We start from the raw sequence: 57,069 nt of genomic DNA, 5'->3' as shown, positions 1-57,069 counted from the left end.
AAGACGGCAGCAGGAGACATCCCTGTGAAGACCACTGGATGCCATCTGACATTTGCCAGAGACAGGTTATCAATCTTTTTTTTTTTTTTTTAAGATTTTTTGTTAGAAAGTCAGATTTTGGGCCTGGTGCAGTAGCCTAGCAGCTAAAGTACTTGCCTTGCACAAGCCGGGATCCCAAATGGGCACCAGTTCTAATCCTGGCAGTTTCACTTACCATCCAGCTCTCTGCTAGTGGCTTTTATTTTTATTGCAAAGTCAGATATACAGAGAGGAGACACAGAAAGATCTTCCATTCACTGATTGACTGCTCAAGTAGCCGCAATGGCAATAGCTGAGCTGATCTGAAGCCAGGAGCCTCCTCCGTGTCTCCCACGTGGGTGCAGGGTCCCAAGGTTTTGGGCTGTCCTCCACTGCTTTCCCGGGCCACAAGCAGAGACTAGAACTGGTACCCATATGGAATCTTGGCATATACAACCCAAGGACTTTTAGCCACTAGGCCACCGCACCGAGCCCTTAATGAGCACTGTTTATCAGTCTATGCCAAACTGTGAGAATGATATTTACTTATACTCTGTTACTAACCAACAAATGACAGCTTCGGAGGCAACTTAGTAAGTGATAGCAAAATAGAACAGGTGTATTTTCTGTGGACATTTGATTTTGGTTATCAGAAGCAACTCAATAAACATAGCACAAGGTTTTGTAGTCTTTAATATTCTAGTCCAAGTAATTCCTTTATATAAACTGCTGAATGTAGAATGGTTAGATTAAAATCCAAGATAATATTGAAGGTTCTTTCTTTAAAAGGTTATTTATTTATTTATTAGAAAGGACAAGTTACACAAAGAGGAGGATGAGACAGATGGAGAGCTTCCAGCTGCTGGGTCACTACTCAGATGGCCACAGTGGCCGGAATGCGCCAAAGCCTGGAGCCAGGAGCCGGGAACTTCTGCGTCTCCCATGTGGAAGACCAAAACACTTGTGCCCAGGAGCCAGAAATCTCTTCCAGGGCTCCCAGGTGGGTGCAGGGTCCCAAGGCTTTGGGCCGTCCTCCACTGCTTTCCCAGGCCACAGGCAGGGAGCTGGATGGGAAGTGGGGCTGCCGGGATTAGAACTGGAGCCCATGTGGGATCCTGGCGCGTTCAAGGCGAGGACTTTAGCCACTAGGCCACGCCGCCGGGCCCTATTTATTTATTTGTTTAATTTATTTATTTATTGTCATTTGTGGTTGGCAGTACATTTTTAAAATTTTTACCTGTTTCTATTTAGTCTTTAAATGTCCCTTTCTCACTGCCCTAGAATTTGTAAAGCCTTGAATTATAGCACACATGCAGAAAAGAGCACAGATATTAAGTATACAGCTCTAATAACCAGAGTGAATAAATTTGTATTCCTCTTCTCTCCTCCAACATCACCAAAGTAACCCTTATCCTGTATTCTAACACGATAACCTTTTCTGCATTAAAATGTTACAAAATCTGAGCCGTCTTCTGAGATTTTCTTTTTACTCATTATTTTTAGAGATTTGTCCATGCTGATGTTCACTCCTTCCGCATAATGCCTATTGTGTAGGACATTTGTATTGTTTCTGGGGTTTTTCTGTTCTAAACAATGATTGCATAAGTATGTTTGCAAGTTTCTCATAATGTACATATGCAAGTTTCTCTAAGAAACACACCATGCTATAATGCCACATCCATAAAAACATGCAATAACCATGAATCTTTAAATGTTTTGTCAATGTAGTGAATAAGAAATTGTTTTTCTAATTTTTATTTTCCCAGTAATTGATGAAAGTGAATATCTTTTCATATATTGATAGATCATTTGTCTGCTATGAAATTCCTATTAATGAATTTCACCCATTTTTCTAGCTAATAATTTTGCTTATTGCTTGTTGATCAGTACAAATTGTGTACATATTCTATGTACTAAAACCTTACATGAGAAATGCCTTCCCCACAGTCCTATGTTGCTTTCCAAAACTGTATCATCTTGTGTTTCATACTGAAGTTCCTTAGCTATTTGGAATTTAATTTTTGGATGATATGAGGTAGTGTGACTTCACTTTTGTCACATTGCAAAAAAAGTATAATTTGGCATCCACAAAGTTTGAACTGAACTTACATACTTAAAGGCCATTCTAGGAATTGAGGAAGGCAGATAGATAAAATGAATTCCAAGAAGCAATAAATTCCAAAGATCAAAGCCAGAATCTGAACAATGACCACCTGTAACTGAAACTGGCCAACCATCAGGCTGGGAATGTTGAAAGAAGTTGTGTAAAGACCCATCCTCTCAGGTTATTAACTTTCCCAGTACTGTTTCAATGTCAGCTTTGTCTCAATGAAAGTTATAACAGAATTTCACTTTTTTCAGTTCTTCCAACTATAGCAGTTTAGAGAAGTGTTTGCTTTCCCCCATGATGAGTCCAAATTTCCATTCTGGTAAGATGAATGGACAGTATGCCCTTATATCACAGAGAGTCTTTGCTCCCTGATGACATGCAATGTTGTCACCTCTGTCGTCTAACCATGCACTCTTCCTAATGCTCTTTCTGTGTCCGCATTCTCTCAACCACCACTGCTTTGTCACAGGGCTTGTTATCCAGACAGCAGCCTCCCCGCCTGGCCTCACACACTCACACACACACACACACACACACACCCCAACTTTGCTTTCTAGGGTACTTTGGACATTCTTACTGTTTACAGCACCAGGCATTTTTTTTTTCTGGTGTTTTTTTTTTTTTTTTCAATTTTAGATGATGTTAACATAGTTGTCAGAGTGGGATGGATTAAGGGTTAGGGAAAAGTGGGTGTGATCATTGTTTCCAAATTTTCTGTTTCTCCATGTTCCAGGGCAGGGGAGAAGGGATAAGGGGAGAAGCCATACTCAGCCTCCCAGCTGCTCCAGAAACCAGGGATGGAGAATGCCCACTCGTTTTTAAGCCAGGGTCATAATGTGGCACATACTCAGAGGGTTCTGCCTAGGTGGATGCAATAATTCTGAAACGTTGTCAATCTTGCTGATCCAAGAATGAGGGAACCTTCTCAATGTCCATTGGCTGACATAGTTGACCTCAGAGTCTCCATTCACGCAGATATTTGCTGTCATCTTTTGGCTGCAGTAGTTGTCCGATTTGTTCTGTCCTCCTTCCTCTGGGATGGTGCAGATGTCCCCTGCAGGCCCCAATGGGCTGCCATATCCTCCATGTGGATCTGAGCCAGCTGGCCACTACTCCATCTTTTCCTCTGAGGAGGACCAGTTCTCGCAAGTGGGCCAAGGACCCTAACCAGGTGAACCTGTCCCCGCTGGACCCACCGTCCCCAAGGCTCACAGTCCTGGCACCCACGCAGGGGTGCCAAGGATCTGGGCCAGGTGACTCAGGCCCTGCCAGACTCACGAACCCTGAAGCTCACGGGCCCAGAGCCCACAGCATAGGTGGGCCAAGGACGCAGGCAAGGAAACCTGGGTCCTACTGGACCCCTCCGCCCCTGATTCTTACAGACATGGTCCCTATCATACAGGAAGGCCAAGGACCCAGGCCAGGGCACCTGGACACTGTCAGAACCCCCATCCCCGGGGACTCATGGACCCAGAACCCATTGCATAGGTGAGCCAAGGACCCAGGCCAGGTGAATCGGGTCCCACCAGATCACCTGCCAATAAGGTTCATGGGTCCGGCACCCACCACACAGGTGGGCTAAGGACCTGAGCCAGGCGATCAAGACCCTGCTGGACCCCCCGCCCCTGAGGCTCATGGACCTGGCAACCACCACACAGGTGGGCCATGGACTTGGCCAGGCGACCCTGCTGGACCCCCTGCCCCTGACACTCATGTACCCATCTCGCAGGTGGGACAAGGACTCAGGCCAAGCAACCCGGGCCCTTCTAGACCTTCCAATCCCAGGGCTCACGAACTTAGCACATACCTCCCCTGACTGTCATGGCTCCTCCCACCTTGGCATCCACCAATGAGTGCTCCAGTCTGGCTCAGTTCAGCCTGCCCCCGGTTCTAGCTCGTGCTGATGTGTTCTGCAGCCAAGCCAGGCCTAGCCAGCCCCTAGTCCTGGCCCTGAGGTGAACTGGCTAGTGTTGTGGCCTGACCTGGCCCCTCCTGCATCATGTCCTGGTTCTCAGATTTGCCAGTGGATGTTATGAATTGGCCCAATCTGGCCCTCTCCTGGACCTGACCGACATGTATACTAGTGGGTATTATAACCTGGACTGATCTGAGCTGCTCCTTACCTTGGTTCTTGCACTCATTTATAAGGACTGAATTCTGAGAAAGGAGTTTCCCAAACCCCTCTATCATGGTAGATGTTGTACACACTAGTGGGTCTTTGTCCCAGGTAGACTTTGTCCATCTCTTTTCCTGGCAGGAATAGCAGGCTTGCCCAACCAGCCCACCACTATTCCAAGTCTCACTGCTGGGTGATACAGCCCCGCCACACCTAGTTCACACCCAGACACAGCTCTCATGTGATTCAATGGGAGCCAAGACCTAGCCCAGTTAGTTCTGCACTCATACTGGCTCTTATGCATACCAGTGGGTGCTGGAGTCTAGCCCAGTCTGGTGCTCCCTAGACCCAGTCCACACCCATGCCAAGAATGACAGCAGCCATGTCCATGTCATCAGTAGGAACCCCAACCCAGCTGGGGCATCCCCTTACCTTCCCCAGCCAGGCCTGTTCATGTGCCAATGGAGATTGTTGTTCCACAGGAGTAAGTACCCATATGCCCCCACAAATTCTGCCTCCAGTCCTGATTCACTCACATGCTGCTCAGTGTCATGGCCCAGCTACACATTACCCATTCCCTGTTCCAACTCTCACTGATGGGCACCTTGATCCAACCCTACCAGGAAGGCTCTCATCCCAGACTCAGTATGTGCTTGTGTGTGGTATTTGGTGATGCTAACTACCCCTGCTCAGGCCACCCAGGTGAACTGGTCTAGCCCTTAAGGGTCCTTTTATTCCCTGCTCCAAAGAACTCAGTCTCAGCACCCTTGCTTACCTGTTAGAATAATAGCAATGTCCACGGAAGTTCTCAGTCATTCATTACCTGGACATGAACTCTCAGGTTCCTACACGCCTCTACCTGTGCCAAATACAAGGGCCCTTATAGGCTCAAACCCCCAAGGCCCCAGAGCTCATCGCCAGAAGGCCCAAGGGCTTTGTTCGCCAGCAGTGGCAGCTCCATACATTTTACAATTATGTTGTCAGGGGCCAGGCACAGTGGCCTAGTGGCTAAAGTCCTTGCCTTGAACATGCCAGGATCCCAAATGGGCGCCAGTTCTAATCCCAGCAGCCCCGCTTCCCGTCCAGCTCCATGTTGTGGCCTGGGAAAGCAGTGGAGGACGGCCCAAAGCCTTGGGATCCTGCACCCGCCTGGGAGACCTGGAAGAAGTTGCTAGCCCCTGGCTTTGGATCGGCTCAGCACCGGCCATTGCAGTCACTTGCCAGTAAATTATCAGACGGAAGATCCTCTCTGTCTCTCCTCCTCTCCATATATCTGACTTTATGATAAAAATTTTTTTAAATCTTTAAAAAAAAAAGAAAAAGAAGATGCTTCTATATGATCTATGAATCATTGAAGAATTTAATTTAAAAAAAAAGTTTTGCTGTCAGTCTTACAAAAGAATATGTTGAAATTCTTGCTGAGTTGCATTGGCTCTTACCGGGCGGATTTAGCTTCATCTCGGCTTTTTAACCAATTATATACAAGTTTATAATTCTTTCCATACAGTCCAACTGTATAGTTCTAATTATTCCTAAATATTTAGCAGTTTTAGAAGTCATAATAAAATTATACCTTCTAAAATTACAAGTCCTACATGCTGTGATATATAGAATTACAATTTATTCTGTATGACTGTAGCCAACAATGTTGCTAATATCAGTATTAACCTAAAAATTCCTGTCTAATTTAAATATTTCACACAGATAATAATGAGTCCACAGATAACCACTTTGTTTCTTCCAATTTTTTTAAACATTTACTTATTTAGTTGAAAGAGACCGTTACAAAGAAGCAGAGAGAGAGAGAGAGATTGTCCATTTGCTGGTTTACTTCGCAAATGTAGGGAAAGCTGAGCCAGGAAGAATCCTGGAACCAAGGACTTCCTACATGTCTCCCGTAGGGGTGCAGGGCCTCACACACTTGAACTATCTCTTGCTGCTTTCCCAAGTGCATAAGCAGGGAGCTGCATTAGAAGTAAAACAACTGGGATTCACTAGTGCCCATTTAGGATGCCAGCACTATGGGCTGTGGCTTAGCATACTACACCACAGTGCCAGTTGCCTTAACAAAATTTTAGATGTTTATACATTTATTTTTGCCTTACTATAATGCAATGTGCGAAAATAGCAGTTACACAGTCATCTTCAACATATTCAAAATTCTAAAAGAAATACATTCAAGTTTTTACCACTAAGTGGATTTGTTGTAGTCTTTTTTTAACAACCTTAAAAGATCAGGTTAAGGGAGGAATGGCACTGGCAGGTTAATCCTGCACCTGTGGCAGTGGCATCCCTTGTGGGTGTCACTTGAAGTCCTAGCGGTTCTACTTCTTATCCAATTCCATGCTGATACAATATTGCGAGGTGACAAAATCTATCCCCAAAATGGGTCAGAGGCAGACTCTTAGACACTCAGGAGTCTTTATTCACCAGCCTGTGCTGACTGGTGGATTGCCCCATTCCACCACATGTGGAAGAGGGGAGCAATCATGACAAGCCTGTCCAGGGGGTTTTAAGTAACAATCAGTCAATCAACTAAGAGAACATTGGTATATGGCAGGAATCATTCAGTCAACTACAGTGGGGCAGAACACAGATAGCCAATCACTTTAAACATGATGCACCATATCATTCCGGGCTAAGCTGTCACACCTGCTTGTTTGCATGAGCTAGGGATTGGAGCAGACTGAGTAGAGCCAGGTTGTAGCACCCACCAGCTACAGTTGGGACTGGGGGCTGGCTGGGTCAGGCCAAGCCATAGCATCTGAAAACAAAGGCCGAGACAGGTGGGGGTCTATGTCAAGCAGGGTCAGAGCAACCACTGGCATGCACAAGATCTGTGTCTGGGAATAGGCCTCGTTGCAGAGTTAAGGGGACACTGTGACTGGGTTGTGGTTCCCACTGGTGAGCAGGAGGGCCGGAGTAGGGACTGTGGTCTGGCCTGGACATGGCTGCAGTGTCCCTCAGCACAAGTGTGGAATGGGTCTGGAGTGTGCTGGACTGGCTAGACTACAGTACACACTGGGGCTCATGAGAACCAGGATGGGTATAGAATGGGCTGGGCTAGATCACTGTCCCTGCTGGGCCATGTGTGAGCTGTGTTGGGGTGTGGACCAGACTTAGCAATGCTGTAGCACCCAACAGTAAAACCCAGAGTGGGAGAGGGCCAGTCAGGAAAGGTCACTGTTCCTGCTAGGATAGAAGGAGAACCAAGTAGGGCTGGCCCATGGACCCAATGGTGTGCACGAGATCTGGCATTAGAAGAGGTTCTGATGGAAGAGCTTGGGAAATGCCTCTGTCAGGACACAGTCCCTGCAGGCAAGCACGAGAACAAAGACAGGGAGCAGCCCAGACCAGACCAGGGAAAGGTACCCACCAGCATACATTTGGCACAGGTCGGGAGGTGAGCCAGGCTAGGCAAGTTCATATAACCTGCTGGCAAATTTGAGAGCCAGAATGGAGTGTGGGTCATGCCAAGATGGGCTGCAATACCAGCCAGTTTACATTACGGCCAGAACTGGAGGCTGGCTGGGTTGGCTAGGCTGTAGCCACCACCAGCATGAGCTACAACTGGGGGCAGCACCAGGCTCAGCCAGGCTATAACACCCACTGGCAACCAGCACATGTGAGATCCCGGGGGTAGGAAGCAAACCCGGTAGGGGGGCGCATGGGGCTCCCCTGCTGGACCACTACTCCCATTGGTGAGTGTGAGAGCTAGGACTGGGGGCAGACCAGGCTGGCCAGGGCTACAACACCTGTTGGCCTGCATGTGAGCTGGATCAGGGGAAAGCCAGGCTGCGCTGACTGTTCCTACTGGTGCATGCATAAGCCAGAGTGGGTGTGCACTAGCTGGTTTTTGCCACAGCATCAGCTTGCAGATGCTGGCACTGAGGACTGATTCTGTTAAACTAAACTGCAGATCAACCTGGAGAATGCAGGATCCAGGAGTGGGAGTGGACCCAGTAGGGAAACAGTGGGCACCTCCCTTTCGGGTTGCCACTCACACTGGAGAGTATGAGAGCCAGGACTGGGACAGGAATGGCTAGACAGAGAGTGGCACCTGCTGGCATGTGTGTGTGGACTGGATAGTGGGGCTGGTTGGGTTGAACTAGGCTTCAATGCCCATTGACATGCACGAGATCTGAATGGGATGTGGGACAGAATGGACTAGTCTGCTGTACATATTGCAAGCCCATATGGGAACCAGGGCAGAGGTGGGCCAGATGGGGATGATTGTGGGTCACTCCAACTAGGCTGCAGCTCCCACTGATTTACGTGAGGGCTAAGTGTGTGGTGGGCAGGATTGGGATGGGCTCCAACACCCATTGGTTTGCATAAAACACGGGGTGGAGTCAGAAATGGCCCAGCAATTGCAACCACCAGCATGAGCGTAAGTTGATTGGGTTACAGACTGTGCCAGATCCTGTACTGGCAAGCACACACAAGAATCAGGTCTGGGATCACCTCAGGTGAGGTTTCTGAACTGCTGGACTCAGAACCCCCAGCCATGGAGAGAATTGCAGCTTCCATGGTCTGACTATGGAGTGCATGTGTCAGAGCTGGGCCTCCTCCGTGGCTTCAATGGAGCAATGGACGGCATATCCAGGTGCACATGGAGGACATGGCAATACACTGGAGCCTGCAGAGCACACCTGGCACTACTTCAGAGGACAGAACAAATTGTTCAACTACACCAGTCAAGCATTGACAGTGAATAGCTGGGCAAATGGAGACTCTAAGGTGGAGTATGTCAACCAGTGGATTCTAGAGAGATTTCATCATGCTTGGAGTGGCAAAATCAGCAATAATTCAGAACTGTTGAACTGTCAAAGTCACTTGAGAAAGACCCTCAGAGCATGCCCCACATTGGGGACCCTGGGATGGTTGGGAGGCTGGATGTGGCTTCTCCCTTTGTCTCCCCTCTCCCCCAGACACAGGAAAGAACAAAAGAATGTAGAAACAATGATTTCACCCACTTTCCTGAAGACCTTGACTCTTTGAGCCATAATCAACTCTGTAAAGATCACCACAAAAACCCATAAAATTTAATTTTAAAAAAAACATGATGCACCCTAAACTATTCAATTAGTAAGAACTGCATCCCACTTAGTATGATCAAGCAAACAAGTCCTTTCAATTCTGTTTTGTAGAGAACATGTTGGGTCAATTTACTTGCTGCTTACTGCCTGAGCTATAAAAGATGTCATCCTGGAATGAGATAAGCATGCTCACCTCTGTTTTGGAACTTTTCAAGAACCCAATGTTATGGCAAAGATCAGGTTATGGACATGTCCCAGAAGTATTTCAGAAGACCTAGCCTTACCGTCACCATTTTCTGTTGTCTGAGCTGTCACAGACCCGTGCGCACACATTGGAGATTCAGAAGAAGCTCCTGGTTCCCAGCTTCAGACCAACTGAACTCTGGTCACTGCAGCTATTTGGGGAGTAAACCAGTGGATGGAAGATGAAGATCTCATTCTCTCTCTGTAATTTCTCAAGTAAAAATAAATGTTTTTAAAAAATTATGTTACGAGGTCAGCATGATGGTTCAACTGGCTAATCTGCTACCTGCAAGCATTGGCATTCTATAAGAGCACCAGTTTGTGTCCTGGCTGCTCCACTTCCCTTCCAGCTCCCTTTGTGACCTGGTAAATCCACGTTTCTAATATAAATAAAGCAATATTTTGAAAAAAAAATATGATAAGGATGATTTCTTTTGCGACTGGATTGTAGAATGGCTCTTTTCAATATGGTCAATAGATATTGAATTACATTGAATATTCTCCATCCACTAAGATAATGGTGGTAAGCTACTTTTGAATTTCAATACTGAAGCTTTTGTTTGCTGATCTGGTTATCTATAGTTTCTGCTGCATCTCACTCTGAGGCCTTTTCTTTCCTGTTAAGTTTTCTAATTAATTAATTTGTGGAGTTTTATTTTTATTGTGACCTGAACATCTTCTTGTTAAATAAATGTAGAAGTTATGGCCTGGTATTAATGAAGACTCTTGTAGAAAAGATATGTGCTTTCTTCTGCTCTATCAGTCAAAACACCACTTGAATTTTTTTTAAACATCTACTTCATTTTTTATTGCAAGTCAGATATGCTAAGAGAAAGAAACAGAAAGATCTTCCCTCCGCTGGCTCACTATACCACAGCCATAGTAGCTGGAAATGGGCTGATCTGAAACCAGGAGCTTCTTTTTTTCTTTCCTTTACTATTATTATTATCATATTATTATCATTTTATGATACATTTCCATAGGCCCTATGATTTCCCCTATGCCTAACCTTAATCCCCCTTCCCCACTGAGTTCTCCCATATCATCATAGCAGCATAGTACCACATCAACGGTCATAAGTCCATCATTGCAGGCATAGACAATGGCAGAGAGTCCAGCATCCCATTGTCAAGACATATCCAAAAGTTTCAGTGGGAGTCCATCCTCGATCCAGAAGTAAAGATGCTCACTGCACCGCATCCTCACATCTGGACATGTCAGTCTCCACTGCAGAGTCTCCAGTACTATAAATCCCACCAAGTGAAAAGCCACAAAACAAAACCAACAAAACAGAAATTTACAATGCTATGAAGTTAAAAAACATTTCACTGGATATGATGATCTCCATTACACAGTTGCTCCACATCCCCTTAAATGAAAAGCCACAAAACAAAATAAACAACAGGAAGGAAAAAAAAAGAATTAACAACACCGTGAAGTTAAATACCATGCTACTGAATGACTAACACGTTGCTGAAGAAATGAAAAAGAAAATCAAGAACCTTCTTGAAGAAAATGATGTTATTGTATGATTTAGGAGTCATTGAAAATTTTAATCATAAGAAAGTGCTTTGAAAAGATGAAATTAACAAAAAAATCAAAATCCATGAGATATAGTTTCTGCTGATCTTTGTTGGTGAGATATGTCTCCTGTAGAAAACAAATAGATGGGTTTTGCTTTTTAATCCAGTCTACTAATCTATGACATTTGACTGATGTTTAAAGCCATTTACATTCAGGGTTAATATGAATGGGTGGTAATTTGGTCCTGTCATTTTAGCAATGGAATGTTTATTGGTTTAGTCTTCTGTTGTTATTTTACTGGGATGTTCTTCACATTTGCCTTTGGTTTTGGTGAATGCTATTATCTGAAATATGTCGCTCCATTCTCTTCTTGCCTGTAGAATTTCCTGTGAGAGATCTCCTGTGATTTTAGCTGGCATTCCTTTATATATCAGTTGATTGTATTCACGTGCACATTTAAGTATCTTTTCCTTCTGTTTGATTGAAAAGAGCTTGATGATCATGTGTGGTTGTGAAGGGGATTCTGTGCCACTCCTGTATGTTGTTTCCCAATTCTTTCTCTAGATTAGAGAAATTTTCCCTTATTATTTCATTAATTAAATCCGTTTTTAAACCCAGCCTCTCTTTCTGCACCTTCTGGAACTCCCATAATTCTTATATTTGGCCCTTTTCTCTTTTTTTTTTCTTTTTTTCTTTTTCTTTTTTTTTTTTTTTTTTTTTTTTTTTTTTGCATGATCCAGCTCTGCTTCCAGCTTTTTGTTTATTTCACCCTGGTGACAGAAAATATCTTCTAACTCTGAGATTCTTTCTTCTGCTTCATTGATTCTATTTTGGAAGCTCTCCACTGTACTAATAATTTGTTCCACCGTATTCATCATTTCTGATATATCAGCTTTCATTTGATTCACTTCCAGTGTGATATATTTTTTAAATTCTTGAACACCTGCTTTATGTGCTTCTCCTTGTTGATAAGAAACTTTATAACAGGTGTTTTGAATTCTGTATTCCCCATTTTCTCAATGTCTTCCTCAGTTAATTCTGAGGTTGGCAAAGAATTGCTCCTTTGCAGGGGAGTCCTCAGTAGTATTCATTGTGCCTTTGTTTGTGCGCCTCATGTGGACTAGATCGGGAAAACCAGGCTGGGCTGATTGACCCTACTGGTGAAAAATACAATTAGAGTGGGTGAGGGTTGTTTGGGCTTACCCACAACATCAGCTGGCAGAAGTTGGCATTGGGGGCTAATTCTGTCAAGTCAAACCACAGAAACACCTGGAGAGTGCATAATCTGGGAGTGGGAGTGACCTGGGAGGGAAATAGTGGGCTCCTCCCTCTTGGGTTACCACTTCCACGGGAGTGCATGAAAACTGGGACAGGGGCTGGGGTGGCTAGACAGACACCCAACAACATCCGTGAAGGCTGGATAGTGGCGCTGGTTAGATGGAACAAAGCTTTAATACCCATTGGCATGTACGAGAGCCAAATGGGATGTGGGACAGACTGTACTAGTCTGTTGCACATACTGGCAAACCAGGGCAGGGGGCAGGTCTGGTGGGGGTTATTGTGGGTCGCTCTGACTAGGCTGCAGCTCCCACTGGTTTATGTGAGGGCTGAGTGTGTGCTGGGCAGAATCAGTCTGGACTGCAACACCCATTGGTTCCAGTGGAAGACAGGGATGGAAGCAGAACCAACCCGGCAATTTCAACCACCAGCTGAATGGAGCAATGGACTGTGCCGGGCCCTGTACTTGCTAGTACATACAAGAGTCTGGTCTGGGAACACCTCAGACAAAGTTTCTCTGGGGATCCCCCAGTCAAACTGCCGGACTCACAACCCTAACCATGAAAAGACAGGACAGAACAAGTCAATCACCACCTCAGCCATATGTTGGTAGCGAAATACTGGGCAAACGGAGACTCTAAGATGGACTATGTCGATCAGTGGACTCTCCAACAAATGCATCGTGCTTGGAGTGGTGAGAGTGGCAGCAATTCAGAACTGTTGCACTATCAAAACCACTTGGGCAAGACCCTCGGAGCATGCCCCACATCAGGGACCTGGGGTGGGTGGGAGACTGGGTGGGGCTTCTCCCTCTATCTCCCCCTTTACGTCAGATATATGAAAAAAACAATATGAAAATAATAGTCTTACCCACTTTCCTATAGCCCTTGAACCTTCTTACCGAAATTAACTATGTATAGATTGTCAAAAATATAGTAAATGAAAAAAATATCTAAAAAAATTAAAAACCAGCATTAGAAAAAAAGGAGATGCCCCATAAAGTATGCTTTCCCCATGATAAAAGAGTCATGAAAAAAGGCCTTCATCAAAAACCAAATCCTCCAGTAACTTGATTTTGGACAGTCCAGGTTCAAAAACTGTAAGAAATAAGTTCTGCCTCTTATAAACTGCCCACTCTGTAGTATCTTATTACAGCAAATGAACTAAGACAAATATTGATGATTGTACAGCTCTGTGAATAGCTAACAATTTTACATTTTATTTTTTTGGATATATACATTTGAAAGGTTGGGTTAGAGATGGAGGGAGAGACAGGGAGATCTACTATTTTCTGACTCACTTCCCAGATAGTCACAACTGCCCGCGCTGAGCCAGGTCAAAACCAGGAGCCTCTTTCAGGTCTCCCATGTGGGTGCAGGTGGCCAAACATTTGGACCACATTTGCTGCTTTCCCAGGCCACAAGCACGGAGCTGGATGGGAAACAAACATGTGGGACTGAAACCAGTACCCACATGGGGATGGCGCTCTCTCAGGTAATGCCGCAATGCCAGCCCTGAATTGTTCATCTTAAATGAGTGAATTTTACAATATGTAACAATCATTTCAATTTCTCAAAAAGTACTTGTTTGATAAGACAACAGATAGCAGTAAATGAAAGCACATACAATGCATCATGCCTGTGTTCGGCAGTAATTCTCCAAGATAATTTGTGAGCTAATTCTTCACTACTGTAACAGAATTGTGAATGGATAACCTGACCACTGCCTCACAGACAGTAAAACATGCCTTGATAGTAACCTCAGTTTTGTCATTTCCTTTGTTGTGAAACTGGTTATTTCATCTGGCATTTTCACTGTTTAGTAAGTGGCAGGTGCAATTGTGTAGCAGGAAAAGCCTCCACCTACTAGTGCCAGGATCCCATATGGGTGCAGGTTCTAATCCCAGTAGAACCACTTCCCATCCAGTTCCCTGTCTGTGGCCTGGGAAAGCAGTGGAGGACGGCCCAAAGCCTTGGGACCCAGCACCCGTGTGGGAGACCCAGAAGAAACTCCTGGCTCCTGACTTCGGATCAGCTCAGATCTGGCCTTGCAGTTATTGGGGGAGTAAACTAAAGGATGGAAGAATGAAGTCTCTATCTCTCCAACTTTCTCTCTGTAATTCTAACTTCTAAATAAAATAAATAAATTTTGAGTGTCCAGTAAGAAAGTTATTCAGTATCTGGTGTGCCATGGAGGTAGATATTGACGTTTTGATATCATTCAAATTGTATTCTATGTTGCCATTGTGGTTTAATATCTTGCTATTTTATTTGTATGTCTTTCTAATCTTCATTTTTATATTTCCAGTTTACATCCTATCCCATTCTATTAAGTGTTTTTCATGTAACTATGCTAACTTTTCTACTACATTCTTCTCCTAATTCCGTCAGTTTGGCTTATGTTCTACAATTTTACTCTTGGTAAGTTCTTAAATACAAAGAGGTTGACTGCATTTTTTCTATTTTAAAATATATTTATTTATTTTCATTGGAAAGACAGATTTACAGAGAAGAGGGGAGACAGAGAAAGATCTTTCTCATCTGCTGATTCACTCCCCAAGCAGCCGCAATGGCTGGAGCTGAGCCAATCTGAAGCCAGGAGCCAGGAGCCTCTTCCAGGTCTCCCACCTGGGTACAGGGTCCCAAGGCTTTGGGCCGTCCTCCACTGCTTTCCCAGGCCACAGGCAGGGAACTGGATGGGAAGAGGAGCAGAAGGAATATGAACCAGCGCTCACATGGGATACCAGCAGTTTCAGGTGGCAGAATAGTCTGTTGCGCCAACATTCTGGTCCTAGGTTGGTTGGTATTTTCAGTGAATAAAGAACTGTGTGTGTTAATCTGAGTAATCTGTCCCAAAGCCTGAGCATGTGATTTTGTGTTGGTGTCATAGGGTTTTGGCCTGCATCCCTTTTATGTTAGTTCTATGCTAGTGTTCTCTGATAGAGTGTAATAATAAGAGCCCATATTGTGGTACAGTGGGTTAAGCCATTGCCTGTGATGTTATCATCCCATATCTCCACTTCCAAACCAGCTCCTTGTAATGTGCCTGGGACAGCAGAAGATGGTACACATACTTGGGCCCATTCAACCTCGTGGAAGACCTGGCTCAGTTCTGGCTGCATTGCCATGTGGGCAGTGCCCCAATGATGCAAGATGTCTCTTCCTTTTTCTGTGACTGTTTCGAATAAGTAAGTTTTTAAAAAATGAAAATGGCAGAAAAAGATGAAAAGCAAATGTAAGCTGGTAAACAGTTGTATAGGAAACCACTTTAGCTGTTGGATCACACAGATCGCTTCCCACAGTACAAGAAGTCCCAATCATCTGCAGGAGTTCCAAAATGCAATCATTCAAATGGTAGCAATGTCCTACAAAGACTTAGCGCTGGGAACCCTAGCTGCAGTCTCAGGTGCTGCAGCTTGTCTGAGTTCGAACTGATCAGCATCTTCTCCCACTTCTGCCACTCAAGAGAGCTAACTCTGCTCCTCAGCAGCCCAGTAGTGGTTTGCTCAATGGGCTGTGTTTCTTGGCCCTGTGCCTGCACGCATTTATGGGGCAAGACTGGAGTTCAGCAACGTCTTAAATTCTTCTATCTCAAGTCCTACAATCGGGCCGATTCTGATTTCCTGTGTTGTCCTGAGAGGACGAAGGGCTCCTGGCGTCATCAGCTAGAAGCTTCCTCTCTGCCACTCCCATGAATTGTATCAGGCCACCAGGGTGGCTGAGGCCTGTCAGGCCGTGGGGTGGGTGCTCAATCAGCCAGAAGCTGGGGACGTTCTCCAGGTTTTTCATTCTTCCGGGATTAACCGAGCAGCTGCGTGAGCTCAGAGCCGGTACCTTCCTCCGCGCCGAAAGGGCAGCTACCGCGCACAGGATGGATGCAGGAGTGGGCGGGTTTACGGGTGGGGGCAAGAGGCGGCGGTGGGCGGGGCGTGGGCGGGGCGTGGGCGGGGCGTGGGCGGGGCTCCTCCCACGGCCTCCCGCCGCGCAGCTTGCGGGGTGGTGACAGGCCCAGAAGCGCCAAGTCCCTGCCGCCTCCGCAGACTGCGCGGCGGCTCAGGCCTGGGCCCTCGCACTTGCAGCGGTGTCGCCTCCCGCAGCCCCGCGGCCAGGCCTCTGTAAGATGACGCTCAAGGCGAGCGAGGGCGAGGGAGGGGGCAGCATGCGCTCGGCGCTCTCTGACCTCTACCTGGAGCACTTGCTGCAGAAACGCAACCGGCCAGAGGTGAGCGGGCCCCGTGAGTCTTCTGGGTGCGAGGCCAGCCTGATCAGCCGCCTTTGGGACTTGCTTTGCTCGCGGCTCTGTCTCCGGGAGGGTGCGTCCCCGGGGAGCTTGTCCTTGAAGGTCTCGTTGCCGGGATGGAGGCCCGCAGTAGCTTTCAGGGTGGGGGCTCGGCGAGCGTGCACCGGGATTCGTGCGGGACTCCCGAGTGCGGTGTATGCGAGGAACGTCCGCAGCATACCAGTCTGGAGGCCGAGGCCACGGCCCGCACAGAAGGCTCTTTAAGGTCAACGAAAACTTAGCCGTGGACTCGAGTCCTACAGCAGACGTACTTAAAGAGCACATTCCTGCGCTGCTTGGTGGCTGCCGAGGCGCCTGGGTTTGAGTCAACAGCCAGGGGAGCCAACTTCTGCTTGCAAAGTGCTCACTCACTCTCCCAGTCAGGCAGGTTCCTCTGTGCTCCCCTCTGGGCAGCCCGCGTGCGCTGAAGGGTGGGAACAGGAATGCAGATTTGGGAGGTGAAACTGCAGGTAGAATTCCAGAGAGGGTCAGTAAATAGCTGTCTTCAAAGGTGTCCTCAGGGAAGATGGTTTCTATTTGTTGTGTAGCAGGTCCCTAGCACACTCAGTGCCTCACAGTGCTGTAAGCACTTTCTTGATCTCATCTACCCAGGGGTATAGATGGAAGCCAGCAAGCTGGTTGCCAGGGGAATCTCTCAGGCAGGGGCACAGCCACACGGATGGTCTCTTCCCTCCTGTACCCTTCAACCAAGCAGTGTAGCTTGGAGAGTTTATCAAGACAGATGCACACACAAAGATCATACAGACAGGCATATATGTACATTGACGAACCAACACCAGAATACCATCCAATTGCGTTTAAAACCCTACTTTCTCTGCTTCTTTCAGGTTAATGATGCTCAGACTCAGTTCTTTAGGTAGCTAATAAGTGGCTCCTCACAAACGTTGGTTGGATTAATTAATAAACTAAAAGATGGGCTTTTACAGTGACTTCCCAAATTCAAAGAAAATTACACCAAAGATCAGTAAAAGAAGTGGGTCTTTAGAAGCAACTGGATGGTATCCTGCTCTTGGTATGCATCTGTGATAATCACCTCTATATGTATCTATAATTAATAAATGAAAAGGAAGACATTAAAGTGACTTGGAAGTTTTGCTATGTAATATACACCACTAAAGTCACTTGGTTTCCCATAAACTTGGACATGTGCTGTTTTTTCTTCCACACTCAATGCTCACTTGAGTGCACTTTCTTTTTTGTTTGTTGTTGTTGTTGTTTATTTTTACGGGAAAGGCAGATTTGCAGAGAGAAGGAAAGACAGAGAAAGAGATCATGCATTCACTGGTTCACTTCCCAAATAGCTGTAATGGCTGGAGCTGAGCTAATCAGAAGCCAGGATCCAGAAGCTTCTTCTGGGTCTCCCACGCAGGTGCAGGGTCCCAAAGCTTTGGGCCGTCCTCCACTGCTTTCCCAGGCCACAGGCAGGGAGCTGGGTGGGAAGTGGAGCACGCAGGACATGAACTGGTGCCCAAATGGGATCCCAGCTCTTGCAAAGGAAGATTTAGCCTACTGGGCCATCATACCGGACTCACTTGATTTCACTTTGTGGAATTTATTTTGAACAGTTTTATTGAGATATATTTACATATAATAGAATTCACCAATTACTTCTGTGCAGTTTGATGAATATACAATCATGTAGCTACTGCTATAATCGTGAACAGATTTGCATCATTCTAGAAAGTTCCCTAGTAGCCTTTGCCATAAGTCTCCTTCTACGTGGAGCATGGCAACCACTAATCTATCACCATACGTTTGTCTTGTTTAGAATCGTGTATAAGTTGAATAATAAACATGTATAGTATTTTATGTCTGCTCCCTCATCTGTGAAACATTATGTGCTATTTTCAAAAGAGGTCCTTTGATTACTACAGCAGTTCTGTTTGCATACTCTCTGAGGAAACAGCAGTTTTCACTGGGCTGTGAGTTTATCCTACTATATCATACATAATTATATAATTTGTTTATGGTCTTACTCCAAAAATTTAAATAGGATGGACTATGGAAAATTGCTAACCCCTTGAATAAAATAACATGCTGATCTAGCAAGGTGCACATCAGCTTGGTGAGGGCAGCTCGAGGTCCCCTTTCCCTCTGGGAGTTTTACCACTCTTGACTGCAACACGAGGCTCTGACTCATTTGCTGTGTGGCTTTCGGCAAGCTGCTGAAGGGCTCTGGGCCTTAGGTTTCTCTTCTCTCTGCATTGATTCTTAGGGTATCAGCTGCAGCACTATGCCACTTTCTGATGCAATAATGATTGAAGATGTATGAAGTAAATAAGGCGAGACACACATGTACAAATTAAGGTAGCAAGGCAGGGGCTGTGATAGAGGCAGTATCACTGGACCCTACATTGTGCTGTATTCAGTATGGGTAACTAGCACTGCAGGTAGGCACTAAGGTTGTTGTTGAATGCCTGACATTGGCATACCTGTGAGCTGGGTCTGGGGGCAGGTTGGGATGAGCTAAGCTGTAGCATGGGTGTGCCCAAAGCTGATGATATGAGGAACAGACCAGGCTAGACTGCAATACATGCCAGCACACATGGAAACTGAGCTAAGGGCAGGCCTGGTGGGTTTATTGTGGGTTTGCTCCAACTAGACTACAACACCCACTGGTGTGCATAAAGACCAGGCCTATGGTGTGCTGGTCTGGGCTAGGCCACAACACCCATCACTTCACATGAGAGATGAGGTGGGATGTAGAACTGACCTGGCAGGTACAGTCATAGGTATGTGTGTTGGCTGGTGTGTGTGACAGATTGAACCTGACCCTGCACTAGCTGATGTGGACAAGAATCAAGTCTGAGGTCACCTCAGGTGAAGCTTTTTGAGAGACTCCCCAACTAGATGGTTGGACTCAAACCCAAGCCACAGGGAAAAATCACAATATATGTGGTATGACCTTAGAGTGCATGTGTCAGGCCTGGGCCTCCTCAGTTGCTGCTCCCTGTGCAGTGGACAGCACGCCCAGGTGCACACAGGAGACATGATGGCCAGCTCATCTAGGCCAGCTAGGGACACTGAGTATCTCATCAGACATTGGAAAGCAGACCAGGTAGAACCACTCTCCTGGCCAAGCTTTGCAGCAAGTATCTGGGTCTGTGGATGCACTAAGGTGGACTTGGTCAGCCAATAGACCTTGGGAAGATTCTCTCAAGCCTGGAGCAATGAAACCAACAACTTTTCAGAACTATCAAAACCACTCACATAACACCCTCAGAACATTCTTCCCCATATCAGGGTCTCTAAGGTGTCATCACATGACTGTCTCCTATTCCTAGATGCTAAGGTAGTTTGACAACAAGGAGTGGCTCCCGTCCCTCACCCTCCCACCTCCACCCCTGCCCAACAGGACACAGGAGAAAAACAATTGAAACACTTGTTCTACTCACCTGCCTGCATACGTCGACCTTCCCCGCATGGCCATGCATCCCTTGAACTATGTAAACAACATTCAAAAATTAAATAGTTAAAGAAACAAGAATGACGAATCGTGGTTCCAAAGTTGACTAGGGGTGGAGGTGGGGAGTATGTGGCGCTAGAAGTGGAAGCAAAAGAAATAAAATCCTGAATTAGGAAGCCAGAAGATAACTTTCATAATTTGAAATTTTCTTTTCTGGTTTTTCACTTTTTTCCTTTTTTTCTTCATATGAAGAAGTATATGTATGCAAAACACCTGAGTAAGTTTTTCCTCCCAAGTCATTTTCCCTGAGGATTTTCCCTGCGAAGCCTTTTATGCTTTATCCCCTCCCCACCCACCCCCATAACATGCAGCCCCACCCCCATAGCATGCAGCCCCACCCCCATAGCATGCAGCCCCACCCCCATAACATGCAGCCCCACCCCCATAACATGCAGCAGCAGCTTCAAAAATTCTGTCAAAGCAACATGTTATTCATGCCCCGACACAAGGCTACCTCATAGACACTCAAGTCCGCCCTTTCACTCCTGAAGCCTGATACTTGGACAGCTTTCTTAATCATTTTGTGCTTCTGGATGTTGAGCATAAATGGGAGTATAAGTGACATGGCTGCCATTATCTGCATACAGGTGGCTGAGTTCAATGGCGGGCAGTGTGGGGAGTCAAGAACAGGTACCTGGGTTTGCAGTCCTGGGTTTCTTCTCTGTACAACTTGGTTTTCCTGTTTTTCTTGAGTGGAGGAGAAGCCTTTGCTTGTGTACACAGTGCACTGGGCAGATAAAGTCATCGGAGGCTTGACCTTTGCATGGGTTCTTAGACCTTCCGCTCTCCGCAGTCCTTATCATGTAGTTAAACAGTGCTAATCTCTTTAGAAAACCTTGAAGCACTCTTAGTTTTATCAGTTTGTCTCTCTTCCCTCCACCTCCCCCCTAAAAATGGCCCAGGACATTGCCATTGCAAGGAACTGGGCTTCGCTAGTTGGGTCAGGCTGGCAACTTCCACACTCCACTGTCTCCTTCTGTTACCACACCCTCTAGCTTTCCCTGTGGCAGTCATTGGCCAAGAGCTCAACTGTGGGCTAAAACAGCGTCCTTTTTTTCTGATTCTATTACTTGTTCTTAATGCAACTGTAGTTGCCCCTGCTCTGTTCAGCCCCACCACTGCTCACCCCCTGCCAAGTTTGTTTTTAAAGTTCAACTTCCTTTGAGCAACTGCCTCTGTCCTTTGAACTCCGGTGCAGATGTTTCCTCCGAAGGGGGTTTCATAGAGGCAGGCGTCGCCTCCCCAGCCAGTCTGCGGTATTAAAGACCAGAGGCTGCAGGGCAAAGGCCATGATTGGGGTTGCAGATGAGTGTTTACCCCATTCCTACGGAATTTAAGATCTCATCCGAAACTTCAACCTTGCTTGATGTTGGTTGGGGGAAGAGCTGCCATAGCCCTGAGGCCCTCTGTGTCCACTGGAGATGGCAGGAGACAATTTTGAGGGTAACTTGTAAAGCTTGTAAAGAAGCCTTTTGTGAAATGGAATCAAGATAGATTCCATTTCTTATTTGGTCTTTATTGTTTGTTCAATGTTGCTCCTGCTATTCATGTAAAGTGAGATCGCAAAAAAGCTGGCCCTCCATTTTGGAAAGTTTCAGGAACACATGGGCAAGTTCATGGTAGGAAAACTGCTTTGCGTTTGGAAGCCTTGTTCTTGGGAACTGCTTCTTCAGTTGCCGTGCTGGAGGTTTTAGTTTTTCTTAGTCATCATTTGCAGCTGCTGGTGAGTGTGGTAGTGACTCTTAGTCATCGTGAAGCAGGATGTCTGGCTGGATAAGCACATTTGTAAGACCAACCTCTGGGATAGCAGCACTTGAACTTTTCTGGCAAGAACACGCTCTACTTCTAGTAAAATTTGCTGAGTCCTTCACTTTAAAGGCTGACATGGTAAAAAAAAAAAAACAATCATTGTAATAAAGCTGAGTAAGACAAATACAAGGTAAGGGTGCCAATTTATCTTTGATTTAGCTACATGGTGAACACCTGATGATGTTGCATGTATATTTTCCCCTGCTTTCAGAGGTCACTTTGTGTTCTGTGGATTAAGACTTGCTGCTCTTCCGTTTTCTAGAACATTATGTAAGGCTGTAGCAAGACTGGAGACACAGGCAAGCCATCCTAAGTGGGTGTAACAGATCGCACTGCTTTGAATTTGCATTTCTCCATAGTGGGTAATCATGTGCCGTCCTTAGGGTTCCCTTGGTGAATATTGAACATTCCTATTTTAGAAAATACGCTTTTCTATTTGAATATCAGAGTCACAGGGAGAGAGAGAGAGAGAGATTTTATCCACTGGTTCACTCCCAGAATGGCCGCAACACTATACAATGCCAGCCACTGTATTTTATAGAATATGTGATTTTCAAATGCTTTCTCCCAGTCTGTAGTTTGCATTTTTATTATCTTCACATGGGCTTTCATGTGAAAACCAGAAGATTTTAATTTCGACATGGTCTAATTTGCTGCCAGTTGCCAGGGTTCTGTGGAGCCTTAGACTGCAATTATTTTCACAGTTTTTCTTTTCTTTTAAAGCTGTATTGTTTTACATTTTACACTTAAGTCCATTTTTAGGTTTACATTTGTTTATAAATTATTTTGGAGTTCTCTTTTCTGTTGCATTGATTCTTCTTTATAATTTTTTTCAGAATTATTTTTAGCTATTCATGGTCTATGCCTTTTCATCATGTTTCTGATTTTTTAATGGTTAAGTTGTCTAGAGCTGCTTAAAGTATAACCTATGTATTCAGGTGAGTGAAAACAGTCAAATGTGAGAAAAATAATACCTACACGCATACTGGTGGCGTACCAGTGGCAGTGAGGGACATCAGAGCCAGGGCCACCTGGAGAGCAGGTGCCTGACCCTTTAGGGTTCTTTATAACTCAGAGTCTCTTGATTTTTTACTAAACAGAACAAAAATACGTGGTCAAAATAAATGAGCTGTGTGGATCATTACCTGTAAAAGATTGTTATTAGTGGCCCTTTCCCTTCACTGCCTTGCTCTCTTTTTCTCTCTCAAGTCCTAGAATCTACTATGTGTCCCTTCGTGTTGTCATGGTACTAACACTTACAATCTGTCCCTTAGCTATAATTGCTTCATGATGTGTCATATGGATTCTAAAAAGTGGAAACCACATCTTGTTTGGAATGGCACAATGCCCAACTAATTTGTTTTCTTTCCAGTCAACTTTCCCCAACTCTGGCTAATGAGAAAACTAACTTGTCCCCTGTGAAAGTACTGGGATGATGCAGCTGGCCTGGGCATTTTCCTTCACTGACTTGAAAGTGGAGCTCATGGTCAGAGTGGCAGCTGTTCCATGTACCTTGCAACCCTGATCCTCACTTATTTCAGGGATTCGCAGCCCTGAGCCCATTAACCCATTGTGTCCTGGTACCGTTCTCCCCTCAGCAGATTCCTCCACTGTGCTCCTTAATCAATGATGGGTCCCCCCATCTACTTTCCATCTTCTAGAAAATTACTGATAGTTGTCATACTTCTTGAAAATATCTTCTTCTTTTTTGTGTGTTTCTATTTCCCTCCTACTCTTTACTGTCATTTTAACCAAGTGTGTTGAGGAGGGGGAAGGGAGTCACAGGGAGATATGCTGCAAAACTTGGACTGCCAGCTTGACCCAGAGTCACAACCCCTTTGAGAAAATTCCATCTTTCCCAGGAAAAGCACTGTGGTCACAGATCCTGCAGGAATCATAAGCTTTCCTTAGAGGCATGCTTGAGGAGTTAGTAAAACATCCAGGGTTCACGCTCTGACAGTGTGTGCATTTTTCGTGAAACGTTTGCACCAGATTTGCAACTTCTGCTTTTGTCTTTCATTAAGTCTTTGATTAAAGTAATGCCAGCACACAGTACATAATTTTGAAGTTACCAGAGGGCATGTAGTGGAAACAATTTCCTTCTCCATCCATCCTTCCACAGAAGCAACCGGATATACTAGACATTTATAAGCACACGTAAATATCTTCATTTTTATGTGGCTGCCTTTTCTCACATTGGAGTTGTATGAAATTCTGGTTTCCACATACAATCCTGTCTTAGCCAACCTGCTCTTATGGTACTGCCATGTGACTGGCCATCATGTGAGTTTTTAAAGTCTTACTTGCCAGACAAGGCAGTTTCTCTTTTTCAGTACTTCCCTTTAGTGACATCACTTAATGACAAATACTATTTTTAAACCTCACAATCTTGTCAAACTTTCTACTGAACCTCAGAAAACATGTAGTACTTGAAAATGAAAAAGCAGCCCCAGGCTATCCCTTCTCTAACTGGCCAGACTGACTTTGCTTTAGCATTTTTTTCCCCGAGGTATATGGGGAAATTGTTCGGATTTCCACTTGACCTTCCCTATTGTGATAGCTCTTACTCCAAACTACTTGGCTGTGGTTTTTTTTAATATAAATTTTTTTATAATGATTGCGTGGTTGATCATGGTGGGAAAGATGAAGGTTTAGAAAAAATTGGATGAACTCACTGCTTCCAAATTTGCTACTTCTTGTTTCTGGGGTACCAGGCGAGACAAAGGGGGAAGCCACACATGAGTTTCCACCTGTCCCAGTCCCCAGGGATGAGGAACCACCACCTCATATCAACTCAGAGCCTCCATGTAGACATATTCCGCGAGTTCTGCCCAAGTGATTTGGATAGTTCTGCAATGCTGTCAGTTTCACCCTCCCAATGCCCATTGGCTGACATAGTAAGCCTCACGTCTCCATTCACCAAGATTTTTTGCTGTCATCATTTGTTTGGGTGGTTGTCCAGTTTGTTCTGTTCTCCTTCTTCTGCTACAGCACAAAATGAGCTGCCATATTCTCCTTTTACAACAAGGTCTATGACCCCTGCTCTGCCTTTTTCATTCAGTAGGGCGGACATGTTCTTGCAGGTGAGTCCAAGGACCCTAGCCAAGTGTCCCAAGCCCGCCACCCATCCCTGGGGCTCACAAGCCCGGCAGCCACCTAGTAGGCCCTGGTTGTGGTAGACAAGCATTTGGGAAGTGAATCAGTGAATAGAGATTCTCCCCTTTTTCCCTTGCTCCCTCCCTCGTTCTTCTTAAATAAACAAAAACACATTTTGCAAAATGTCAAGGTCAAGATAGGTATTTAGCCTAGTGGTTGAGAAGCCAATCCATGCCTGCATCCTGGGTTTGATGGCCAGTTGCAGCTCATGCAGATCCTGGAACACAGAAGGTGGTGGAGCAAGTGGCTGGGTCCCTGACACTCACACAGGAGAACTCAATAGAGTCCCTGGCTCCTGAATTTTGCCTCAGCTGTTGCAGGTATTTGAGGATAAGCCCACAGATTAAAACAAAAACAAAACAAAAACCTCTCTCTTTCTCTTTGTCTCCACACTTATTCTTCCACCCCCACCAAGGCTCTCAAATGAATTTTTAAAACTTTTTTGAGAAACTGCAGTTCATGAAAGACAAAGGAAGACTGAGGATGTTCTCTGAATTATGTCGGACTACGGAGGTTAGCTCTTGTTCTGGGGGGAAATGTATAGCTGTAAATGCATTATGACGACAGCTGATGAAATGTTAATGCAGAGGACTACGTGATAATATCAGTACTGAATGTTCAGTTTTGTGAATGTTGTTGTTCTCAGAAAATAAAAAGCATTTAGAGGTAAAAGATGGTTGAAAATTTAGATTCATTTAAATAATGCTATAATTCATGACTGTGCATGTCTTTTGGTGCATATGGGAGTGGAGTGGCTGGACTGTGGGAATGTCTGCTGTGGCTGCCTTTATTACAGAGCCTCAGTGTGATTTCCTAGTTTATCCTCAGGGGAGGCTTTGTGCTTCTCCACTTTATGGCTTGCCTTTTCACTCTGTTAATGGCATCTTCACCCAATTTTTTTTCTTTTTGCCAATTTTCAAACATATGGAAAAGATGAACAAATTTTGTAATGGCATACATATAGCTGTGTTTCCTAGATTCTATCATTGGTTGCTTTATTGTACATCTATTGCAAAATCATTCGTCTACCCGCTTTTCTTTTCTTTATATTGCAAAGGTGGTAGAGGTCAATATTTGCCTTTGGCTCTTTTAAATTTTTGAAATAAAATTTACACACAGTGACATGCACAAATATTAACTGTACCATTGGATTAATTCTATCAAGTACAAACAACCATGTAAGCAACTCTGTCCAGAAATACATGGCCAGCATTCCAGAGAGTTCTTTCAAACCATTTCCCAGTCAATCCTTTCCTGGTCATATCAGGGGCAACCAAAGTTTTCATTTCTTTCTACAATAGTTCTGCTTGTTCTAAACTTTCATATGGAGAGGGAAGAAGCAGAGGGGGAGGGGAAAACTCTATACATACCAAATCGTGTCATGGAAAATAATAATAAATATAAGAAACTTCATGTAAATTATGTCATACAATTTACACTCTTTTAGTCAGCATGCTTCTGGAGTCCATCCATGTTGCTCCTCGTTTGATTCTTCTCATTACTCAGCACTATTCTGTCATATGGGTAGAATACAATTGCTTTATGCATTTTCCTGTGGTTTAACATCTGGGATGTATCCATGTTTTGGCTATCTTGAGCATAAGGCAATTGTAAGCAGTCATGTACAAGTATTTTTCTAGTCATATGTTTATTCTCCTAGACCACAGCACAGATATTGTTGGCCCAGAGGGTTAGGTAACTATTGGAATGCTCAAGTTCAAGTCCTGGTTGTACATGATTCCGGGAGGCAGCAATGATGTTCATGTGACTGTGTCCCTTACCATCCAGATGGGAGGCCCAGAAGGAATTCTAGGCACGTGGCTTTTGTTTTGGCCCAGCCATGGCTATGGTGGCCATTTGGGGAGTCAAACACTGGGCAGAAGATATTTCTCTCTCTCAAGTGGAATATAAATGAACATTAAAAAAAAGTTTCCAGGGCCCGGCTCAATGGCACAGTGGTTAAGGTCCTCACCTTGCACACCCGGATCCCATATGGGCGCCGGTTCTAATCCCAGCAGCTCCACTTCCCATCCAGCTCCCTGCCTGTGGCCTGGGAAAGCAGTGGAGGACGGCTCAAGGCTTTGGGACCCTGCACCCGCGTGGGAGACCCGGAAGAGCTCCTGGCTCCTGGCTTAGGATCAGCATAAAATCGGCCATTGTGGTCACTTGGGGAGTGAATCATCGGACGGAAGATCTTCCTCTCTGTCTCTCCTCTCTGAATATCCACCTTTCCAATAAAAATAAAATAAATCATTAAAAAAAGTTTCCAAGGGGCTCTTTTGTTGTTTTTTGTTTGTTTGTTTGTTTTTTAAATATTTATTTTCATTACAAAGTCAGATATACAGAGAGCAGGAGAGCCAGAGAGGAAGATCTTCCTTCCAATAATTCACTCCCCAAGTGGCTGCAACGGCCGGTGCTGCACCGATCCAAAGCCAGGAGCCAGGAACTTCCTCCAGGTCTCCCACACGGGTGCAGGGTCCCAAGGCTTTGAGCTGTCCTCCACTGCTTTCCCAGGCCACAAGCAGGGAGCTGGATGGGAAGTAGAGCTGCCAGGGTTAGAACCGGCGCCCATATGGGATCCCAGCACGTTAAAGGCAAGGATTTTAGCCACTAGGCCATGGCTCCAGGCCCAACGGACAGGTAAGCTTTAATCTCACCAGGTAGCAGGCAGGGGTCTGGGGTAATCACCTCCAGAGATGAATTTTTTTTTTAACCTTAGATAAAATTAGTTATTTGGTTTTATAACTTTTTCTCTGAAATGTTGTTTACTAAATGTTTGGCTGTCTCAGTCAGGACTCGATGTGCTTTCGGATTTGTAGTTGTTAAAAGTTCATTGCTGAGCGGGCTACCTTACATCAATACCTTACGTCAATATATGTTGCTATTAGAAATAGTTTCACAGCCATCGAAGTGGAACTTGATGCCAAACTGATGATCCAGCTGAGTTCTCTGATGCTCTCGGGTTAGACTGACCTTGCGTTTGCTGTTGTTGATAGGCTGTGTCTCACCAACTGAACGCTGTGCCTGACATGCACACCAACGGAGCTGCTGAGCAGGCAGAGGGGCGGGAAGTACGCAAAGTGCGCCTCATACAGTTTGAGAAGGTCACGGAGGAGCCCATGGTAAGCCCTCGTGATGTTGTCTGCTTCCCATGGGTCATCAGGTCACAAGAGTGAACACAGAAGGCTTCCCAGGGGGTTTGGGAATAAGCCGTCTCCCATATTGTGTCTCTGGGTGTCCACTTCAAGAACCTCCTCAAAGTATGCTTTATTCCTATTCTGGTTGAGGGTTATCCTGGGTATAGACAGAACATATTTTTAATGAAAAATTGCTGCAAGTTGTTTTAAAGCAGATCTCAGAGATTAAAATAAGACGGAGTGGTGTTGGTGCTGTAGAGCATTCCTTAAGAGCGCTGCAAGCCCCAGCAGCCCCAGTTAATGCACGGGACCGGGGTGACCACGTGCCTCGGCCTGCAGCCATTGCGACACATGGATAGCGCTCCAAGCTCTAAGGCTCATCAGCCTGGCTCGTGCTCAGCTGTCTCAAGCCTGTGCGGAGTCAAACAGTGGGTAGAAGATTTCTCTCTCTCTCTTTCTCTCTCTCATTTCTACCCCAACTCATTACTCTGCCTTTTACATTAATCAAATAGTCTTTAAATTAAAGCATTAATCAAATAGTCTTTAAATTAAAAGCCCTTAGTGCGTCGTTACGTTTCTTTCAGGGAATAACTCTGAAGCTGAATGAAAGGCAGTCCTGCACTGTCGCCAGGATTCTCCATGGTGGCATGATTCACAGGCAAGGTACTTCGTGGGGGGCATGTTTTATTGAGAGATTAATCATTTATTGTGAGTGCAGTGGTGTGAGACATGAAGCAGCACTTTTGTGAATGTGACGATTCTTGCAGTTTAGTACCTGGCTCTGTGGAATGATTGTATCCTAAGAGCTCACCGTGCTTTGTGGAGCAGCACCGTCTCGCCCTCTCCTGCTGTTTGCCCCGGTGAACATTTGAGCAGTTAGATTTTGAATGCGCAGCAGTGAAGAAGCTGGATCAGCTCTATCCTCCAAGAGCTGACAGTTGCTACCGTACCTCGTGAATGTGACGCCTCCATCAGTTTTGAGGCACTGGTTCGGACAGTGATGAAAGAACAGAATCATATGAGAAAATACAGCATGTTCTTCACCGCTAACAGTTGGCCTTACCACATGATTCAGCCCATAATCTATGCCTGGCACTTTTCTCAAGACTGAGATAATACTTATTTTAAAAAGAATACTTTGGGGACTGGTGCAGTGGCCTAGCGGCTAAAATCCTCGCCTTTAACGTGCTGGGATCCCATATGAGCACCGGTTCTAATCCCAGCAGCTCCACTTCCCATCCAGCTCCCTGCCTGTGACCTGGGAAAGCAGCGGAGGACAGCCCAATGCCTTGGGACCCTGTACCCGTGTGGGAGACCTGGAGGAAGTTCCTGGCTCCTGGCTTCGGATCAGTGTAGCACCGGCTGTTGTGCTCACTTGGGGAGTGAATCATCAGACAGAAAATCTTCCTCTCTGTCTCTCCTCCTCTCTATATATCTGACTTTCCAATAAAAAGAAAACAATGCTTTTTATTTTATTTTAAAGATTTATTTTATTTTTTATTGGAAAGGCAGATATACAGAGAGGAGAGACAGAGAGGAAGATCTTCCGTCCGATGACTCACTCCCCAAGTGAGCGCAACGGCCGATGCTATGCTGATCCGAAGCCAGGAGCTTCTTCCGGGTCTCCCACGCGGGTGCAGGGTCCCAAAGCCTTGGGCCGTCCTCCACTGCTTTCCCAGGCCACAGGCAGGGAGCTGGATGGGAAGCAGGGCCGCCAGGATTAGAACCGGCGCCCATATGGGATCCCGGGCGTGCAAGGTGAGGACCTTAACCACTGCGCCACCACACCGGGCCCAACAATGCTTTTTATTAACTCTGACTCTTTATTTAGGCTGTTTTTAATCCAAGTGTGCCTCCACGTGGAATGTAAATATTGATGGACTTTTGACAGCATTTTGGAGTTTTAGCTGAACAACAAAAAAGTGCTGAACTGAAATAGCAAGGACTCCATGCTGGTCTCCCATGTGGTGGCAGGGCCTGCACGCTTGCATCATCTTCCACTACCTTCCTGGCTGCATCAGCAGGAATCTGGGTGGGGAGCTGAGAAGCTGGGACTTGAATCTGCACTCCAATATGGGACCCCAGCATTGCAGGGAACAGCTGAAACCTGCTGCACTACAACATGGGCCCCCGAGGCTGAATGTTTTCAGTTTTGAGCGTTTTACACAGTCTATTGTGCAACACTGCTTTCTTCCTCTTCTTTCTTTTTTAAAGATTTATTTTCCTTGTAAAGTTAGATGTACAGAGAGGAGGAGGGAGTGAGAGGAAGATCTTCCATCTATTGATTCACTCCCCAAGTGGCCACAATGGCCAGAGCTGAGCCAATCTGAAGCCAGCAGCCAGGAGCTCTTCCAGGTCTCCCACGCGGGTGCAGGGTCCCAAGGCATTGGGCTGTCCTCCACTGCTTTCCCAGGCCACAGGCAGGGAGCTGGATGGGAAGTGGAGCTGCTGGGATTAGAACCGGCGCCCATATGGGATCCCGGGTGTGCAAGGCTTCAGCTGCTAGGCTACTGTGTTGGGCCTAACACTGCTTTCTTCTGTGAGTTATAGTGATATTCTCAGCTGAATGTCTGTCTGTTCCTTTGTGGATTAATTTTTCTTTTGGTGGCAGGTTCCCTTCATGTGGGGGATGAGATCTTGGAAATCAATGGCACAAATGTGACAAATCACTCAGTAGATGAGCTGCAAAAGGCAATGGTAGGTATTTTCTGTAAAAAAAAACATTTGTACTTTGTGGAGGGGCTCTTATCTCCCCTGCTGTCTGCTCTTTTTGGGAAATGACAGTTGTCTGCCTTCATTTATTAAAATGACAACTCAGGGTAAATGACTCATAAAGAACATTGCACCAGGAGTCAGAAAACCTAGGTCTTTTTTTAGAAAAAAGAAGTTGTATTCTTGTTATTTATTTATTTGAAAGAGTTACAGGGTGAGGGGGGAAAAGAGAGAGAGAGAGATTTTCTATTTGTTGGTTCACTCCCTGGATGGCCACAAGCATCTGAACCAGGCTGAAAGCAGGAGCTCCATCTAGGTGGCGGGAGCCCTACTCGGGCCATCATTGCCTGTTTTCCTAGGCCTTCAGCAGGGAGCAACTGAGGCATGAACCAGCACCTGTATTGGCTGCCTGCGTTGCAGGTGGCGGCTTGACCTACTGTGCCATAACACTGGCTACAGACCTTGAGCTCTAACGGTAGTGCTGAGACTCCGAGTTCTGAACCACTGTGACCATTTAGGGAGTGAACCAGCAGATGGAAAATCTCTCTCTGTTTCTCCTTGTCTATAATTCTCTCTTTCCAATAAAAATAAATCTTTTAAAAAAGAAAAGATAGTAACTTCATGGCTGGAGGGGATGGGATGAACTGTTGCTCATGGCAGCCGTTCAAGTGGAAGATGGGCCAGCAGCCAGCTAAAGTAACAGTGGCCCAAAGCTGGCACTGTGGCCCAGCTCCTTTTCATAGCCCTGCAGAGGTCTGGGTCACAGCAACGGCAGTTTCCTTTTTCTCTGTCTCCTCTAGCTAGAAAGCAGGTGTGGTTAAATGCCAGGACCTGCCTGTGAGGTTGAGAACTTGCAAGCCCAGTGAATCTTTTAAGGTCAGATCATGGCACTAAGCAGTTTGATTCTAGCTTCAAAATTAGCAAAACAAAACCCTATATTTGCAATACAAGTGATACACGCACGCATTTACTTTTTATTTTTTATTTTGAGAGGAACTACATTTTTTATGGTATATGTGAAATCTGTTCTCCTTATTTTTTTAGTTTAACTGCCACACGTAAGCAAGAACATATGGCATTTGTCTATGTTCAGCTTATTTCACTCAACTGATGTCTTTAAGCCTTTGTTGAACAAGTTGTTAACAATTCTGTACTACTGTGGTTTTAAAGATTTTGTGTCTGCCTTCAAGTGTATGAATGAAGGTGAACATCTATTCATTTCATTATTGCTTATAGCCCTTGCTGACTTTCCTGCTGAATTATGTTCTTGTCACCTTTTATTTGTTGAAAGATTTATTTAGAGCAACATTAAGCCTTTCGCTATAATGTAAATTAAAATAAATTGCATCAAAAAGGAAATAAAATTGGCAGAACAACTAACCAGATAATCAGGAAGCATACCTAAGGCTCAGATGACACCAGCAAGCACCTGTTACGCATCCACAGAGAACGTACTCCTTGCGTGAGCACACAGAGCGTTTGCTAACACAGACCGTAGCTCAGAGATTTAGAAGGATGCAGATGACACAAAGCATGCTATTTTGCCATAATTAAAATTAAATTAGAAAAAAAAAAGAATACATCTGGAAAGTCCTCAAATAGTTGCAAATGAAATAGCACACTTTTAAATTATATAATAAGCCATAGGAGAAATTAAAAACATTGACAATATCTTGGAAATAACTTTCAGGAGTTACAGAATGCCACTAGCTATGCCAAAGGGGGGAATTCATTGCACTGAGTGCCTGTTTTAGAAAAGAAGAAAAGTCTCCAATCAATAGCCTTACCTTCTAACCTCAAGAAATTAGAAAAATAATAAAATGCAAAGAAGCCAGAAGAAAGAAAATTAGCAGTCAGGAATACATTGGACAGGAACTTGGTAAGGGAATTTGAAAGGCAAAGGGAAAGCAGAGGGACAGAAAATGAAGACAGATTGAGAGAGAGAGAAAGAGAAGGAGTGTTTTCCATCCACTGGTGTATCCCCAGATGACTGCAACAGCCAGCACTGAGCCATGTTTGACTGGGTCTCCCACATGTGCAGTCAGAATGCATCCTTCCCAGGTGCGTTAGCAGGCTGCTGGATCAGGATTTGAACTAGTATTCCATAATGGGATGTGCATGTGTTTTAAGTGGCTGCTGAGCCTGCAGATGAAGCCCCCGGGGACTATCCTACAGGGAATCCTAAAGTAAATTACTTAAGCATTGATGCTTTGAAGCATTTCTCCTTATTTCCCTCAATGAATGTTACCAATGTGTAACCAGATACTAGTAGGAATTAATTAAATGGGAAGCTTCTCAAACTAAGTATTCTGGCTGGTAGATGAAGAAGGGATGATAGGATTAGTGTCTCACCCTTTTAGAACTTCTCCTAAATTCACGGACCTAGCAACACGCTGGACCTGAGTCTGAACAAATCTTTTCCTAGATTTAGCTGCTAAGTACTAGATGCTACAGAAGAGTAAGAATCATGGTGCAATATGACGCGCTGAGGTTGTCATCAAATCTATGGGACCAGGGCCCAGTTTCCTCAGACACAACATGCTTCAGGGAAAACCAATAGATGAAAAGAACCTTAAAAGACATGCTCAGGGCCAGCGCTGTGGTTTAGCAGGTTAGGCCTGTGCTTATGATGCTTGCATCCCATATGGGTGTCAATCTGAGTCCCAGCTGCACACCCAGCTCCCTGCTAATGTGCCTGGGAAAGCAGTGAAAGATGGCTCAAGTCCTTGTGACCCTGCCACCAACATGCGAGACCTAGAAGAAGCTCCTCTCTCCCGATTTTAACCTGGCTGTTAGAGCCATTTAGGGAGTGAAACAGATCTCTGTCTCCACAACTCTGTCTTCCTGGCATTTCTCCGTAGTGTAAGGTTGGCATGTGGGGCGTATGGGAGCTTTATGTTAAAAATGTGAACACAGCAGTTGGGAGGGAAAAATTGGGGGTCTTGATTGGGGGGGAGTGACTTTATGAAAACCCTCAATCATCCAGATTAATTTTCCTTACAATTTAATTTCCCCTTTCTTTTTAACTAGAAAGAAACCAAAGGAATCATCTCATTAAAAGTAATTCCTAACCAACAAAATCGTCTTCCTGCTCTACAGGTAGGCAACATCACCATTTATTCCACAGGGTTCAAGGTCATTTTGTCTTGTGTGCTTTAAGATTTGATTGTAAGAGATGTAATTCTAACTTGTGTGTAGCTGCTTGCCTCAGAGTCCCATTATGGAATGTCTGGTGCTCTCTTACTTCAGTTTTTATTGATTTCTTTTCATTTTTTTAAATATTTATTTATTTTTGTTGTGAAGTCAGATATACAGAGAGGAGGAGAGACAGAGAAGAAGATCTTCCATCTGATGATTCACTCCCCAAGTGGCTTCAATGGCCGGTGCTGCACCAGACCCCCCGCCCCTAGGGCTCGCAGACCTGCCCCCATCACAGTTTTTCAGAAGGAAAAAAAAATAGAATAGGGCAGGCGACTCTGCTGGCACACTGGTCTGGTTAACACAGACTTGGCATTGGCCAGGCCCAGGATGCCTGCCAGCTGTTGGCTGCTTTTCTCCCAGCAGTGTAACACTTGCCCAGGTACAATGCAACCTAGGTTGTCATCCACAGCCGGGACTTCCTTTTGTTATTAACATTGTGATGAGAGCGCTTATCCACACGGTGGCACTGGGTGTTTACATCAGTGAAATGTCAGGCAAGGGATATCTACCTTTCACATTTTTGGCACATTGTTTTTCCCTAGAAAACATCTACCAAGTATATTTAAGATGCTCCTGAAAATATGATTTCAAGGAAATGCACATATTTTCACATAGCAGCTGTCAGTACTCTGGGTTGGAAGCAGTTCAACTACTTCAGTGACTTGCTCCCTCTCTGTGTGGAGCCCCGCCGACATCTCTTGCCTTGCTGTTGCTCATTTAATCCTGACGCTGTGTAATTACTTTCTGCTCACTTGGTCAAGTTGCTGCCTGCGGTTTCCTCTTTTTTCTTTTTCAGATGTTCATGAGAGCACAATTTGACTATGATCCCAAAAAAGATAATCTGATTCCTTGCAAGGAGGCGGGACTGAAGTTTGTCACTGGGGACATTATCCAGATCATCAACAAGGATGACAGCAACTGGTGGCAGGGGCGGGTGGAAGGCTCCTCCCAGGAGTCGGCGGGGCTGATCCCTTCCCCTGAGCTGCAAGAATGGTGAGTTGCTTTTGTGCAGGTGGGGTTTCCGGATGGAAAGGACACGTGCCATTTACAAATACTCACGCAGCTTTGAAACCTGGCCCTTTTCTATGGAGTTTGCTTCGGCCAGCAGAATGGGTGGGGGAAACGCCGCAGCCGTGAGCTGTACTAACAGGTCGCACAAAGTGAAGCTGAGTAGCTCTTCACCCTCATGTTGTCTTGTGCTTGCTTAAATGCCTCTCCCATGCCTACTGAGAAAGGGACAGCCCTTGCACGTTAGTGCCCCTTCTGAAGAAATAGTTACCGGTCCCAAGTCAGACTGCTCACTTGTCTCGGGCTGTGCAGCATGGCCATAGCAGTGGTAGAAAAATCCAGCAAACAGTTCCGAGTAGCTGCATATCCAATATTCACCTCCTTTCCATGTCAAGGGTGCTTTTTCACGTACCAGTGTTTTATTTTTAAGCCAGATTTCTGGTCAATCTCATCTCTAGTGAGGTGAAGTTACAACATGGTACCAAACCACAGGATGTGCTCTATAGAAATAAGCATTTAGCGCTAAATCCACAAAAGCAGCACAGCACGGGCACTGGCTGAGATTGGCAGAAAGGTCTGAACATGTTGGTTTTGGCTTCTAGGCCATTGGCAGGGCTAAGTACAAGTGCGGTGCAGTAAATATGCTTTAGTTATACACATGTGCATTTTACATGTGGTTGTACGCATGTACAATCTGCAGTGAGGCAAAGAACATAAAAGAGAGCACAAAGTTCAGAACCACACGGACAGAACCTTCTTTGTGGGCTGGGTTTGCAATCTGCTGGGAGGTACTGGCCACAGACTCAAGGATCCAGGTTGCCATCAGGGGTGGTGCACGGCACTTGGCAGACACATGTGGGCCAGTCAAGCCACATTGAAACATTTGCACTGCCAGGTACTGGCCGGGATACCACCCAAACGTCAGTGGACACAGGGGACGGAGGAGCATGAACCCAGCAGGCCACCGTCCACACAAGCTGGTCTGGCTTGTGGCGCTGAGCCTCTGCTGATCGCTCATCTTTCCCACCAGGCGTGTGGCGAGTGTGGCGCAGTGTGCTCCGAGCGAGGCACCAAGCTGTAGTCCCTTTGGGAAGAAGAAGAAGTACAAAGACAAGTACCTCGCCAAACACAGCTCAAGTAAGCACCCCGGGCCTCTGTGCCCCGGCTCAGGGCAGCACCAGCACCTAACGCGACAGGAGTGGTGTCACAGTGCACCTTATCTGCAAAGTCTGGCATGTCTTTGCTTTCCTTTTGTTCCCCTGTTTTCACAAATTTTCTGCAATCAGAGATAGTGGCTAATTTGGAAGCCTGCTCAACAGCGCACCCTTCAGGTAACCAGTGAGTTTCCTTCCGGTGAGGATGTTTTCTTGGGAATGAATGTTGGCTTGGCTTTTTAACTGGTGTGGTGAACAATAGAAGACATTGCTCAATATCCATGAGGGACTGGCTTTACAACGCCCGTGGGTAACGAAATCTGAATATTCACGTCCCTTTTATACAGTGTAGCTTATTTTTTAAAAGATTTATTTTTATTGGAAACTCAGATATACAGAGAAAGGAGCAGACACAGAGAAAAAGATCTTCTGTCCACTGCTGATTCACTCCCTAAGTGGCCACAGTGGCCAGAGCTGAGCCGATCCAAAGTCAGGAGCCCAGGGCTTCTGCCGGGTCTCCCACGTTTGGGCCATCCTCGACTGCTTTCCCAAGCTACGAACCAGGGAGCTGGATGGGAAGCAGAGCCTCCAGATTATGAACTGGCATCCATATGGATCCTGCCGTGTGCAACATGAGGACGTTAGCCACTAGGCTACCACGCCAGACCCATAAACTGTAGTTTATAGTATAGTTACATTGACTCTCCACACGGTCTCTTACAGACTTTAAATTGTGGATTTATAACACCTAGCACAATGTAAAATGCTGAGTAAATAGCTGTTACAGTGTTTAGGAAATAATAGCAATTAAAACAGTATAAATACAATATTTTTCCCAAATATTTTCTACCTGTAGTTGGTAGAATCCATGGATGCCAAACCCAAGGATACACAGGGTCATACAATTAATTATAAGTTGGTTCAAGAAAATTGTATTTTTTAAAAAAGATTTATTTATTTTTATTACAAAGTCAGATATACAGAGGAGGAGAGACAGAGAGGAAGATCTTCCGTCCGATGATTCACTCCCCAAGTGGCTGCAACGGCCGGTGCTACGCCGATCCGAAGCCAGGAGCCAGGAACTTCCTCCAGGTCTCCCACGCGGGTGCAGGGTCCCAAGGCTTTGGGCCGTCCTCCACTGCTTTCCCAGGCCACAAGCAGGGAGCTGTAAGGGAAGTGGAGCTGCCGGGATTAGAACCGGTGCCCATATGGGATCCTGGTGGGTTCAAGGTGAGGACTTTAGCTGCTAAGCCATGGCGCCGGGCCCGCAAGCAAATTGTACATGGCAAATGAATGCTAATCTATCTTTGCCTTCCATATATTAAGCACTTCCTCTGTATTGGAAACATTCTAGAAAAAATAGAGGCATATTAGGAAGCTTGACAAAAGTAGGTTTGGCCAGAGGATCCGTTGTGATGAGCATTAGGGGCAAAGAGTTGGGGTGAGACCAAGCTTCCCATCAACAGCAGCTCGTTTCGTGAGGGCCACTGCAGCACTTCTAAGTCCCTCTGAGACGGCTCTGCGATGTGGCCCGAGGAGCTGAGAGCTACATCTGTGCGGGAATTGAGAGCTGTGAGGTTGCTGGCAATGTGTAACTGCAGGGCCGCTAGAAAGTTTGACTCAGCTAGATAGCAGAAAAAGTAGAGTCCAGACAATTAGAAACCAAGCAGAATCTTGCCATTCTGCAGTAATGCAAGATCAAATTCAGTTTGTACACAGGATAAATGCTGAGCACAGAGTCAGCAGAACTGGGAGTGGTTAGGGGTCTTCGTGAAGGTCTCGCCCTTCTCTGGTAGTCTAGTTCCTCCCAGCAGGCAGGGTTATGCTTTCAAGACCTAAGTGGGATCATGTTTGCTCCAAACTCCCTCATTGCACTGAAAAACCAATACAGTCCATGCTCCTTTCTCTGCCTGCCCCCAGCATCACACCCAGTCACGCCTCGTTTCTGAGACGTGGCCAGGTTGACTGACGTCAGAGCTCCGCACCGGAACACCGTTGGCTTTTTTTGTCTCTAGTTTTTGACCAGTTGGATGTTGTTTCCTACGAGGAAGTTGTTCGGCTCCCCGCGTTCAAGAGGAAGACCCTGGTGCTGATCGGTATCTTCCCTTTGCCTCCATGTTTGTCATTATGTTCCCGCCTGCCTTGTGTATTCACCTCCAAAAAGCGCAGGGTGGGGAAAAATGTGAGGTTTGGGGCGTTAGGGTTAGTTCTGTCTATACAGAAATTTTAGAATCTAATGGGTTTCCCTAACAAACGAACCTAAGCCACACAAGCGCTGGGAGCAGTCTTCCCACCAAGCAGCAATCTTAACCCGACAGAATTACTCCTCACTCTAAAGCCAGTTGTGTGGCAGGCGGTGCTCCTTCCCTTGCTCACAAAGTGGTAGTTGTTTCCAGGATTTGTACTAAGGTTCTAGTGAACTTTCCAGTAAAATCACTGGCCTGATTCAGTTCTGTCCATTTTGAAGGGTTCCAAAAAATTGACATCCTAAGAAAATAAACAGCCTAGATACAAGACCAAAGCATTTTCTCCCCTTGGCAGTTTCAAAGGCTGGGTTAAAATCCACATCCCACCTCCACCTTGGTCTTCGGGGGAAAGCAATGGAAGCCCCTCTTCTCTCCTCTCGCAGGAGCCAGTGGGGTGGGCCGCAGCCACATCAAGAACGCACTGCTGAGCCAGAATCCAGAGAAGTTCGTGTACCCCGCCCCGTGTGAGTATTTCTGCGTCATCTTGGGGAACCTAAAGGATGGGGCGCTGGCACCACACTTGGCATCTGAGATCCGATAGTGCCCTATTCTTTGTTGTTTTAAAAGAACATTTTGGGGGGCAAAAGATCAAAGCAACTAGCAAAACAAATTTTCTTACTGTTGTCTTCTGTATAACAGAAGCAATATTTTTTAAAATCCTCTTTCAAAGAGTATTGAGCATGTACTGAAGTTCACGCAGGTTGCCGGTTTTCGTTTTCTCATGGTGCTGTCTGCAGTGAGTAGATGTAGTCACTTCTGGGGCATCCCACCCTTGTGTGCTCATTTTCCTAACATGCCTCCCAAGCAAAGCAGTGCGTAGGGAAGGGCCGGCTTACCGGCACCCCTGGGTAGGGAGAGGAGTTGGTGACCAGGCAGCAATTAAACTTGCCATGCCTGGAAGTGAATCTGCAGCATGCGTTCAGACACACTGCTAAGCAGAAGAGAAAGCCAAATTCGAAAGTTGATATTGCTGCTTTGTTTATTCTTTGCTTCTCTTAACTGGACAGTTTACATGTGTGTGAATGAAGTTGTTTCTTCTGTGCAGAACACACCTGGCACTGGGGTGAGGGGTGAGGAAAGTGGAACCAGTTGGCTCCTTCAATGGAAGAGGGAAGGAGAGAAGTTGAAGATTGTATTTCAAATTGCAGTATGTGGGCCATATTTCACTTAGCAGACCTTGTGTGTAACAGAAAGTATGACTTTGAAGAAGATTCTAGCTTTGACCAGTGCCAATTTAAACCACACCAGGGAACTCTTCTTTACAAGTTGTGAAAAGGAAACATTAAGTGCATTTTCAGGAAATCTTGACCATAACCCATAGATCTATTTTCAAAGTATTTTCTGCCATCAGTTCCTAACTTGTGACCCTTAAAATATTCTTGTTTGGTGCCTTGAAACCTACAACTTTGAGGAAAATGGTCACAGAAATTGTCACCTTTGGGCTTTGAGTTCTGAGCAGATGGGTCATTTCCTGGTATGCGTCACCATCTAGTGTCATTCCATGGGAACAACACTTGCATAAGTACCTGGAATACATAACACGTTTGGTGAGGGGTTGGAGTCCTTCACAGATACTACACGACCACCAAGGAAGAGTGAGGAGGACGGGAAGGAGTACCACTTCATCTCAACGGAGGAGATGACCAGGAACATCTCTGCCAACGAGTTCTTGGAGTTTGGCAGCTACCAGGGAAACATGTTCGGCACGAAATTTGAAACAGTACACCAGATTCATAAGCAGGATAAGATTGCCATCCTTGACATTGAACCCCAGGTAGGTAGGCATGGTGAGGCAAGCGTCTATGGATTCAGTCATACAAGGGATGGGGAAGTGGGGCTCTCGAGAAGAAAGCCCAATGCTGCTGTTAGGAAGAAGGTACTATGAGTAAGTCAGCATTTTTCGCTTTTCTTCCCGCCTCCCCCACACTTCCGTAGACTCTGAAGATGGTTCGGACAGCAGAACTTTCACCTTTCATCGTGTTCATTGCACCTACTGACCAGGGTGTTCAGGTGAGCAGGTTGTACAGGTCGTGGGGACTCACTCCAGCCTTTGCTGCTTCCTCCAATGCCAAGAAGCAAATTAAACTAGCCAGGCCAGAACCCATGCTAGGGAAACAAAGAACAGAGCGAAGCTGAGCCCAAGTGGGCAACAGGGAGCCAGGCAACTGCCAAGAGCAACTGTTCCTATAAAACTGCTGCTGGCTTCTCTGGGCTAGAGGGAGAGGGGAAACGTGCACTCTACCTGCTTCACCCAACTCTCTTCTTTGCAGACTGAAGCCCTGCAGCAGCTGCAGAAGGACTCGGATGCCATCCGCAGCCAGTATGCTCACTACTTTGACCTCTCGCTGGTCAATAACGGTGTGGATGAAACCCTTAAGAAACTGCAAGAAGCCTTTGAGCAAGCATGCAGCTCTCCACAGTGGGTGCCTGTCTCATGGGTTTATTAAAGTGGCACACTGTGGAGGAGGCAGTCTTTCCAGCATTCAGAACTCTATTCCTTTTGCTTTAAGACAAATAGCACTGCCGCAACTAGCCCTGTCGCTTCCAGCTCTCTGCAACTATCATAGGCCAATAGAACTAAATTTTCCTGCTCGGGCTTCTTCTGAATGGGTGGGCTTGGGTTTTACCGATCTAGATTCTAAAAGGTGCTGTGGAAGCAAGTGCAGTACAGGTCTGCCCAAGCTGATGCACAAAAGAGCCTGCACTCCTTCACCTTTCATTATCCTTCGCCTTTTATTTGTCTCTTACTTTGGAGAGAGCATTCTGAATGGTAGCCTTCTTCTAAAATGTCAAAATCAAAGAGCTGAGCAATCGAATATCTGCTCTGGAGAAATTCTTAAAAGCAATAAAAATGTTACTGCGTTAAAATACTAATCGTCTGTAACTCTCGAGTTTCTACCTGTAGCGGAAAGCCGAGAAGGAAGCCGTTGCCTCTCCCGCATCCCAGCGGGACTGCAGAGCAACTGTGGCTTTGCCCAGGCCGCACTGTGTGACAGAGAACGGCTGACACTTTCTGCCACAGCTCAGGAACACGAGCTGGGATGTCAGGACCAGGGCGCACCAGGTAGCTGGTCAGCCCATGGTTGCGGCTCTGGCCATGCATCACCCACCCATTCTATCATCAGTGTTCCTCGGAGGCTTGAAAGTTCAGATACAGAATTGGGGTCCTAAACTAAGCATGAAGGAAAAGGACTGACTGCAGGCTCATAAAACTTGCCAGATTTTTAATCAAAATATTTTTTTTTTTTACTCTGCTAACTTCAAATCAATAATTAGAAAACCCAACAAAAATACTTAAAAACTTAATAAGTCAACTTTAATAAGTACAAATTACAACACTCTGCTTCTAGCAATGAGCTATTGCATTATTTAAGAGAATGAGGGTTAAAAGAGGGTACAGGGACGGTTCAGCCTGAGCCACAGCCCCAAGCACCAGATGGCTTTAGGCGAACACTGCTGTACACTCAAGCCGCCACCAGAACTGAACGCTGTCCTCCCAGGCTCCTTCAGTGTGGAGGAGAGGAGCGAGAAACTGCCAAGCGCCGTGCATACTTAGCTACTGGGCAGTAGTGGCTCTTAAGGTAAGGCCTCCCATGCACAACAGCCAGTGGCATCATCTGCCTCTTTCATCACCCACATCCTTAAAACAGGACAAGCAGGCTGCCATCGGCCAGGTCTCGGGTCACAGCTCCAGTGTGCCTCTGCGGCTCAGTGCCCAGCCTTTGCCCAGCTAACACAGTGATGCACACAGCCTTCGCTAGTCAGACAGCACCTCCACAGCTTTAGCCTTCTTCTTCTTCTTCTTCTTCTTGCTGCTGTCACTGTCCTGCAGGGAAAGACACAGTAAGTCGGGAACTGCAGTCAGCAGCAGTTCACAGCGCAGCCAGCCCGGAGCCTAAGCACACACACCCCTTCTGCAGGCTCTCCTCCACTTTCTGCAACAACTTTGGCCTTCTTCTTTTTCTTCTTCTCCTTTTTGACCAACTGAGGAGCTGCTGGAGGGCTGGCATCACTTTCACTGTCACTCTCACGTTTCCGCTGAAATAAAAACAATCAGTCAACAGTCAGATCTCAGGGAATGGTGGAAAGCAGACAGAGCACGCTGGGCTCCCACATAAGCTTTTTTGACTTCCGGGAAGGTGTGCCATCAGCAACACCAACATTTCTTACACCTTGTCTGCAAGGATACGCCACTCACCTTGGGGGCTTGCACTGCTTCAACCACATGTGGGCCCTTCACTTCGTCAGCAACCACTTCTTTCCCACTGCAAAATGAGAGGGAGCACTAAGTCACATGGGTTCCTCATAGCGGTCCTCAAGCCTGGTAAACAAACTGCAGCATCGGTTTCCTAACCCAACTCGTGCCCCGTGCTCCGTTCCGTGTCCTCCGTGGCCACGGTCGTGGCAGCACAGCCCGTCTGCCCAAACCCATCCTCACCTGTACTCCACGTAGTCCTGCTTCCAGGCGGGAGGGGTGCTGTCCGTGGGTTTGCCGTGCTTGTCCAGAAGGCCCTGCTTAATCATCAGCCTCTTCTGACTTGCCTGGTGGATGGCAGGGTGTCCACGTTAGATTACCCATGAGTGCACAAATGAAGCCTCAAGCAATTTCCCTCAGAACAGCACAAGGCTCATCCCTTCGCATCCTCAGCAAAGCCTCAGGGCCCCGGACTCTTCCTTCCCCTCTTGGTGTCATCAACACGTAACACACCCTGCACACTAGCTTGTGACAGGACTCCTTGCCCAGATCTCCAGATCAACTCAACCTCCTCCTTGTTGCCTTTCCAGACACTAGTACTTACCAGAGGATAGTGTCCCCACAACTCCGCATTCCCCAAGGTCAGAGATGAGGCCTGTCTCTGTTGTCAACAGTCCAGAACCCAAGGACAAGCAATGTGACAGGGCACACTGCACAGTCCTACTTACCTTTGGGCCCAAACCCCACTTGCGAGGGTAGGTGTCTCTCTCCATGATCACTCTCTTGATCTTTGCTACTATGCCATGGTCACACGTAGAGATCACTGCTGTGGTCATCAGTGCAATTGCTGCAGGAATTAGAAACAGAAAAGAATGATTAGAATTCTAGGACCTTGAAAGGAGTTTCCCTTTAACCAGGATGAGCATACAGAGAAAATCCTCCATCCATTCGGGGAAAGAAGCCTTTTATCGCACTAAGCTTAACAAGAAACAATCAAAGAACGTCAAGACACACGGGCAGGTTTGTGGCTCTACATACGTGCAGGGCTGCTTATGCCACACTGTGTTTCTGCTGCAAATCACAGCTGCTCAGATTTACTAAGCAGTCAGGGCTGATGGGTTCTTGGATGTTAACTAAGCTTGTATAAGGTAAACACTGCTACAAGTGACAAGTGAACAAACACTAAAGGCTCTTACCCTAAACAATTATTTCTCACTCAAGGTAAGTACCAAGCTAACCAGCCCCTTCATTGTGACCACTCCCACACAGCACCATCATTACCTCAACTTTGAGGGGCCAGGAAGTGGGGACCTATTCTCAGTGAACCTGCAGGCAATGTCATCAGAACTGATGAAGGTGGCATCCCTGCGTACCCATGCAGATGGCTTCCCCTTTGGTGGTAATGACAACGATCTCCTGATTGACTTCAATGCCATCTTCATAGCGAAGAACACCTGGAAGCATTATCTTGGCCCCGTAGCAGATGGCATTCACCTGCAAAGGAATGGTGCACATGTAACGGTCTCCATCACAGCCTTTGTAGAACCACCACCTACTATACCCAGCACCTCACATGCATGAGTCAAAAATCGGAAAGATCAATTTAGCAGCTACTTTTCCCATTTCTCTGATCCTTCAGCTATAAAAGATTGACTTTCTTCCTGATCTTCAATTACTTATGCAATTGGGACGTATAAGTTATCTTTATTATAAAATTAATTTTATATGTACACACACACACACACACACACACACACACAAATCAGCCTTCACTTTCCCTAACTGCTCTTCCTTATCACACACAAGTTTCGACATATAGAATTTATAGACTATATAGAGCAATGGGTACAAGTCCAGCTCTCCAGGTACAATGGGACTTAGGAATCTGCCTTGCTCCTCCATCTTCACTCACTAGCTCTCGCAAAAATATTTTACTCTCTCCTTGGAGAGTTGGCTTTTTACAACTGCCTAGCACTAACAAAAATTTCATTATCTACATTCTCTGATAATCTAATCGGAAATAAAAATGTACTAAAGCATGCAACACTGCTTGGAAAATAAGAAATTCATTCTTCTAAAATGCACCACAATTTGTGTTGTTAGCAGGACTACTTACAAGTAAGGCGAGTTAGCAGATGTATGAACAAAGGACTTGATAAGCTCAGTGGACTTCACACACTTACTTACACAGATTTTTCCCCAAACCTCTACAGGGTAAATAAGTTTGTTAAGGCTCTGAACCTCTCAAAACTCATCTTTTCCCCCATTAAACCAACTTCTAACAAGAATCTAAGTAAGTGAAGGTTTCTTAGGCACATAGAAGCCAACATCATGTTGAAAGCAACTTTTGCGCACCACTAACAGCTTTTGCTGAACAAAACATTTTAGTCATAGATGCTTCCATTGTGAAAGAAGAACCTAACATCCAACTTACAAAACTAGGAAAGAAACAGTAAGTTCACAAGGTCAGTGCTGCACTTCATTTGACTTTGCAAAAGAGAGACCAAGAATCAAGACGGGACAACAGGGTAAGGATACATTTAAACAGAGAATCATTAAGCAGGGGGCACATTCCAGGAAATAGGAAAGGACAGAATGACAGCAGAGCGGTACCTGGAGACTGACAGACACAGGAAAGCAGCAGACACGACAGTGTGGTGTTGTGACTGATGCTCCAGTGGCATTCAGTTAATGGCCTTCTGAACTCCACCAGCAGGCAGAACTCCACCAGCAACCAGGTGGGAAGGGACTTTCACTGGGAGCTTGGGAGGTGAACCCAGACAAAGAACTGTCTGCCCTGCTGGTCTGTTTGACCAGGAGCAGAGACAGAACGGCAGATCACAGACGGGCAGTACAGGAACAGGGTGGATTTCACAGCCCAGTCTGCCTCCTAGAGCCAAATCAGGCGCCATTTTGTGTAGGGAGACAAAGACTATGGACAGTACTCTATATGCACCGAGCTGGAGGGAACTCATTCCTGGCTCAGTGAACTGCAGCAATGTGGTGTCCTACAGGTTCCACCCAAGGCAGGTCCAGGTAGCCCTCAGACCTGATGGCCAGCAGGTCAAGAACTCTAGTAGTGACACAACACATGCCATTTTGCTTTTAAACTTTTTTTTTTAAAAGATTTATTTCTTTTTTTAATTGGAAAAACAGATATACAGAGAGGGGGAGAGAGAGGCTAAGATCTTCCGTCTGATGATTCACTCCCTAAGTGAGCCGCAACGGCTGGAGCTGAGCCAATCCAAAGCCAGGAGCCTCTTCTGGGTCTCCCATGCGGGTGCAGGGTCCCAAAGCCTTGGGCCGTCCTCCACTGTTTTCCCAGGCCACAAGCAGGGAGCTGGATGGGAAGTGGAGCTGCCGGATTAGAACTGGCGCCCATATGGGATCCTGGGCATGCAAGGCGAGGGCTTCAGCCACTACACTATTGCGCCGGGCCCAACAGGTGCCATTTGCACACTGTGGCAAAAGCAATAAGACTGCAGGGACAACAGTGAGTATGTGCTGAGCTGTGAACAAACTTACTTCCACTTCAGTGCATTGAACTATAGTCCCACAGGGAAAATAATAGTGACTCCGACATCGCTATGGGTCAAAACAGTGTTGTGTGGCCCCCAGACCTAACGGCCAACCAGGTTGCTGCAAGATCAGCAACAGCAGCAACCTAGCTACTCAAGACATCTGGTGTCTCCCTAATCCTGGGGCCTGCTCAAACCAGAAGTGGGAGAAAGATTTTATAGACAAGAGTGCAGAGTCAGCACGGGATTACAGGAGGTGGAGAGTGGTGAGTCAGGAGCTGGGCCTATGGAGACCATGGTGGAAATCTAACATAAGAACTCAGACCTGGGGGCCCGGCGCGGTGGCACAAGTGGTTAAGGTCCTCGCCTAGCACGCCCGGGATCCCATATGGGCGCCGGTTCTAATCCCGGCAGCCCCGCTTCCCTTCCAGCTCCCTGCCTGTGGCCCGGGAAAGCAGTTGAGGACGGCCCAAGGCTTTGGGACCCTGCACCTGCGTGGGAGACCCGGAAGAGGCTCCTGGCTTCGGATCGGCATAGTATCGGCCCGTTGCGCTCACTTGGGGAGTGAATCATCGGATGGAAGATCTTCCTCTCTGTCTCTCCTCTCTGTATATCCGCCTTTCCAATGAGAAAATAATAAAAAAATAAATCTTTAAAAAAAAAAAAAAAAGAACTCAGACCTGGAAGAATACAGTGGAGCAAATTAAAAATACAGTGCAGAGTCTCCAAAATAGAATAAAGGAAGCAGAAGAAAGAATCTCAGAATCAGAAGATATTTCCTGTCACCAGGGGAAAACAAACAAATAGCTGGAAGCAGAGCTGGGTCAAGCTAAAAAAAAAAAAATTCAAGAAATGAAAGACACTATTAAGAGGCCAAATATAAGAGTTATGGGAGCCACAAAAGGTAAAAAAAGAGAAGCTGGGTTTAAAAATGTATTTAATAAAATAATAAGGGAAATTTTCCCTAACCTAGAGAAAGAATTGGGAAACAACATCCAGAAGGGGCACAGAACTCCCAACAGGCTTGACCAAAAGCGATCTTCACCATGACACATGATCATCAAGCTCTCTTCAAACATAAGGAAAACATCTTTAAATGTGCAGTTCAAAAAAAAAAAATCAACTGACATATAAAGGAATGGCAATTAAACTCACAGGAGACCTCTCACAGGAAACTCTACAAGCAAGAAGAGGATGGAGTGAGTGACATAATCCAGATTTTAAAAGAAAAAAATTGTCAGCCTAGGATAACATCCAGCAAAGCTTTCCTTTGTCTTTGAAAATGAAATAAAATTCTTCCACAGTAAAGAAAAGTTTAAACAATATGCCTCTTCCAAACCTGCCCTATAAATATATGATACTTCAAGATGTTCTCTTGACAGAAGAGGAATAGCACCAAACAAAACCAAAGGCAAATGTGAAGAACATCCCAGTAAAATAACAGCAGAAGACTAAATCAATGAACATTCCATTGCTAAAATGACAGGACCAAATTGTCACCCATTCGTATTAACCCTGAGTATAAACGGCTTAAAACATCAATCAAATGTCATAGATAAGCAGACCGGATTAAAAAATAAAACTCATCTATTATTCCCTAAAGGAGACATATCTCTCCAACAAAGATCAGCAGAAACTATATCTCATGGATTTTTATCTCTTCAAAACACTTTCTCATTAAATTCTTCACTGACCCTTACAGCAGCATCATTTTCTTCAAGAAGATTCTTGATTTTCTTTTTGATTTATTCAGTGACACATTATTCATTCAGTTGCATGTTATTTACCTTCATGGTGTTGTAAATTTCTATTTTTCTTCCTGTTGTTGATTTTGTATTGTGGCTTTTCATTTAAGGGGATGTATAGTAACTGTGTGATGGAGACTATCATATCCAGATGTGAGGATACAATGCAGTATGCATCTCTACTTCCAGACAAAGATGGACTCCCAATGAAACTGTTTACTATAACTTGACAATAGGATGCTGGACTCTGCCATTGTCCATGCCCGCAATGATGGACATATGACTGTGTATTTAGAATTATATTATAGTAATAACACAGGGGAACTCGGGAATGGGGGTGGGGGAAGGGGACTTGGAAGACAGGTAAGGGAAATCCTAGGGCCTATAGAACTATATCATAAAATGAAAATAATTTTTAAAAAGAAGAAAAAAAAATAAAAGACAGACCCCATGGTACCTTTGGTTTTCATGCAAAGGTGGATTCTCACCCCAGGACTTACCGCACTGTCTTTCATAACAAGCCGTTTGTGAGATGTCAACAGCTTTTCCAAAGGGTACACAACTCGCCGCAGGTAGCTCTCATCCTTATGGTTGTCATACAACCACTGAGCATCAAGTACGTCATGCATTGTCACCATGTGGTCCTGAAATCAGGCACACAAGAAAATAGCTCTGTATTTTTGGACCTGACAGTTCCAGCACCACAAACTGCATCTTCTCCGGGAGCCCACGCTCATAAACAAGCCGGAGCGTGTTTACAGATTAGTTCTATGAAGGCAGTGCTGTAGGCTGGGGAGACAAATGAATAGAATGACATTCTCTGTCCACTTGTGTCTCCTAGCCCCTTTCAATGTTCCAAAGTTTAATTAACAGTTCAGGGAAGCTGCCCTGAACCGAACTCAACACTTTGGAAATTGCCTTCGAGACGTAAAGCAGGACGAGCTCCAGCAAGGGCTGGGAAATACAAAGCAGCAGCTGTATTTTCCCCACTGTATTCTTCCAGCTCTAAGGCCTCTAGCCACGCCGCTGACATACCTTCTCACTCATGACTCCAGAACGAACTCTTCGAAGTTCTTGCATCTGACCACCAACTCCCAATAACAAACCAAGGTGCACACACAGTGTCCGAATGTAGGTGCCAGCCTCACAGCTCACCCAAAAGATGCCTAAGATACAAATACAACACAGAGTACACACACCGCTGGTTGAGAAAGCTGGAGTTGGTGTCCTTCCGAGTCATCAAGACCACAGATGACAGACACAGGTCATGGCCACGCCATACAGTAGTCTCAAAGGAAGCACAAAGTGGATCCTGTAGAACGAGGCCAGTGATAATCCAGTTCCTCAGACTTAGCTACCCACCTAATCTCCTTTCGGGGTCATATTCGATCATTTTGCTCTCGTAGATGGTCCGCACTCGGAGCTGCCTCTTCACCGCAGCGATAAGTGGGGGTCGCTGGAAGAGGGCACCTGTCAGAGTCTCCAGGGCCTAAGGGCAGGAAGCAAAGCAAGCATTCGCTGACACGGCCTCTTGAATAGGCAGGGCATACACAAAAGGCTCCTTCCAAATGAACAACTGAAACGCCATTTCTTCCCATTTCTGTCATCAAACTATTCTGGGATGGCTCAGGGCAGACATGAGGCTGGCCAAGAAAGGTGACCGACCTGTCTCCAAAGTGACAGACTTACCCTGGAGAGCTGGGTCCCCCCTTCAATGGCATTGTGCAGCCGAACAATTCCCACATACTCTTTGCCTGAAAAATGACAAAAGAGTAGTCAGGCACGGCCACTGAGTTTTCTGGATTTTCTATATGCCATATTAAGAGGCAGGAAAAGCAAGCGTTTTGAAAGGAAAGGACAGGAATGGAATGAGGATGTGGGGGCTCAACACTCAACTTCTTGATGCAGATTTTACAGATGCACAAAGTCAAAGCACAGGGTTAGAGCTGGACTCAAGACAGAACCTGCCTCAGGGGCAGGAGTATCTTTAACCTCAACTCCATGTGCAGCCCCACCGGGATGTGGCAGAGGACAGATGGTATGTGGAAGCAAAAAGAATATCCTTGTTTCAGCAGGCCGCCCCAGCACAAGGAAGTTTCCAAGAGGCAAAACACAGAGGGAAGCCTTCACTCCACCTCGTACACACCTGCACTCTGCTGTGACTTCACCAAACGAGTGGCTCGTTCTATGCACACGATTAAACAGCCAGTCACTTTGGGGTCCAGAGTACCGCTGTGCCCTGTCTTCTCCACCCGAAGTATTCGTCGGATCCAGGCTACCACCTCATGGGAAGACGGGTTAGAGGGCTTGTCAAGATTAATGAAGCCTGTCCTAGAATGGAAAGAAAAGCAGTGTACCATTTGCTACTGTGCTCTGAAACAAACCCAAAGAGTTGATTCACTGTGGGTACAGCTTACACAGTCAGGATAAAGCCACCATAGGGCTGTACCTCCTTGACTAACTGATGGGAAGGTTTGAAGTGCTTGCCCCCGTACACTCACCTGATGTAGTCCCCAATTTCCCTCTTCAGAGGGTTGGAGCCACTAGGAAGAGGTGTATAATGTGTCGTCCTGACATTAAGCTTATCAAAATTCTAGAAGACAACAATGGAAAACAAAACAGTTACTCATAAAGGTTTTACACAGGTGAGACCCAGAGCCGCCATCACCACCTTTTACAGTCGTGATTTTGCAATTTTACTCCTATCATCTCTGGTATCTGCCCTGACAGACTGCCTGGCTCCATATACACCACCAAAAGCGAATGCAGGCATGTTAAACCCACTGCTCTCCAGACTGGGATTCACCGAGGAGGGCTACACGTAAGGCACACTGCCAGGACAAGACAGCAAGCAACATCTGTCAACATGGCCAGATTGCTCCTGCTGCAAACGCCTCTCAGAGGCTTAACTGCCACACTGCAGGCCCCCGGCTGCGGACTAGCTTGCCTCATGAGTGCAGGTGCATGGAGGTACTCAAGAGAAAAAATCTGCCTCACCTGTCTTCCACATCCCTAGATTTGAAGTTCTGTGACAAAAAGGCCCTTGGCTGCCCTGCTTAGCAGCAGATCCCTAGGGTCTGCGATGGAAAAGTGAGTGCTATGTAGAGGACAGCGCACCTGGCTAAGCAGAAACCCAGGTGTGTTAAAAGACACAGCCAAGCTCACTCTTTAGCATCCTCTTCCAATGCTTTACGAGAACTCGCTGACCAAGGAAAAGCTCTCCCTGCTGGTAGCCATTCCATCATTCAAAAAAAACGAGACCACTGCACTTCAACACATCACTTAGCTACCCTATTCAAAGCCCCGAGCAACAGCAAAACCGTCTATTAAAAAACAAATTTACTGATTTCAAAGACACACAGAAGAGAAAAACAGAAATCTCTTTTCTGGTTCACTGCCCAGATTTGCACAATGCTGCAGGCGGGGCCAGAGCGAAGCCAGGAGCTCCGTGAGAGCTGAGCGGGAGTCCACTGTCTGAGCCACTACCTGCTGCTTCCAACAGGAATCGCCAGTGAAGGCTGCCATCGGCTCCAAGCACTTGCACACGGGATTGGGGAGAAGCAAGTAGCATCTTCACCAGGACACCAAATGCCCACTAAAAGACACGCTATACCACAAACTCCACTGAAACAGACTCCACGGATTGCCTCTAGGAAAAGTACATTTTCCCAAGATCAGAAAATAGTCCAAAAATATCTGGCGGTGGGCATTTGGCAAAGTAGTTGAGATGTCACTTGGCACACTCGCATATCATTGTTGCAATGCTCGGTGTGCATCTGAGCTAGTCTCTTCGGGAACCTGGAGTGGAAGGCAAAGATGGCCTAAGCACCCAGGTCCCTGCCACACCTGGAAGACCCAGACTGTGGTCCTGGCTCCTGGCTCTGGCCTGCTCCAGCCCCAGCTGCTGTGGAGGGTTGATTCATTCTGTCTCTCTTAAAAAGAAAAAAAAAAAAAATAGATACAAACGCGAAAGGGAGAAGGTAGCGAGTGGTCCAAAGTGACACACACACACACTTACACTGACTTGCATGCTGTGGCTTCAAGATGTAGCCACAAACAGGCTGGCTTATCATATGATCGAGCACCGCACCTGTTCACAAACTTTGATAGCAACTGCACATTGCCATAACATAATTCTAAGTCATATTGCAATACGAAAAGTCAACAGCCTTGTGATGCAGCCGAGGTATTTTAGGGAACAGTGTTTTACACTTTAGCATTTCCTAATATCAAGGATGGTAGCAGGAAACATTTCTTTGAAATCCTGTAAAAGCCAGGAATTCACCTGACGCACATACCTTTAGCAACAGGGGCCACTGAGATGTATCTAACTGTGCCACTTTCGATTCGGGTTTGATAAGGAATTCTTCAGCGTGTTGTATTTCCTGCAGTAATCCAGAAATGTAACCTATTAGATTCTCCAGCTCCTTTTTGAGAAATCTCTTACTAGTACACGTACAGCAAACGAGGCATTCTACGCCTGTTCCAACGGAAACATGGAGAAGAAATACACCGGGCAGCTTAGATACGCCAGCAAAATGCTACACAATGACTACCCAGCAACAGTCCACTGACCGGAAATCTCGGAAAATTGTCTTTATTATTTAAGTAAGCTTTCTTTTCGGTCAAAGGAAAGGAAAACGCCTCTACAAACCGCTACTCACAGCTATATCATCTTCTGGTAATGATTTCCGGTCTTTTTTCTTCTTATGCTTCTTTGGAAGAACAACTACTGAAGAAACCGGGACGTGTTTTTATTAGACAAGCAAAAGTATGTGAAGCACAGTTGAAATCAAAGACTCAAAGGCGGCCGGGCAGGCAATGAGCTTTACGTCTACAGTGATAGCAGGGAAAAGCGCAGACACCAGCCGCAACCGAGCGCCAGCAGCCGCACGTGTTCCCGTCCCTTCGGGCTCACCACGTGGCTGTGGCGCCGTTTAAGCACTCCGCAGAAACCTTCACCTGTGGGTCGCAAAGTTGCACGGCGGCTACAGCGCTGCCCACGCGGCCTTGGGGCCCTGCTGTGGGGTCCCCGTGGCCCTTCGGATCGAGCACCCTTGGCCCCCCTTGTCTCCAGGAACTGCCGGCAGCTGTTTCTGGGCTGATGGTGGCACAGGTACTGCCAAGTCGGCCTGCCAGTTCTGCCAACAACCTTCCTACAGCGACCCGGGCCTCCAGGAGACCGTTGGCCGGAGACCGAGGCCCCGAAAAGCCAAGGAAGCATGGGGGCCTCTCGTTCTCGCCGACGGGACCAGACCGAGTGCAACGATCCGCTCGAGTCCCGGCTGCCGAGCCACAGGCGGGAACAGGCAGTGATCACGGGCCCCGATGTCACAGCCTCACCTCGACTCGGCGCACATCTGGGGGCCAGCCCTGCCCGGCTCGCACAGTCCGCTCGCGCACACCCCTTACCTTCCGCGTCCGCCATGTTCCCGTACACCGCGTGCGTGCTGCTCCGGCCGCCGCCAAAGCGCCACCGCAGACTCCCACCGCCCAGGTCCCGTCAGGCCGTGCCGCTAGGGCCCGCCCACCCGCGCACCGCCCCGTGCGCATGCGCCGCGCCGCCGGCGAGAACAGGCGGGGGCGCTCCTAGAGGGCGGGGCTCGAGGCGCGCGCGGGCCGTCGCTACAATCTCATTGGTTAACTTGCCATGGGGCTGGCTCGGCCGCGCATGCGCCTCGGGCCTGCCGTAGCCCTCGGCGTCCGGCGTTGGAGGCGCCGCGCAGTCCACCGCGGCACTGGGGAGCTGTGGGCGTGGCCGGGCCGTGGCTCCGTTCCTCCTGGTTCGGCTCCGGCGTCTGCCTCCCTCCGTTTCGCGGAACGCTCTGTAATTGGTAGTTCCTGGCTTTCGCGCGACTACGCCTTCAAGTTGGTGTCGACCCGGTCCCAGTTGTAAGATGACCACGTTAAGGCCCGACAGGTTGAAGGTCTTTGGTGTTTCTGATTCACAGTGGCACGCAGTGAGCCACAGGCAGGCTTTGGAAGAAAGATGAGACGACAGTCAAATTTATTTTTACCGAATATTATTTAATCCACTGATTCCACACCACTTTTGTGCGAAAGCACTCACATTTGTTATCATTTTATCAATTGATTGTATTTGTTGTATTTTTTAAAAAGATTTATTTATTTTTATTACTAACTCAGATATACACAGAGCAGGAAACACAGAGAGGAAGATCTTGCATCTAATGATTCACTCCCCAAGCGACTGCAACAGCCGGTGCTGTGCCAATCCGAAGCCAGGATCCAGGAACTTCTTCCAGGTCTCCCACACAGGTGCAGGGTCCCAAGGCTTTGGGCCGTCCTCCACTGCTTTCCCAGGCCACAGGCAGGGAGCTGGGTGGGAAGTGGGGCTGCCGGGATTGGAACTGGTGCCCATGTGGGATGCTGGAGCTTGGAGGTGGAGGATTGGCCAGTTGAGCTGGATGGAAAGTGGAGCTGCCGGGATTAGAACCAGTGCCCATATGGGATCCCGGTGCGTTCAAGGTGAGGACATTAGCCGCTAGGCCATGGCGCAGGGCCCTATTTGTTGTATTTTATCAGTTGGTGGTAGACTTAACAAAAACGGATAACTATCGGTTTTGTCCCTCAACAGTAGACATATCAAACATTTTCGGGTTTGTTTTATTATGCTTCAGAAAACTTTTTTTTCTCAACTTATTTCAATGAAAGTAACAAGATTATTCATTGTAATCATATTTAGATCAACCAACCAATCTATTTTGCTCTGTTTAGATGGTCTAAATAGACCCCCCACTACCAACCAATCCATGAGCACTTAACTACCACCCCGTTATTTTACAAAGCTACATTGGTGTGCATTTCACGAATGAAATTGATTAATTCCTTGATAGTTCTACAGGCATTCTGGTAGCTGAATTAGTCACCTTGGCTTTTTAAAAGAACAGAAGCTGCTAGGTGTTTCACAACTTTCACTGCTGTCAGGCCGTCATGATGGCTTTCCAAGATTTTTCTAGTGGCCTCCTACAGACACACCTTCTTGTACTTGCAATTTCAGGCTCTTCCCAACGTAGCCGCTCAAACGAGCTACTGTTCTATTAGTATCTCCTCTACCCAAAATTCTTCAGACTTTCCATCCACAGTGAGAAAAACCTCTTTGCAAACATGATGAAGCTAAGAATCTTCGCATGAGCTCATTATACCTTATTTGAGTGCACCATACATCCATGTGTCCAGGTACCATTATAAAAGAAAAAGGAGACTGCTATTTTAATTCTCCAGAACTGGGAACAAATCTCTGTAGTTTTAAGCTACTTAGTGTGGGACTCATTTGTTAAACTAACCTTAAGAAACAAATATACTCTCATTAAGAGCAAGGCCAACATTATCATGGTACCTGCAAAAAGTTCCTCCAGTTCCCTTTCTGAGTCTATCTGCTACCATACAGCTTCCCTGATCAGTGCTTTGCCCTCTGGTGGTGGTTAATTGATCATGGTGTCATATCATGGGCCACCTAGGTCTGTCTGAACACATCCTGCCTTTAATTACCACAAGCTAAAATCATGGCTCCTAACCTCATTCTGAGACTCACGGAGTAATTGTGTAGCTCAAAACCTTTTTTTTTTCTTTTTTTAAGATTTTTATTATTTATTTATTGGAAAGTCCGATATACAGAGAGCAGGAGAAACAGGGAGGAAGATCTTCCATCCAATGATTCACTCCCCAAGTGAGCGCAACGGCTGATGCTATGCCGATCTGAAGCAAGGAGCCTCTTCCGGGTCTCCCACGCGGGTGCAGGGTCCCAAGGCTTTGGGCCGTCCTCGACTGCTTTCCCAGGCCACAGGCAGGGAGCTGGAAGGGAAGTGAAGCAGCCGGGATTAGAACCGGTGCCCATATGGGATCCCGGGCACACCCAAGGCGAGGACATTAGCCGCTAGGCCAAGCCGCCGGGCCCTCAAAACCTTTTAATGAAAGCAAGGCCAGGTACCTGCTACAGTATAGATGTGTATTTTTAAAACCCTCCTCCTGATTTGTCCTGGTAACCTGGCTGTTTACCAAGTGTCTGCTGCACTGTGTACTAATCTCTGGGGACTTGGACTGCTTCTCTAGCCGACTGTCAACAGGGAGGTCTTGGGGCCTTCACGGTTGTGTGGCAAGTTATGCACCTCCTGTGCAGTTGGCATCCCACGTAGGTGCTGGTTGTGTCCTGGCTGCCGCACTTCCCATCCAGCTTCCTGTTTGTGGCCTGGGAAAGCAGCACAGGGTGGCCAAGGGCCTTGGAACCCTGCACCTGCATGGGAGACCCAGAAAAGACTTCTGGATCCTGGCCTCAGATGGACCCAGCTCTGGCCTTTGAAGCCATTTGGAGGTGAACCAGCAGATGGAATATATGTCTATCCGTTTCTCTCTGTAATACTACTTTTCCAATGAAAATAAAGAGATTTATTTAAAGATTTTTAAAACAATTTATTTTTGTTGGAAAGGCAACATTACACAGAGAAGCAGAGACAGAGAAAAATCTTCCATCTGCTGCTTCACTCCCAAGTGCACACAACGGCTGGAGCTGAGCTGATCCAAACCCAGGAGCTTCTTCTGGGTTTCCTGCTCGGGTGCAGGGTCCCAAGGCTTTGGGCCATCTTTGACTGCTTTCCCAGGCCACAAGCAGGAAGCTGGATGGAAAGTGGAACAGCCAGGACATGAATTGGTGCCCATGTAGGATCCTGGAATGTGCAAGGTGAAGATAAAACCACTAGGCTATCATTCCAGGCCCAAAATAAACCTTTAAATAAAACCTGAGATCTTAGCTGATACATTTCTCAGCATAGGCTTTCTCCTTAGATCTTACATGCATGAGTACAAGCAACAGCTGGAAAATTGTCCAGAAGGCTTTCGTGACTTGAGAACAGGGATAATTACAGAAAAAAAGGAAAAGGGAAGACATGGACTCTTGCTTCCCCTTTGCAGCACTATCCTCTCACAGCACTGAGGGTATCGTGCTGCTTCACTACACTGATGTCTGGGAAGTGGCAGTTATCTCTGTTTTGTTTGATTGATTGATTATAATAAGAAAAAGTTAATTTGCTCTTTATGAACTCGATTAAATCTGTGAAAAAAGTTTTAATAAATTTTAA

At 46.2% G+C, this 57,069-nt stretch overlaps 2 protein-coding genes and 1 non-coding gene across 9 annotated transcripts; 1 reads left to right on the top strand and 2 right to left on the bottom strand.

Moving 5' to 3' along the window:
• Nucleotides 1-16,318: 16,318 nt before the first annotated feature.
• Nucleotides 16,319-41,386, top strand: MPP1 (membrane palmitoylated protein 1). Of its 5 annotated transcripts, XM_040974655.1 has the most exons (13): nt 16,488-16,549; nt 23,275-23,388; nt 28,055-28,180; nt 28,780-28,858; nt 30,807-30,892; nt 33,938-34,006; nt 34,905-35,101; nt 36,147-36,253; nt 38,286-38,366; nt 38,900-38,980; nt 40,088-40,290; nt 40,452-40,526; nt 40,787-41,386. In XM_040974655.1, exons 2-13 carry the CDS (start codon nt 23,335-23,337, stop codon nt 40,961-40,963), a joined length of 1,335 nt encoding a protein of 444 aa, XP_040830589.1. In that variant the 5' UTR covers nt 16,488-16,549; nt 23,275-23,334; the 3' UTR covers nt 40,964-41,386. The 5 variants fall into 5 exon arrangements, with proteins under 5 accessions (XP_040830590.1, XP_040830588.1, XP_040830591.1 ...); XM_040974656.1 differs by lacking the exon at nt 23,275-23,388 and having other exon boundaries at nt 16,319-16,549; nt 34,965-35,101; XM_040974654.1 differs by lacking the exon at nt 23,275-23,388 and having other exon boundaries at nt 16,319-16,549.
• A 424-nt stretch (nt 41,387-41,810) lies between these two features.
• DKC1 (dyskerin pseudouridine synthase 1) lies at nt 41,811-53,465 on the bottom strand. 3 transcript variants are annotated; one of them, XM_040974650.1, is made up of 15 exons: nt 53,387-53,465; nt 52,639-52,706; nt 52,273-52,359; nt 50,476-50,567; nt 50,121-50,305; nt 49,664-49,728; nt 49,337-49,463; nt 49,010-49,140; nt 48,475-48,618; nt 44,085-44,205; nt 43,440-43,558; nt 42,955-43,058; nt 42,715-42,781; nt 42,426-42,554; nt 41,811-42,342 (listed from the first exon to the last, which is right to left on the bottom strand). In XM_040974650.1, exons 1-15 carry the CDS (start codon nt 53,400-53,402, stop codon nt 42,274-42,276), a joined length of 1,524 nt encoding a protein of 507 aa, XP_040830584.1. In that variant the 5' UTR covers nt 53,403-53,465; the 3' UTR covers nt 41,811-42,273. The 3 variants fall into 3 exon arrangements, with proteins under 3 accessions (XP_040830584.1, XP_040830586.1, XP_040830585.1); XM_040974652.1 differs by having other exon boundaries at nt 42,961-43,058; XM_040974651.1 differs by having other exon boundaries at nt 52,639-52,703.
• Nucleotides 48,755-48,887, bottom strand: LOC121152582. The gene has a single exon (XR_005883282.1). It is a non-coding gene; the product is annotated as a small nucleolar RNA SNORA36 family (small nucleolar RNA).
• Nucleotides 53,466-57,069: the final 3,604 nt, after the last annotated feature.

The sequence above is a fragment of the Ochotona curzoniae genome, unplaced genomic scaffold (assembly GCF_017591425.1).
Source record: "Ochotona curzoniae isolate NIBS_2020 unplaced genomic scaffold, NIBS_Ocur_1.0 contig_2469, whole genome shotgun sequence".
Taxonomy (NCBI): Eukaryota; Metazoa; Chordata; class Mammalia; order Lagomorpha; family Ochotonidae; genus Ochotona; species Ochotona curzoniae.
This window is presented reverse-complemented; position numbering and strand designations above follow the sequence as displayed.

What these genes read in the sequence shown, in the direction of transcription:
- MPP1 (XM_040974654.1), top strand. Translation starts at nt 16,448, where the DNA reads ATGACGCTCAAGGCGAGCGAGGGCGAGGGAGGGGGCAGCATGCGCTCG. An exon ending in AGGTCACGGAGGAGCCCATG is followed by an intron (nt 28,181 to 28,779) that starts GTAAGCCCTCGT and finishes CGTTTCTTTCAG; the next exon opens with GGAATAACTCTGAAGCTGAA. An exon ending in TGGCATGATTCACAGGCAAG is followed by an intron (nt 28,859 to 30,806) that starts GTACTTCGTGGG and finishes TTTTGGTGGCAG; the next exon opens with GTTCCCTTCATGTGGGGGAT.
- DKC1 (XM_040974650.1), bottom strand. An exon ending in CAGGACTACGTGGAGTACAG is followed by an intron (nt 42,782 to 42,954) that starts GTGAGGATGGGT and finishes CTCATTTTGCAG; the next exon opens with TGGGAAAGAAGTGGTTGCTG. An exon ending in AAGCAGTGCAAGCCCCCAAG is followed by an intron (nt 42,555 to 42,714) that starts GTGAGTGGCGTA and finishes TTTTTATTTCAG; the next exon opens with CGGAAACGTGAGAGTGACAG.